The sequence below is a fragment of the Quercus lobata genome, chromosome 2 (genome assembly GCF_001633185.2).
Source record: "Quercus lobata isolate SW786 chromosome 2, ValleyOak3.0 Primary Assembly, whole genome shotgun sequence".
In the NCBI taxonomy this organism is placed as follows: Eukaryota; Viridiplantae; Streptophyta; class Magnoliopsida; order Fagales; family Fagaceae; genus Quercus; species Quercus lobata.
In genome coordinates, this window is record NC_044905.1 from 96,815,064 (window position 1) to 96,887,152 (window position 72,089).

Here is a 72,089-nt window from a genome sequence, read left to right on the forward strand (position 1 = left end):
AAAATCTATTTTCCGTCGCTGCCAAACGCGTGAGTTTTACGGAAAATCATTTCCGGAAATGATTTTCAGTCGATTCAAACACAGCCTTAAGCACCCGGCTGTAGGACATATTGATGTGGCAATTGGCAAAGCTAGCTAAGTTACTCATGTTTTCATGTGTGTGAAAAAAAATCATTTTCAATTCTATAATTCTAGAATTTGCATCACATTGCTTAGTTCATGCGTGCCAAAAAAAACCAATTTTGAAAATCAACAATTCACCTATGTCATGTACCACTTTTTTTTTTTTTTTTTTTTATTAAATGGATGTCCCACTATACAGTGGGACATCAATTTATGAAGGAGAAACTGTAACCTTTAAAAAAAAATTGGGAAAGAGAAATAGAAATGCAAAATGGATTTTTTATTAGGGGTAGGAGTCTAGTACATGTCTAATATTCTTAGATCTTGATACAAAGGGCCACTTGGCTGGCTTTAACAATTAAGACTAGTGCTTGGCTTTCCCTCCCAGAATGTGTCATACACTTGGATCACTATTGCTCCACTAATACCAAGAAAGCCCTGGCAAGAAAAGAAGTCAGAATGGCAGTGCAAAATACCTCATGCAAGAGCAGGGCAGAGCTAGAATTTTAAGATTGAGGGGCCAAATTATAATAACAAGAAAAAATGTTAACAAATTTAAGGTCATATAGGAAATATAAAAAGTTTGGAGCCATATGCATATATTTGTTGCAAGATTAAGCTAAAATATAATGTTAAAAATTCAATTCTTCGAAAGTTTAAGCGTCTATATATGTAGCTCCCTTCAAAAAATAAGATATCATTGTATCAAAAGAGCTTAGGTTGCTTAAAACTTTTTAACAATATTTCACCCATTGGGTAATTCCATATTCAAGTAAAAACTGGAATTCCGAGTTTTAGCCTCAAAGGCATATTAGTGCACTGTTTTAATTTTTAACATAGATAAATAGTAAATTCAAATTAAAGTCCATTCTAATTTTTCAAAATGATACCCAATGAGCACTCATTTTGAGAGAGAGAAAAAAAAATAATAATGATGATGAACATTTGACACTAATCGAAATATAACTAGTTTATGAATATACAAATCACTTTTGTTATGCCCTCTTTATTATTTCTCATATCTAATAGGTCTTTATCAATTAGGCTACCAAACATGTGTATCAACTTCAAAAACATTTTATTATTGTAATTTTGCAAACAGTTCCAAACGTTAAAAATCTTTTTAATCAAACCCCATTACAGCTAAAGTTTTGCTTCTACTACAATGCAAAGGAACCCTATAACTGGCACAGGAACTCGTGAGAAACACACCTTTCACATATCTGGCTAACTGTTGTATTATATGTACAGATATATATTAAACTATCATTTGGAGTCTTGGAGAGGACCATAAGTTTCGTGAAAAAATAAAATATGTTTGGTGGACCGTGGACTGGACACGGGCCACTTCTGGTTTTTTCAAGCTTCACCACCTGTGCATGCCTGTACACCAGCCACCCCATACACATCCATATTTCACCTCTACCACTTGCTGCCAAAGAGCATCCTCTACTACTAGTCTTAATTGTTAAAGCAACAAAACTAAAAGCCTAAGCTAATATGTAGAGAGGCCTAACAAGAACATATACCCATAGTCAAGCACTTACACAAGCAATGTGAGATTTATTTGACACCCTCTCTCATATCTAGGGTCAATATATTTCAGAATCAAGACAAACAGGCCTGATGAACCAATAGACACTAAAAAAAAGGCACGCAAGCATGGCATGTGGAGTCCAAGGAAAAAAAAAATTGGGCTCTAAAACTTAAGCTAGTAAGTACATATACCAACAATCAAGCACAAATTGAATCGCTGTGAGACTTTCTCAACATTAACATCAAAGGCTTCTCTAACAAAAATTGGATTTAGGGGACCATTTGAATAGGTAGAAATTATTCCTAAACAAATAAGTGGACTTCTTAATTTATAACTCAAGTAGAAATTAGAAAGTGTTAGAAAGACATTTGTTAGCACACCCATGAGTTTATGTTCTCTACTAGTCCTTACTCATTTACCAGAAGGAACATTTATTAATGGTCAAAGTTAACTTAACCCACACCACATAGCTAGCACATCCAACATTATTTACCTTCTGTGTCAGCTGGTGTGAAAGTGTGAAAGCCAAAAACCATGAAGGATTCCCCTTCCCTTTCAAACAGCCACACCAAAAAAATAATTAAGTGGTACATGACATAGTGCTTCTAATCTCACCAAACCGCCACACAAACAGCAGTAAAACAGCCACATAAACAGCTAGCAAACTTAACTATCATAAACAGCCAAAGAAACACCCTTAAAACAGATACCAGCAGGCAAATAACTATCAAAAAAAAATTAAATAGAAGTATAAAACTGAAAACAAACTTAAAGTTGGAACAACCAATTGGTAGAAGATATGATATCAAACATAGAAAATACATAAGTTTTTCATATAAACAAAAATGATGTAATTACATAAGTGGCACAATCTACTGCCAATTGATTAAGTTGGAACAATACATCACCTACATGTTCCAAACCTACGCTTAAAATAAGCCACTACCAAAATAAGGTTACTTACAAAATGACATCTACATATGCCAAACCCAACCCTAAAATAATTTACTACCAAAATAAGGTTACAACAAGACATCTACATGTTCCTTGGGTCAACTCCAACTTGTCTTGCAAGGATTTGATCTTTGAGATTTTCAAAATAAAGTCTTTCTTTGTCATTCATGCCACTTGTATCCATGGTTATTATTCTTCCCTCCTCCCTAATAGTTTTAAGACGAAGCTTTTCCGCTTTGATGCGAAGAGCCTCTTGGTTTTGTTCATGTGATGCCTGAATATATTGCAATTTTTTCAATCATCGAAACCCTTATCACCATCTGTCCTCTTTCGCTTAGCCTTTTCGGCTTTTCTACTAATTGGTCTCTCTAGTACCACTGTGTCATCATCATTACTATCAACTTGATAGATTGAACTTGGAGTTTGAGGGAGCCTTTTTTATCTTTCCTTAGGCATACTCCACTTTGGTTGGTTCTTCAACACAACCCAACAATGTTCATAAGCAAAAGCTAGGTATTTGCCGGATGTTGGATTTGGTGTAGCTTTATATAGTTCCTTTGCCTCTTTCAACTAAAGTTTTTTTTAAAAAATAAAATAATTAGAGTCTTGAAACTATAAAGGAAATTAATATTGTGACACCATTGCAATATAATTTATACCTTGTCCTCGTCAGTTGTACCGCTTTTATTTCGAGCTTCAACTTTAGCCATGAACCCAGAAAACCTACTTGTCTCCCTATTAATATTTCCCCTATCGACTTGATAGGGAGGTACTAGAACGTGTGGTTCCGTAAGTATTGTTCGAGCAAAAAAATTCCCAAATTTTCGTCCAAAATTTGTCACCCTTTTGTTCAATACTATGCACAGCATCCATGCCAATGTTAAGCCATGCAGCAATGAGGAGGAGGTCCTCATCTACACTAAAGTTGCCACCATGTTTAGAGGTGACAATTTCAACTTCCGGTAAAGACTGGATGGGCATTGAAGGATTTTGAGACCCACTTAAAAATGGTTCCACAAAATCAGAATCAGCTTGTAGGAAATTACCATATTGGTCATAGTCTTCTTGCCTAACCATCCTTTTTAAATAGGGAACTTAAAACAGTTAGTGTATGAAGTCAATTCTTATTTGTATCTTTACAATCAGTATAAGCTAATCATAATATTTTGGTGACAACTTCTCACATATAGCAACATCCTACAATATATGTTGACAACTCCTAATCAAAACAATATATGTTGACAACTCCTAATCAAAACAATATATATTGACAGCTCCTAATCAACATATTTCAACTATACTACAGTAATTTTTTGTTACAGAAATACTAGCCCTGTACACAGCCAAATATTAATAGAATACAAGAACACCGATTATCTAATAAAATTGGGATTTTGATAGAAAGGAGGAGTTGTTGAATGATTTGTGAGGGAAAAAAAAAAAAGCTTATCAAAGAACGGTTTTACAGAGGGGTACAAAAACAAAGAGAAAAGAGAGAAGGGAGAGAAATAGATAGAGAGAGATACTTACTACTAATTGAAGATGAACCTGAGCAAACTTTCTGAAGATGAACTCGAGCTTACGGTCTCGAAGATGCTAAATCAACAACAAAAACTCTACAAACATCAACAACAATTCTTTTATCAAAACCTAAACACAAACACAAGCTGAATCCCTCTTTTTCTTGCAGAGAGAGAAAAGAAACACAAACACAAAAACTCTAATACATTGATCAAAACCCACCTTACAGTCAACACCAACACTAACGGAGCTGAATCCCCCAACACCGACGGAGCTTTGTTTTTGCAAAATCTGAACCCAAACCCAAAAACCCTTGAGAATGGGTGAGGATGAATCGGTTAAGATGGGTGAGGGTGAGGGTGAATGGGTGAGGTGAGGGTGAATCGGTGAATGGGTGAGGTGAGGGTGAATCAGTGAATGGGTGAGGGTGAAGTTTCAGCGATGGAGATGGGTGAAGGTGAATCGGGTGAGAAACTTCGGAGATGGAGATGGGTCAGAAATTTCGGAAATGGTCACATAGAAATTTCGGAGATGAAGCTTCAGAGATGAGGCTTCAGAGATGAGGAGAGAGCAGATGAGAAACAGAGAAGGAATAGAGAGAGAAGAGCCCGCGCAGAATGTATTGATGAGAGAGAAGTTTGAGGGGGAAAACAACATAAAATATATTATTTTTGATACAATACTTGCTACAGTGCAATTCTATGTTTAGAATTGCACTGTAGCACTATTGTAAAAAAATTTATAATAGTGTTGTTTACCATTCTCTAATGCAAATGATTTTAGAGTTAAAAATGCTAAATTTCCTTTAGATTTAGCATTAGCATTCTCCTATATAATGCTTTTACGATCTCATTCTCAAATTTTTTTAAGTTTCCTTTATTTGCTGTAGAACCCATTTTGGTTACCAAAAAGAGGACAAGACAAAGGGGTCAGGGGACAACGTGTCTCGAAATCAAGCATGTGATACACATGGTTCATGTCAGTCTCCCAAGCCCAATAAAACCTTCTTTTACAAGAGGCCCCATCTGATTTGTACCAATTTGAATGCCACGTGGAAGATACTGTGAACCCCGAGCCCACGATTTTCAAGATTCGTACTCCTTTCTAGCGTGCAACACATTTTTTTCTCCAAGTGCTTTTAATCTAGAAAAAATCTATTCTAATCAATATTTTACAACTTTCTTATCACAATTACGATGCAATAAGATATGACCGATAAATAAATAAATAAAAAAGGTCACTTTTTTTTTTATCAGATAATTAGGAATCTAATGTGTGACTCTAAAAAAAGAGGCTATCAAATATATTAAAAAAATTATCCTTAACTAGTGTAGTAAGATTTCATCAAAAAAAAAAAAACTAATGTAGTAAGATATTCATTAATTAGACCATTAATTTATTTAGTAGTGCAATAAAACTTTCATTATGTAAATTATGTGAGTTCTAATTAGTTTAACTGGTAAAATATCTGATATTTGAATAAGAGATTTGGGGTTCAATCTCTACCTACACCAAAAATTGATTGATATTTTGGAAAAACACCAAGTGTGCGTTTGGATATAACGTTTTGCGTTTGGCATTTGAACAATGGGGCCTATGGCGCTGTGCATGTTTCAACCATTCACGCAGTTTGTCCATCCTAGCTGGGACCCACATGTACTTTTTGTGATATTAATACCACGTTTCAATCACTGTACACTGTGCACGTCTCAACATTTATTTGCGTAACAGTTTGTCCATCCTTGCTGAAACCCATGTTTGCACTATTTAATCTAGTTTTAAAATTATTTGTTACAGTATTTTCAATTTTCAATTTTCAGTAAAATAAGCGATATCCAAACAGACCCTAAATGCCCCTTTTATGGTTGTCTTATGGTGGATCTAAATTATAACAATAAATTTAGGGACACTTTTATAACATGTTAAAATTATTGGCCGTGAGGCGTGAGTAGTCAGCACTTTTCAATTTTTAGTCAAACTTTAACGTGGACTTTTTTTTCCCCCTCTATAACTTACAATCGGCCAATTTTATGATGTGAAATTGATGTAAAATTAGACATCAATTAGACATTCTTAATATCAATATAGAACAAACTTGATGCTGATGTTCTTGTACATTTACTTACTAACCCATCCTCTCTCAATCTCATGTTAGAATCTCTTTTGAATGATTGCAGAACTTGATCAAAGCCTTCCCTAATTGCACAATGACCCACAAATTTAGGGAAGTAGATATACCGATAAGCTAGCTAACATGGAAGCACTCCAAACTTTTGATTTCCCTTTGTTGTATGAACCACCGCCTGTGGTGGATAATTTGTTAGCTTTGATAAAACTGAACTTTTTTGTAATAGACTAATTGTTGCTTAGTTTATACTGTTTGCTTGGTTAACCAAAAAAAAAAGAAAAAAAGAAATTGATGTAAAATTCAGTTTGTCAGTAATATAGTTGGAATTATAAAGGAAATTGAACTTTCGGTGGCTTTTTTTTGTCTGTCTTTCAAAGTTCTTTTGATACGTATTATCACAACAGGTCGTATAATAATTAATTAAGAGAAATGTAGTGTTAAATCACAATAATCATATCATCAATTGAGAAATATTATTGTGAAATATGTTATTATAGCAGCCGAGTAGAGATTGGCAAACCTTGACTTTGAAGAACCCTGACTGGCCTTTGAATTCTTTTTTCTTTTCTTTTTTCGTAAATAAAATAACCTTTAATCCAACGAAACCAAATGTCTCTGGGAAGCGAAATAACATCAGGCCAAATATTATCAACCAATATCTAAAATAAAAATAAATATATAAAATTGATTGCGTTAAAGAAGCATTTAATGCCATTTAGGAATTTTAGTTAAGTAATCATACGGCTGAATTTTAAAAGAGGAATATAAGTAATAGCATTTAAAGGCCTATGCTTAAGTTTTGCCCAAATAAGAAAATTAAATAACACTAATATTATTACTATTTCTTTTCTCTCTTTTTTTCCAAATTTTTAACATATAGGAAAGAATAATTCGTTCACCTACAAGTATTCTCACCTTTTCTTTTCTTTTCTTTTTTTGAAAATTCTTTAGTCACAATGGGGGTTGAGGGATTTGAACTCTAGATGTCTCATTTGCAACCAATTGAGCTACAAAGCACACATTTAAAAGAAGGAAAAGAAGAGTTGGACGCTTTCACCCACTTTGTAATAGAATTTTTTTTTTTTTTTAACCTAATGGAAGGTAGAGTAGAGAGAAGATTGTAATTCAATACCCACCTACTCCAATTTCATGATAAATTATCTCTTATTTTAAAATTGTTAAACTAATGAAAAATATTGAATTTAATCATTTGATAATTATTCTAACAACTCAGTATTTCCACCAAATCATAGCTTCCTACCAACATTTGATTTTCGTTACACTACTTTATAAGTTACAATCTTAGTTTTAAAAACCGAACTGGCCTGGCCGATTCAACCAAGAACTTGTACCAATCTAGTCTGGTAAAATCGCCCAAAACAGGTTAAAAACCGAATGTAAAAATGGTTCATTAACCGGTTCAATTTTTAAAACTGCGTTTACAATGCTTTGATGGAGTGTTACGATATTATTTACAGAATATATATAAATATATATATATATATATTTATTTATTTATTTAAAGGTCTGGTACAAATATTTAAAACTATTCCTCCAATTTAAAATTAGTACAAATGTTTAAGGTCTACTGCGAATGCTCAACTTTCATTTTTCTTTCCTCTAAAATTTCTGTAACAGATTTCTCCACCAGCTAGTGCCTATTGTTAGCCCCCTGAGCTCCAAATAAAGTATAAAATTAAAGACCGTAGCATCAGCAGATTCAAGAATACAGTATGTATGTATCATGAGAGGAGGCCAGAATAATCTCAATGGAAGGGGAGTAAGAACAATAGACAGATACGACGCCTGAAGTTTAACCGTGCCAGCTTCAAGTAGATGCAAATGCATGTGGTAATTTGCTAATTGAGGTGTAAATTTTCTCCTGCCAACAAAATGGCATTTGATTGAACTACTAAATTAACAAGTCTTAAAATCACGACAGAATGAACCAGTTAGCATCAATTGGTTAAATGGCAGAAATCACTGATGTCCATAGGTATGCAAAACAACAAACCACCAATCCAGAGAAGGTTAATTACATAAACCAAAGAATTACAATAAGTAATTTAGGGGACCTTAAAAGAAGTGTGATAAAGGAAGTAGTATACGGAAATGAGTCAAATAAAGTCACTGTGCATCCCAGCCAACATAGAAATTACCACATCACAATTAGAAAGAAAATTTTGAAAATTGCCCCAGAAGCAGAAAGCAATCAGAGAAAAAATGTATGCGATTAACATAGAAAATACGGAGAAGTGACGCAACAAATAATAAGAGCCAAGTTGTCATATATCTATGATGATAAATTTTACATGTATACTAGTCGTTTACTCCCAAATTAATCAGAAAAGTTCAAGTGACATAACTGCACCCATAAAATCTCTACCACGAAGTCGTTACGAATTGAATGCTGTCACCCCCTCTTAGTTCTGTTCTGGTCATGCAGCAGCAAGCTTCTAATTCTTTTCTGGAACTGAGAGAGTTAGCCACCTCCAGACTTGAGTGTGTTACTCAACCTACATCAAGAAGTTATTTATTTTCACTAGGCTTTCACAGAAATTTAAAATTTTTAATCATATATTTCACAAGTGTTGCAGCTTGTGCTACTCTGGATTTAATTAGAGACTGCCACAGAGTAGAGATGAAACAAAAAACAAACTTCATTGAAAGATTTTCGGGGGAAATAAACACTATAAAAACAAACAAAAAAGAAACATTGGAAAAGAAAGAAAGAATTGCAGGACCAAGTACAATGAGTATCAAGTTGACTTCAACCTTAAAGCTTACAATAAGTGGGAGATGGGGGGCTTTGAACCTAGGCTCTCCTCATTGGGAGAATCAGGAAATGTCATTGAGCTAAAACACTCTTGGCAAATTGACTTTAACCTTAAAGGTTCGAGTCAAAAATATTATAAAGTGGAAAAGATCAAGAGTTTTTGGCAATGAAATTTGCTCTTAAAAAACTAATTGTATAACGGGACATTCAATAATCATAGTGACTCTATCTTTCATTAAGTAACGAGATTTCTCTCAATCCGAACCACCATCAGACATAATAGTGCACTTTTCCAAGCCAGAAGTCTCACCAAAGCTCCCAAATCCATCTTTTATTGGATGCAGGACTAAATTCTTCTATCCTGAACAGAAGATTGGGATGGCACAAAAGCTATCTAGACATTGAAGAACAAAGGGACAAGTGATCCACATTATAAATAGTTTTGTTTGCAATTTTTAATTCAGTCCCATCATTTGTTATAAGGAAAATTTTGGAGGAGTGCCATACCTTGCATAATAAGGATGACAATGTATACATTTTTGTTAGAACGAAACTCTTTTGGGCCTTCAAATATTAACAGCCAGAAAAAGGAAACAGTATCATACACATAAATGAATGTGTTCCCCCCCCACCCTCAGAAGAATGATGGCATTGTCCCCAATCTTACAAAAGTCAAAATGCCTCCCATACTCTTTCCACATAATATGAAATGGGTGCCACTGACAATTAGATCTCCTTATCCCAGCCCTTGTACCAGATTAATGTGAGAATTTCCCTTGCTCTCGATGACTGCCTTCATAATCTACCCAAGCCAACACTTTTCACCAATAATCTCCATCACCATCACAGCAAACCACAATTTAACATCATCTTTGCTTCCACTTACCTCTAGCCACCTACCACTGTCACTGCCAACCTTGTCCTAACTTCAGTCATCACCATTGATGACTCAATAAGCCAATAGAAATTGTAAACACATCACCAACAAGCTCACCAAACCATGCACAAAATCAACACTGAAACAAAGAAAAAGCCAATGATCGGAACCTACCCCCACCTTTTGAACTTGATTACTCATCAATATACAGCTCCATATCTTAAATAAGCAAATCAAGAAAGCAAAGAAAGCCCGAACAGGTTCTGTCTCATAATTTCTGACAGTATTTTGTTGTCACTTTTCCATCTGATTGAATGAGCTTATTTTCATGGGTTTATTTGTTTAAAAAATAAGTTGCATAAAAGCACAGCTATATCTTAAAAAATGAGGCTTTAAAAAGTTGTACCTAGCCAAATAAACAAAATAAGCAAAAACAAAAGAAACCCTTGAATTGCAGAACAACCCTGAAATGGTGCTTTTTACATAATTGCCAAATTGGTGCCTATGTGCAAAGCACTGTTGTCTAATGAGGCCCAAAAGTGATTTTGGGAAAAGGTTATCAAATGCATGCCTGCACCGGCAGGTCTGTGCACTTAAGTGTGCTTCACACTTCTACCAACACTGGGATGAAGGTGGAAAGAGTAGCAAGCCAAGCGACTATGATAGGGGGATAAGGTGGAAAAAGAAACGAGTCAAGAAAGGTAGTAAGAAATACTATATTTTCCTAAACCAACTTTTTTACTTCCCTTTTTTTTTGGATAGGTAACCTTTTTGCTCCCCTTCTGTCCTTCACCTTAACAAATTTAAAATTAAATCAGAAAAAGCGGGGAGAGATTGTTGGGGGGGGTGGGGAGAGAGGAGAGGACCGCTTCCTTTTCCTTCTCTTCTATCCTTTCCTTTCACCCTCTTTCAGTTTGCACTAACAAAACAGAGTGTAAACATAGCAATTTTAGATCACATCGCAACTTGGGGTACTTCAATTTGCAGGATATACTACAAACTAGAACAAAGACTAGCAAACAGTAGGCAGGTAAAAACAATGAACATAACTACTTTCATTCTTGTTCTTGTCAAAGCAAATTTACTAATTGCACAAAGCTTTCCTATCTAAATTGTTCACCCAACTTTGAATAGCCCACCTAATCTGATTAGTTCTGGCCTTCCAATTATCATAGTTGGAGATGAAATTCAGACTAAGACATCACAATTGAGGTGGACAACCAGCACAGCACTATAAGGGTCACGCATTTTATAACTTTATTATAGCCCAATCACCTCCATTTAAGCATGGATTTAATGAAATATTCCTTTCAACTGTAAATCTTTAAGGACATTTCATCACTAAAAGTACCTATCCTTCAAACCAATAGAAAACTAATAATACTGTCAATATCATATAACCTAGGGTCAGACTCATTGGAGGGATTTTAGGCAACTTATCTGATTCCCACTCATATTAGTCTCTGAAATGCATTCCTACTATATCAAAACAAGTGCACTAAACATGGACTGAAGTAAAAGAAAATGAAGTAATTAATTGGTTCCCAGTAATAAGAGCCACAGAGGACTACTGCAGGCCTAGTATGATGCAAATATGTGAAAATTTGAAGTCTGACGAAGGAAGCAATAATTTGTGGTAACTTCTAGCCCAAAACCGAAATACCACTTGACCATTACTAAACTTACCAGTCCAAGCCCTCAAAGAGACCTTCACCCTTTATAGCAGAAGTTTTAAAAATAGCCCATTGGCGGTTTTTTATCTTGTGCAACTCTAAAGCCTCAGTAACAGCAGCATCATCAAGTGCACCAGGAAGATCCTGTAAAAACCAAGACACATCAAACAAAACAAAAAGGAAAGAGAAAGAACATAGAATTTAATTTATTTTTATTTTTATTTTTTAAAATTTATAATAATAAAAAAATGCATATAGAGACAAAGATGTAATAAAGGGATCTTAATTCCTTGACCAACATATTTTAAAAAAAATCCCCCACCCTTTTTTAAAACAAGCAATAATGGCTTATAAGTTATAGGATAAGTTAAGGTTATAACACCTGTCAGCTTTCATCTTTATTTACAAACTCAATTAAATGTGAAATCTTTTATTGTACAGACATATCTTAAGGAATAAATAATATGGCAGTAGTACTAACCTGCTTGTTTGCAAAAATGAGAACAACAGCACCTCTTAATTCTTCTTCCTGCCAAAAAGGTTAAAAATGGAGATTAGATTATAACATGTCCAATATATGCATGAAAAATGCTTCACTAAGCAAGCCAACCAACAAAGAAAAGGAAGGGGAGATATATATTCATTACAAAACCATTTGAATTCCCCCAAAAAAAAAATCTCTTAGAAAACACAATCAAGGGGAGGGGGGGAATTCTTCAGGTACAGTATCACTACCTTCTAATGTCAAATTTCAATGTTAAAAGACTTAGAAAATCTCACAGTACATAACATGTGACAAGCTTATGATGAAACTATAGAACTGCCAAAAAAAATCCTTTTTTTTTTAATTTTTCAATGTCACTGAGATTACTTGTGTTAGGAATCCATTAGTGTGCTGACTTGTAACAGTTTGTTTGAGGATATTAAGGTTGCATGCATGTGTGCATAGAGATTAGACATGCTTGTAACAGATTAGATATCAGCCATGTGTATGCCCCCACCTGGGTGCCTCAGCAGTAAGGGAGAGTGTTTGGACTAACTGTAAACTCAGAAATCTTTGGTTCAACTCCTAGCCGAGGCATTTCGAGATTTACCCGATGCCTGCTCAATGAGGGTCTGTAGGCATCCGGGGTTTGCCCCTCAGGGTGGTCCCACTGGTCCATACCTTGAGGGGGATCCTCGTCACAAAAAAAATAATAACAATAATAATTAAAATAAAAAAAAAAAAGAAAGATATCAGTCACGTGTAATTGATAAGGCATGTGACTAATTAGTAGAAGGCTGTTGGGCTGTTAGAGTTGTTAAGTGCCATATGGCAAGTTTAGTTAGAGTTAAGCCAATCTTAGCCTTTGTACTTGAGCAGCCTTATACCTTAGTAATAGGCTGCCACTCATTGTATACAATTCATTCAGAAACCTAATGCTAATACAGTCTCTTTAAGTCTTAAACCTCTCAATTATCACTAATTTCTCCCTCTCTTTCTGATGGAGGCCTAGCTTCCTCGAATTAGCCATTTCAAGAACCAACCTATGCAAAAAAGAACCTTGACAACTTGACTAACAGTTGTTCAACATGAGATATATATATATATATATGTGTGTGTGTATGTATATAATATAAATAAGCAAAGCATGAACTATATAAATAGTAGGGTGGTCATAGAGCACTAAAAAGTTTCCCCCATTAACTTTTTCAGTCCAATAGTCTAGTCTGTAAAGTGTACCTCCAAAATTGCATGAAACTCATCTTTGGCTATGACCAGCCTATCAGTGTCACTTGAATCAACAACATAAATTATGGCTTGAGTATTTGGAAAATAGCATCTCCAATATGGCCTGAGGCATAAAAACATGTAAACAGTTGGTGAGCATGTAACATTAATGTCACTTGAATCAAAGACATAAATTATGGCTTAAGTATTTGGAACATAGCATCTCCAATATGGAGGCATTAAAACATATAAACAATTGCTGACCATGTAGCCAAGAGCCATGTACCTCAACTGGTTGGCACCTCTTGGTGTTTCTAACAAAGACATCTAGGGTTCAAATCCCCTCACCCCCAGATATTGATGTATAAAAAAAAAAAACTAAATAAATAAACAATTACTGAGCATGTAACATTAATGAGAAATTAATGATTTGACAATCAATCAGAGGAATATTATACATGTCACAAGTACCAAATGGCAGAAAGTGAAACTTAAAGTCTAGAGGAAAAGAGAAATCCCTGCATTTTTTTTCCCAAACTGCAAACAGATGAACAAGCATTAAGTTAAGGACAATGTATGGCACAGATATATTACATATTCCAGCCAATCCCCTGAAATTTGGGCAGGAGATGCATTCAAAAGTTTGAGTCCCATTGAAACAAGCATCAATTCAATTATATTTTTCAATCAACCATACAAGTCATCAATCTTTCAAACAAGGTATAAAAGTGACTGTCATTTTATTTATCATGCATCAATTGAACATACTGTCCATGTAAATGCATCACAAATATTTGAACACCACTTTATCTTAACATCAACAAAAATATTTCATCTACTTTCCTTCACCATTCGGATTTCCATTTTTTTTCCTATAGGGTAATGCATTACATTACACCCAGTTTCTTATACTTGCAAAACTTCCAAATTTATGACAAAATGATTTTACTTCCCTTGAGAACAGGAAAATATACTAATTTCAAGTTCATTGTTGTATTCCTATTCTTATTGTAATTTTTTACTATTTTTTTAATGGGGTCATAACTGAACCTCTGACCTATATCCCAAAATTAATTGAAAACAATTATCAACACTATTCTCAATTTGCTAGAAATTAAGATATTTAACTGCAATACTACTCCAAGTTTAATTAACCATAACCTTTCAATTTTGATACATTAATCTCATGTCAGTCGTGAAAATTGAAGATCAGTCAAGTTACGAGAAAATACATATTGGCCTATGAGGGCGGAAAATTTTGTTGACAGAGTGAAGGTTTGGTGGGCATCTTATTTGTTCCAAGGAACACCTAGTTTTATACTATGATGCACGGACGCGGAAAAATGGGCGCCGCACCCACATCCGACGCGGCAACGCGCGAGCGATGCCACTGCCCGTGTGTCGGTACTGCGTCTGATTTTTTTTTTGTTTTTTTTTTTTTTTTTTTTTACGGATTCGCACCGACTCGGCTTCGATTCGTGCTAACTCAGCTTCAATTTTTTTTTTTTTTTTTGATAAGTAATAAGAATTCATTGATAATAAAAAAGATACACCCAAGCACACAGGGAGTATACATGGGGGAGCAAGTCAAGAACGAAAATTACAAAAGTCAAGTAAATCCAAAATAGAAAAAGGATGGTTTCTCCACACAGAGAACCATTCAAGTAAGGTTCAGATGAAAAGAAGCTTGAGGTCAGGCATAGCACGCTCAGAGTCTTCAAAGCATCTACTATTCCTCTCCTTCCAAATACACCACATCAAACAAAGAGGAACGACCTTCCAAATAACTCCATTGCGGAGGCGACCAAAGTGACCTTGCCAGCAAGCAAAGAGACCAACAACAGACGAGGGCATGATCCAACACACTCCAAATAAACCAAAAACCATATCCCATAACTCCGAAGCAACCGGGCAATGAAGGAAAAGATGGTCAACACTTTCACTACTACGCTTGCACATATAACACCAATCCAAAATGCAAACCTTTCTTTTCCTTAGATTGTCAATAGTCAAACATTTCCCCAAGGCTGCGGTCCAGACAAAAAAAGCCACTCTAGAGGGGATCTTCTGCTTCCAAATACTTTTCCAAGGGAAAATATGCTCACTATGGCCAACAAGAAGATGGTAGTAAGTACTAACCGTGAACCCCTTACTCTTACAAGGCAGCCAAAATCTCTTATCCTCCTCGATTCCCCTTACAGGAGTGCTATAAATGGAGTTGATAAAGCTCCTGAAAGCTTCCAATTCACGATTATGCACCTCCCTACAAAACTGAATCTCCCAATGGAGGACTCCATTGGAGAATCTCATAAGATCCGCCACACTTGCCTCTTTGCTACAGCTAATCCTATATAAATCGGGATAGCGGACAGCGAGAGAGGAAGTCCCACACCAACGATCTAGCCAAAACTGCACTTTTGAACCATCTCCAATATCATACATAATAAACCGAGATAAAGAGTGCCACCCCCTGCTAATATTTTTCCACAAACTGACACCATAAGGACTAGAGGAAGAGCTAGAACAGCAACCACCCCAATCACAACCATACTTTACCTCTATCACTTGACGCCAGAGAGCATCCCTTTCTTGCCCGAATCTCCAAAGCTATTTCCCTAAAAGAGCTATGTTGAAAGTTCTCAGGTTCCTAATCCCTAAACCACCTGAAGAAAGCGGGGTACACACCGTAGACCAATCAACCAAATGAAATTTGGGCACATCTCCTAGGCCACCCCACAGAAAGTCCCGCTGAAGTCTAGCAATACAGTTGGCCACAGAGGCAGGAATAGGGAATAAAGAGAGAAAATAAGTAGGAAGGTTAGAGAACGTGCTTTTAATTAAAGTGACTCTACCTCCCTTAGATAAATATAATTTTTTCCAGCCTACTAATTTTCTTTCCATCTTCTCAAGAATTGGATTCCAAATAGACTTGTCTTTGAATTTTGCCCCCAAAGGAAGACCCAAATATTTCATTGGGAGAGACCCTTGTTTGCAGCCTAAGATAGCCACCAAAAGATCCATGTTATGAACAGCCCCCACTGCCACCAGCTCAGACTTACCCAAATTGACCTTCAGACCAGACACAGCCTCAAACCAAATGAGCACCATACGGAGAATCAGCAGTTGATCAATATTAGCATCACAGAAAATTAGAGTATCATCAGCGAAAAGGAGATTAGTTGGAGGCAAAAGTCCAAAATGTTATTTTTAAAGGAGGGCGACTCTAATACGAAATTTTTTCATAGAATGGCTAATTCTAAAAGAAGAAATAATTGTATTGAAACCCTTATGATTGATGGGGCTGTGACTACCAACCAGGATAGGATTGTTGACCATGTTGAACAATTCTTTATAAACCTATACTCTGAGCAGCAAGTGCAGCACCCTTTTCCGGATGTATTGGATTTCCCATGTATTTCTGGGGACAATGCGGATTGGTTAGAAAAACCTTTCGAGGAATCTGAGGTTTTAGAAGTCATCAAGGAGTTCAATGCGGATAAATCTCCTAGGCCTGACGGTTTTTCGATGGCTTTCTTTCAAGCTTGCTGGGGGATTCTCAAAACAGACATCACGGCGGTGTTCCATCACTTCCATGTCACTGGCCAGTTTAAAAAAAGCTTGAATGCAACCTTCATTGCTCTCATTCCTAAAAAAGCCGCAGCTGTGGAAATAAAAGACTTTCGGCCTATTAGCCTTGTTGGGGGAGTTTATAAAATTCTTGCTAAAGTTTTGGCTTCTCGTCTTCGCTTGGTTTTAGGCGAGATCATATCTGCTCCTCAGAATGCCTTTATTCTTAATAGGCAAATTCTCGACTCCGTTCTTATTGCTAATGAGTGTCTTGATAGTAGACTGAAGTCTGGTCAAACAGGGTTGTTATGTAAACTGGACATTGAGAAAGCCTTCGATCATGTGAACTGGAGTTTTCTTACTCTCTTGCTTGAGCGTTGTGGTTTTCCTGATAAGTGGAGGCGATGGATCTCTTTTTGTTTATCTACTGTTCGTTTTTCTATCCTTATTAATGGTACTCCCCATGGGTTCTTTGGAAGTTCTAGGGGGTTATGGCAAGGTGATCCTTTGTCCCCCTTATTATTTGTTCTGGTTATGGAGGCTGTCAGTAGAATGTTGGATAAGGCGGTCCATGAAGGTCGCTTGTCAGGTTTTAATGCAGGTGCTTCTACTGGTAGATCCTTGATGGTTTCTCATCTCCTTTTCGCTAACTCGGCTTCAATTCACACCGATTCAGGCCGATTCCCGCCAATTCGGCCAAAATCAGGTCGTATCAGCTGAATTGGATCGTATCGGCCAACGGCCGAAACTAACCAAAACAGGCCGAAATCGGCCTTGAATCATGCCAGAACAGCCAAAATCGGCTTTGAATGAGGCCCAAACATCCTACATTTGTCCTTCCTTAATTTTATTTTGAATATTTGTTACTTCTTTTGTATTTTCTTTTTTGTTTTGTGTTTTATTTTGTGTTTCTTGCCTTCTTCTTTCTTTGTTTTGTGAACCAAGGACATATAATGTGTTTTTTAAGAATATTTTAATAGTAAAAATATATAGAAAATATAAATAAAAATATTTTTAATAATTTTTTAATCACCGCACCCACACCCTACTTTTTCAAAAATTGCCGAGTCCTACACCTGCACTCGAATTCAGAAACGCACCCATGCATCATATATTGGCTAAGAAGTTGGCAGCTTTGAAGTTGGATCTTAAAAAGTGGAATGAAACAGAGTTTGGCAATGTTACTCTTAAGAAACAACAGCTTTGTAGTAGTTTGAATGCTTTGGATGCTAGAGAGGAGACTCATCCTTTAACAGCTGAGGAGAAATTAGAACAAGTTAAACTCCGTACAGAGATTGAGAAGTTGGCTTTATTAGAAGAGATTAATTGGAGACAAAAGTCTAGGGTGTTGCACTTGAGGGAGGGGGATTCTAATACTAGACTTTTTCACAGGATGGCTAATTCTAACAGAAGAAAAAAGGGTATTGAGAGCCTTATGGTTAATGGTAGTTTGTCTTCTAATGAGGGTATGATTGCATATTGTATTACTCAATTTTTCATGAATTTATACTCTGAGCAGCAAGTAGATCGACCATTTCCAGATGTTTTGGATTTTCCAATGATATCCAGCAATAATGCGGATTGGTTAGAGAGACCCTTTGAGGAGGCAGAGATATACGACGTCCTTTAGACTTTTAATGGTGATAAATCTCCTGGACCAGATGGTTTTCCAATGGCATTTTTCCAAGCTTGCTAGGGGATTCTCAAACTTGATCTTATGGTTGTGTTTCATCATTTTTTTGCTAAAGGTTAGTTTGAGAAAAGTTTGAATGCAACCTTCATTACTCTCATACCCAAAAAAAAAAAATGCAGCAAATGAAGTCAAGGATTTTCACCCCATCAGTCTTGTTGGGGGGTTTATAAAATTATTGCTAAAGTCTTGGCCACTCAACTACGCACGGTCATGGAATAATTTCAACTTCACAGAATGCTTTTGTGAGGAACAGGTAGATCCTCGACCCTATTCTGATTGCCAATGAATGCCTTGACAGTAGGTTGAAGACTGGTTTGCCAGGGTTACTTTGCAAACTAGATGTTGAGAAGGCTTTTGATCATGTAAATTGGGGTTTTCTTATGCAATTGCTAGAACGGAGTGGGTTCTCTGCTAAAAGGAGGTGGTGGCCAGTGGATTTTCTTTTGTCTATCTACAGTTTGGTTTTTTGAAAGTTCTAGAGGGTTGAGACAAGGTGATCCTCTATCTCCTTTGTTGTTTGTCTTGGTCATGGAAGGATGTTAGATAAAGCTGTCCATGAAGGTCGCATGTCAGGCTTTCATATGGCAAATTTAGAGGGAAGATCCTTCGTGGTGTCTCATCTCCTCTTTGCGGATGACAACTTGATTTTTTGTGATGCAGATCTGGATCAGATTCTGATTCTCCGTATGGTGCTTATTTGGTTTGAGGCGGTTTCTGGTCTAAAAATAAATTTGGGCAAGTCAAAATTGGTTCCTGCTAGGGGGGTGCAGAATATTGAGTTATTGCTGAATGTCCTTGGCTCTAAGCAAGGTACTTTTCCAATGAAATATTTGGGTCTTCCTTTGGGTACTAAATTCAAGGGTAAGACAATATGGAACCCAATTTTGGAGAAGATGGAGAGGAGATTAGCAGGATGGAGACATTTGTACTTATCCAAGGGAGGTAGAGTCACTTTAATCAAAAGCACTCTTTCTAATTTACCAACTTATTTTCTATCCTTATTTCCTATACCTGCTGCTGTGGTTAATCGTATTGAGAAACTTCAATGGAATTTCCTATGGGGTGGGCTAGGTGATGAGCCCAAATTTCACCTGGTTAGATGGGCTACTATTTGTACTCCTTCGTTGGGTGGCTTGGGGATAAGGAAGGTAAGACTTTTTAATGATGCTTTGCTTGAGAAGTGGCTATGGAGATTTGGGATTGAGAGGGATGCCCTTTGGAGGCAAGTGTTAGAGGTGAAATATGGATGTGAATGGGGTGGCTAGTGTACCAAATCTGTTTATGGTCCATATGGTGTTGGTTTGTAGAAAAATATTAGTAGGGGATGGCCTCTTTTTCACGTTATATTTTGTATGATATTGGCAATGGGTCAAGGGTGAAGTTTGGCAAGACCGTTGGTGTGGGGAGACATCTCTTGCAGTCACCTACCCTGAATTGTTTAAATTTCACCGAAATAAGGAAGCAAGTGTGGCGGAGCTTATGAAGTCCACTAATGGAGTCCTTTTCTAAGATGTAAGTTTCTTTAGGGGTGTTCATGTTCGGGAATTAGAGGCTGTATCAAGCTTCATGGATACCATATATGGTGCTCTACAGTAAAGGAGTTTGGTGAGGATAAGATATGTTGGAAACCAAATAGAAATAAGGGGTTCATGGTTAATAATTATTAGTCTTCTAGTGGGCTCTAATGATTGTTGTTTTTCATGGGAAAGTATTTGGAAGCAGAAGATTCCTCATCGAGTGGTGTTCTTTGTTTGGACTGTTGCTTTTGGGAAATGCTTAACGATTGACAATTTACGTAAAAGGAAGGTTTGGATACTGAATTGGTGTTATATGTGTAAGTGTAACGGTGAATCAGTTGACCATCTATTTCTTCACTGTCCGGTTGCTATGGATTTGTGGTCAATGGTTTTGGGTTTATTTGGAGTAAGCTCGGTTATGCCGCAATCTGTTGTGGGGCTTTTAGCTTGCTGGCAAGGCAAATTTGGTCATCATAGAAATGGTCATATATGGTTAATTGTTCCCCGTTGCTTGATGTGGTGTCTTTGGAGGAAAAGGAATAGAAGGTGCTTTGAAGATAATGAGAGATCCATACCAGACCTCAAGCTTTTTTTCTTTAGGACTTTATTAGATTGGTTGGCTACTTTGTGAAACCAATCATTCTCTTCCTTTCTTGATTTTCTTGATTCTTGTAATTTTTGTTGACCCCTTGTACACTCCCTGTGTACTAGGGTGTCCCCTTTTTTATATCAATAAAATTTATTACTTATCAAAAAAGAATTTACCGTGCAAATAGCCAAATAATCAATAAAGACTGTGAAACGATAGCAAGAATGAGATGCAGAAGGATTACGCGGAAGAAAATGAATAAACTCCAATAAGAAGGGTAGCTATTCCTTTAAGCTTACATAAACCCAAGTACCATAGAGGAGAAGCAGCCCAAACAAGACAAACCAACCCGAGAGCACCTCAAAGTTGAAAAAGGTGATACACAACACCCCAAATAAAGAATATAACAAAAACCAAAGTTCCCAGGCCTCTAGGACGATGCAATAAGAATATAACAAAAACCAAAGTTCCCAGGCCTCTAGGACAATGCAATAAGTAGTGATTCAAGCCACCAGGACAATGCAATAGTAGGGTGATTCAAAGACTTTTCTCATTGTTTGCAAAATCAACACCAGTTGAAAGAATGTGCTTGTGTGACCCCAGGGGGGTTGGGGGGGAGGGGGCAAAAAAAATAAGGTTGTATAGGAGGGAAGACCAAGAGCATCAAATTACTTTCCAAAGAGAAAACCCAACTAAATCTGATTAGGAAAAACAGGTAAATATAATCAAACTTCAAATTTTCAACAATCAATTTACAAGAATAACCTCAAAGAAAATCTAAAGATTTAACAGTAAATCTATAGTATTTGAATAATTCTAACAAAGCAATCCTCCACAAGTCTTGGTGCATATTACATTGTCTATTGAGCTATAGATATTATTTTTGTATAATTGGCTCAGGGCAAGGCTTAAGTGAGGTTAAACTCTTACAATGTTGAATTACCTGCTAATAAAGTTTAAGGCCCAATAAATTTGGAGAGAGTTGGGGGGAGAGAAACAATAGATAGGTCAAGCTGTGAGTGTCACGTTTATGAGGTATCATAAATGTTCTCTTCATGGACCTGATGTTGAAAGAATGTTTGAGAAAATTGGAGAAAGCTTATACGTGCTTGAATCAGAGAAACAAAAAAAAAAAAATAGCCTATCAAATTACAATAATAGTAACTCTTTTTAGAAAATGTATATACTTTACAACATCATGTAGTCAATATTTTGACACACTTGACTTGAATTGAGTTCAGAAATTACATTGTGAGCTAGAATTCTCTTAATTCCCACAACCAGCCATGTTTTGGATTTATTGTATCATTTATCAAGTACAATTGCAATATACAGCAGAAATGTGAGCATGTTATTGTTAAAATTGTTTTTCACAAGAGTCACAGAACCTCTCCAAAGCCCCAACTACTCTATAAGCTAAATTTAATAATTTACCAGAGCCTAATCATTTTCTTGCAAATCATATTTCATATTAATAATTAAGAATAAACAATAAAAGCAACTGTACCTGATACTTGTCTGTCCACCTGTATAAACAAAGAGCAGAAATGGCATCAGAACAAGCAATTCAAATGACCTATAATTCGTAAAAAATTCAATAATAAAATCCTACTTTTTGGTGCTAACTACTAAACCATAAAACTTAACGCAATGCATATACACATAATACTTCAAACACAAAGTTTTTAAATTAGGCATCCAAATGATAAGGCTCCAGAAAGCTCAAATCAGCTGCTCCTTTACATATAATGCCATGAACACAACAATTTCACAACCTTTTTCACAACTACTGAAATGACATATTGTGAATGTAACTTCACTTTCACCTGGATCCACACCTAACACAAATTTTATTATGCATGAATCACAACAAGCCATATTAACTGTTGTGAAAAATGTTGTGTCCCTAGACTTAATATCAACAATTCAATTCATGATCCCATCACCTCATCCACCAAAAACTTAAAACCTATCGTTTAAAAGAGAGAGAGAGAGAGAGAGATCAATATGGCTAGAAGTCAAGTCTCAATCAATGTTGGTCAAAGAAAGAGCTGTTGCTTCAAACTCATACTGTTTTTTTTTTTTTAATGGGTAAACTCATACTGTTTTTTATAATGTTAAGCAATCAAAATTTAGTAAACCTCACTTGTCAGTCCTAGTATAGACAAATGTGATATGATGACTATAAAATTGAAGATGCAGATCAAAGAGAATAGATTGGCATACCCAGATCCCATACTTGGAATTTGATGTTATTATACTGGACCGTCTCCACATTAAATCCAATTGCTGCACCCAAAAAACAACAACAAGATTTAAGTTTGGAAACACTCTAGCATACTTAAAAACAGTATCAATAATGAGTAAACTCAAAATTTAAGAAACGGGAAAGAACACCAACTTGGAATAGTGGACACAACCTCTCCCATCTGAAGCCGATCTGCACAAAACACAAATGCAAAAACCATCGAATTATCGAAATTGGACAAAGACCCATTACTCAAAATTGAAAAACAAGAAATGGGTAAGCGTGGAATGAGAGAAACTCACAGAGGATGGTTGTCTTTCCGGCATTGTCGAGGCCGAGAACGAGGATCCGAGCTTCTCTGTTTCCGAAGAGAGTAGAGAACATTTTCGTAAACACGATACCCATCTTGAGAGATTGACTCTCAGTGCATGAAAATTCAGAACAGATCAGAAAGGTTTTTGATTTGATTTTGGTTTGGTTCTTCTTTGAGATTTAAGATCTCAAAGCAGAACCCTGTTCCTAATGGAAAAGGGTCTGTGCTTGGGAATAGTTTAGAGAATTTGGGCACTGTGAATGAGAAGCACAGTTGTTCTCTCTCTTTTTCTTTCTTTCTTTCTTTCTTTTGAGTTTCTCTCAGAAACGGAATCGCAATGGAAGATGCAGAGCATGGATGAGGGAACCTGACGTGACCACTCTCTCCGGTGCTATAGATACATCAGCCGCTTCTTTTTCTTTTTCTTTTTCTTTTTTGTTTGATGCCTGTAGGCCCTACCTGTTTGCTAATTAGTCCGATTCAATTTATGGATTTCGATTTTACCTAATAGCTTTGAAAAAATGCTAGGAATACAATTTTGCTACGACTTATTCCATGGCAAGTTGTAAATAATGAAATATAAGTGATAAGTACATAACTCCATCACTCACTACTTGGATATTGTGCAAAATAACACCATTTTAGGAACAATTTTGTTAGTTAGCAAGTTTTCAAAACATATTAACAAACTAACATCTTGAGTCTCTTAGAATCGATTTTATTGTAGTAACTCAAGTTCGAAAGACTCGGGTTCTATGACTTAACTCGAGGTTAACATACTCAATTTCATTTTGTTGTTCACAACCCCAAGAACAAACCCACAAAGTCCCACGACAAAAAAAACACCCTAAGAACAAGCCCATAAAGACCCACAGCAAAAGAAGAAGAAGAAGACCCACCTTAGGAACAAACCCACAAATCACAAAAATGGTTTTGGTTCAGATTCAAAGAGAAGAGCTTGAGAACGGACCATTGCCGATGGTCGCAATGATGGTTGGAGGAAGAGCCAAGGAGGATCAGCTATGGATGTTTAAAGAACAGAGGCAATGATGCTTCATTGCTTCGTTGTTGCGATGATAGTCGAAGAGATGAGCTTCAAATCGAACCACCGCCGATAGTGGCGATGATGGTTGGAGGAAGAGGAGATGATGCTTCGTTGTTGCTTCGTTGGGTTTGTTGGTTCGTTAATTCGTTAGCTGCTTCGTTGCTTTTTTATTTTTGCTAATTTTTAGACCAAAATCAAGTGTCTTGGACTCGATTTCTTAGACCAAAATCGAGTGTCTTAAACTTGAGATGTTAGTTTCCTAAATAATTTGGAAACGTTGCTAACTAACGAAATTGTTTGCAGCATGGTGTTATTTTCCAAAAAAATCCCTCACTACTTGCCATGAGTAGTGAAGTAAAAGTTGTGGATTCACAACTCCACCACTTACGACTTGCCAAGTGAGCAAGTTGTGGTAAAGTTGTGGTCCTAGTATTACTTATTAACTTTGAGTTATTTTGATGCTTTATTTGCTTTAAAGTAAAATATTTTAAAACTATGTAAAATATTTTTAGTATAATATTTTTAGGTATTTGGTAAGACATGTAAAAACTTTTCAAGCAAAACACAAAGACTGATCGCTCAATACCAAAGCCGCTGGTGCTAGAGGTCCGGTGATCAAACTGTTGGAACCGGCAGTTAAAATGGTGGCTCCTATGACTAGACTACCAATGATCATAGTCAAAAACGGTATCTTTGATGACCGGACCGCCAACACCAATTGATAAAACGACATTTTGGTTACTAGACCTCTAGTACTGATTGTGGTGTAGCATCTTTGGCCACCAATTGTCGATGTGGTGTCTCCGACCATCTAGTTGACAGCACCTATCGCCAATGTGGCGTATCCTGCCATCGAACCACCTACACTAATCGTAGAGCAAAGTCACCAGTCACTGATCGCGAAGTGAAGTCACCGGCCACCGAACCAATGACACCGGTTGACGAAGTAAAATCTCAGGCTACTAGACCGCCGTCACCAGTTGTTGGCCACAAGATTGGTGACCAAATGACTAGATGGGGGATGGGAACCCACGGTGTTTTTTTGGAAAATGTTTTACCAAATTTTTAAAGGAAAAACATTTCACAACTTTTTATAAAGGATTTTATGGTCAACGGAAAATATTTTACAAGTTTAACACTATATTCTTTACAAATAAACACTTAAAAATGGAAAAACATTTTTCGAAAAATATTTTATATGGAAACAAACGGAGCGAAAGACCACAACATTTTTTGTGTCAAATGGTTGAATGTGTTGGATTTCCATAAGGGTATTCAAAAGATGTAGAACAAAAGCACTTTAAGTCAGGCCGGTCCTAGGCCTAGGCCATTTAGGCCATGGCCTAAGACCCCTTGACATAAAAAGGCCCCAAATATTGGGCGGTAAGTTTTTTTTTTTAGTTAAAGAAAAAGTGTGAGTTAGGGATATATTTTATCCCAATCTTAAGAAGGCCTTAAATATTAGAGTTATGCTAGTATATTACAAGTTTTATTACATAGGTCCTACAAATTGATATGTCACCAATGAAGTAATTCAATACTCATTTATTATTTTGTTGAAGTGCCACCTCATTGTCACATTAGTTTGTAAACTTTTTGTAGTAAAATTTGTAATAAGTTTAGCATTTTCTCCACACAAAAAAACTGTGTATGAAAAATGCTAAAGCCAATACAAATTTTAGGAAAAAAAATTTATAAACTGATATGACAGGATCATGATCGGTGTTACTTAAATAATATAATAAAATGAATGTTTGAATAACTTTTCTTTTATTGGTGATATGCCAATTTGTAAAACCTATATAGTAATTATCATTAGCTCACTTTGGGTGAATTAGTCATATTAATAAGTAAGAATTAATAATGGATTTGAAATTAAATAAAAATAAATAAATATTATTCAAGTGATATTTAGATGTAAAAAGGCTCCTATAAAATTATCGCCTTAGGTCTCAAATAATTTTGGGCCGGCCCTACTTTGAGTCTTCGAGTTTTTAAAAGACATTGGCAAAGGAAAGGACCATGGGAACCATAAGACATTGCTAGAGGACACATCATGATGAGATGCATGAGTGAGTTAACGGTCTTTGGAGAACCATACAAGGCCTTGAGTCTAATATCATGTTGTAATTATTATTGATGTTAGGGGAGAGATAAAGTGGAAGTAAAACTAATGTGGTTTCGCATGATGATCTACATTCACAATGAATACTAAATAGCATTTAATAGCTACATCTAGGGCTAGTCAAGGCCACTTTAGCCATTGCCTAGGGCACTCTATTAGGAAGAAGGCCCTAAAATTTAGATTAACATTTAGTTTGACTGCAATAAAAAGAAATGGGTTGCATGCTCTCTTCCCCACACTAATAAGGTCTCAAAATTGTAAGCCAATAGAAATCTAATCTAATTGAAATATAAGTGTAACAAATCATCGTTTATAATCAATTTTTCATAAAAACTTGAGACATCAATTTTTGTAAGTAAATTACATGCATGGTAGATTGTCAATTTTAGTAGTCTCCCATATGGTCATGCGCCAAATACTCTCTCTCTCTCAACACAAAAATCAAAATTGGAAGTCAATTCATTAGAAGAAAGGAATAATTTTGCATCTCAAAAAGCAACAAAAATGAATGGATTTTAAATATTTCAAAAAAAAAAGTCCCACTTAAGGTTGGTGCCTTAATATCGAACTGAACTTGGTTACATCTAATGTATATTATAATGAACCAAATTTGAGGTATATATAGGAAGATAGTAGACCTATATAATCCTAAACCATGGTAACTCGTTATATTGCAAATCCATGATTTACTTATTTATGGCATAGCTTATTACATATTCTAACATTGAGCCTTGAAGATAGAAGTCGATCGAGTAAATTACCATTGCCTCTCTGCACTAATTTCTTTCTTTCATCTAACTTTGACAGAAGAAGAAGAGACTCTGCAGTAACTTCTTGCTTTCTTTAATTTATCCAACTTTGACAACAGAAGAAGAAGACTTCCAATTCTAATGATCCTAACCAGGGGCGGAGCTAGAAATTTTGGTTTGGTGGGCCAAGTTGTGATGTTAATATATTAGTTAAGACAAACCTCTACACACACACATGTAAAAATTAATTTACTAAGAGAATTTATCATCTTCTAAATTTTAATCAGCATACAAAAGTCATGTATTTCTTCTATTAACATATACAAAAATTTATCATTTTTTACATAGTTTAATTTGTTAAACCTCTTAAATTATAATCCCTTCGTCCCACTTTATTTGTCCTCTATTCCATTTTGGGATGTCTCAAAATATTGTTCTATTTCTAAAAATAAAAATCATTAATTTACTAACGTTCCTATTATATCCTTATTAATTTACTAATTCAATTCTTTTGATAAATTTATTTAAAAGTAGTTTTAGAAACTTATACATTTTTAAAATGTAAACAAGACAATAAATGATATTCCTTTAAAAAGTTTGATTTTTCAAACAGGACAAACAAAGTGGGACGGATGGAGTATAATTTTAATGTAATTTCTCTTTCTTTTAAGAGCACCATTGAAATGACTCAAATTTTGGGAGGGTCAACTTCAATTTTTACATGTTACATTTTTTTTAAATGTAAATAATATAAATACTATAAAATAATTTTTTAAAACCAAGGCCCCCACCCTTGTGTGTGGCTCCGCCACTGATCCTAACGTATAATCATCATGTAAAGTTCCGATGAAACTCTCGACCGGTTAGAATGCTCGACTTTCTTTGCTGTAATACAGAATTATAGATATCTATCAGTCTCTTCTGCATCATGTTACTTCTTTACAAAAGGTACTTCGAAGCATTAAAGCTAATACAGAGTAAAGGCAAATACAAATGCCTTTCTTTCATATCTAGATTCTGCTGATTTCTACAATTTCTCACTTTCCTGACTGAAACAATAAGCAGGTGCTTGTGACAATGAGTCTTGCAGTACTGCGCCAACCTCAAATGTAATAACGTGTGTAGATATTCCTACAGAATGGTCACAATAAAAATTAGTGTCAAATAGTTTGAAGAAGCATGCAAGTTTTTTTAGGGCAGCTATATATATTATTCATTCACCAGCACAAAAAATCTTCCTCTCCTATAGTTTGGGAAACTGTGGCTTTCCAATAGATCTCTCTTTTATGAATTTGAAGAGCCCCATAAAAAAATAAAATTTGAGTTCGAACAAGAGAGAGAGAGAAGAATTTGTTTCACAATCACCTTCTGGGCCTTTTGTCCTTTTATTGCTTAATCTTGCAGGACTTTAGTCACTACATACAACGAAGTGATCATAATCATATTAACAGTTCTATATATGGTTTTGCGGGGTCATACTTATTTAGTATAATTTTCTCTTTAATTTTTGTAGGATTATATTATCAAGTCTAGCCATTTCTTATATTATCAGTTTATTTTTGTACTCTAGGCTGATTTAGCCAGCTTATCTATGTAAAAACTTCGAAGTCTTTCTTCTCAAAAAAAAAAAAAAAAAAATCTCATCTTCAAAATTAATAAATATTTATTGGTTCCTAATTATATTTGTAAAAAACTCGTGAGCTGATCCCAGAATACTTGAAGATAATCATATTCAATTCAATAACAATCCTAATAGATGAATTTCAAAAATAAATAGGTTTTCTTAATGTGGGTTAGGGATCTTTATCATTTTTATAACAACAACATGACCCAAGAAAACATGAGAAAAATGTAATCAGTAGTCATTCATAAGTTACTAAATGTAGTAATACTTTAATTACCAAGAAAAACAACATAAACAATATATAATTAGCCCAACATTCACATTTCATTATCAAAGTAGAAAAGTTTGAAACAAAATTTAACCACATACCATCATAGAAATCCCACCGAACTGGCCTCCTAGTTTGGACATCTTCATAGTACCAAATGAAATCTACCTTTTCCCACACGTTGCAATAAAACCCATCCGTGACCGTAGTTCCAAGGTAATTGGCATCATCAAGAAAATCAGGCCTAGGAATACCCACCTCAAACTCTGTAACCCTACATGTCCCTTGTGCCCCAAGTGTATAATAAAACGAAGTGCCATTGTTCCACTCAATATCATATAAAAGCTCACCTAGTTGCTTCTGAAATATGTTCACGTTTCTGCCTCTTGGCCAGTCATACCATAGGTCACTCATTTGGAGACGGGATGAGCTCAAATTCATGTAAAGAAGTGCATGGAATTGCTCTGGCCATGGCAATGGAGTTGGGGTTGAAGTTGAACCAACCCATTCAATTGAAGGACTCACAAGAAGTAGGATTAGAGAGGCTAAGGAGAGTGGATTGAGTTTCATATTTGTGTCCTTGTTTTTTGAGATTTTTGTTTTTTCTTTATAGAAGGGGATAATGTGCATATATGCCTCATTTGAGTGGCTAAAAACAAATGGAGTTAATGAGACTTTTATCTTGATGAAGTACTTGTTTTTTTCTTTTTTGTTTTTCTTTTTGGCTTAAAGACTAAAGAACTTTCATGTACATACGTCCAGGTCTGAAGTACACCGGCCAGCAATGAATGTAGTTTATCATGTTGTTAATAAATCACACCATTTTATATTTGAAAAGAAGAAAAGATCAGCAAGGCAAGGCAGTGAGGACTGGGGAGTACTTTTTCTATTAATCTCTTTTGGATTTTCATTTTCTATAGAAGAAACTATGTTTCAATTTAGATTATGTTTGGTGGGGTAGACAAGTGAGATGCATGATAGGCCAGAATAAAATGAAAGGTCTTCAATATAGGATTGAGTTCAAGTTATACCTGATTTAACTCTAAGCAATGTTGCACTACCCAATAACTTATTATAAAATTTATATTTTAAAAATCTTACCATTGAATTACATGTTCTATAACAACTATAGTAAATAAATTCAAAATTAGTTTCATAGCTATCAGTAGAAATTGAACTAAAAAAGAAAATAATAAAATAAATAGAAATTATACTTAAATAGCACAAAAGAAGATAAAGAAGAAAAATAATTTTGTAACATAGAGTGCACGGTGGAAGAGAAGGAATGGTATGAGAATTGAGAATGGGAAAGGAAAAAGAATTTTTTTTTAAAAAGGACTTTTATTGGTTTGCATTGTACTTGTAATGTAAACTTACATTGTAAACATATAAAATGTAGTACATATATGTAAAAAGTGTACAATATATAGTAGAACTATAAAGTGTCAAGTGAGAAGGAAGACTTTAGAAAAAAAGAACTTTCTTAAGAGTTGTCTATCTTATAAATGCCATCGCACATTTTTTTATTTACAAGAATACCTCTTTTATTTTTAGGTGAAAAGTTGGGATTTTTGAGGGCAAATTTGGCTAAATTGTTACCTATTATTATAAGATTTTTTAAAAATTTTGGGGGGAGAAGAGGGTCATGGCTCCCCTAAGTATAACGTAGCTCCACCTCTGGATATGATATAATTCCACCTCTGGATATGATATAATTTGAACTTACGGTGAGAAAAGGGATTAACTAGAGTTTAACTTATCAACAACATTTACAACAAAGAACTTTTTTCCTGATAGTTAACTTTATTTGTTCATAATCATGTTGTATAATTGGGAAGAGAAAAGATGAGCATTCTTCAAACAAACAATGTCTCATCTTTCCCTAATGTAGTACTAACAAGCGGTAAGTAGCTCTAATACATCGCAAAGACACACCAACAAAAAAAAATGAATGAAATCTTTCACAAATTAGAATAATATCTTGAAGTATCCTCACGACCAAGCAAACTTCAAATGGTTACATTTTTACTCTTGAGTTTTATTTATTACAATTTACCCATTTTGAAAGAATATTGTATAATAAACTAACCTATGCTAACCCATATCTTTAACATGTTCTATTAGCAAAATAAACTTTCTTTATTATACTACTCATGCAATCACTCGATACAACATATAACGACAGTAGAAAAAATTTTAACCCAAACTTGAGCCAGTCTCAATATAGTGCTCTACCATTCAAGTTTAAACAGCAAAATCACTCAACTTAGTGTTCTTAAGGAGACTACTCACATAAAGATCAAGCATGTATGGGAAGTAATAGATGCGCTGGTGATACCTAGACAACTTTGGAGAGAGCACTAAGTGAGAATTTTATTTGCTTTCATCTTCTTTCTATACCATTAAGAGTGCTATTGCTTTTTATAATTCAGTACACATCAGTCTTCAACTTATACCTTTTGTTTTTTAGTTTATCTACTACCCTTCTACCTAATTTCACCCCAATTTTTACTACTTGCTGAAGTATTCAACTGAGTTTTGGAAAAAAAAGTGGTGAGTTCATGAAGAAGTGTCAACTACTTCAGCATGTTGTAAAATTAGTTGACCGCGTCCCCATATTTATTCTTAAATTTTAGGCTTATTTAGAGCAATACCCACAGATCGCATCTAACTCAAGCTTAGGTAGGTAGTTCCGCAGGCTGATGCATTGGCTACCCGGGATGAAAATGGCAACAATCCACTAAGGCATTCAATGAATGAAAACTATACCCTACGCAGATAATTTTGGGATTGTATCGTGCTGTTGTTAACCAGTGCAGTTAATTGATTATGACCATATGTAGTGGCTGCTGTTCATACTATATTTCCTGTTTGAATGATTCTAATCACCCATTATTATGTCTTTCGTGAGCTTATGGTACAAACTAGCTCTCCCATTATACAAAATAGTGGATCCCCATTTAACATACTACTTTTTCCAATATATTCCCCAGCGATATAAATACGAGGCTAGCAATGAACCAGGGACTTAAAAAGTCCAAAGTGTGCCTAAAGAATACAACATATTCGGACATGCCCTTAACATGACTGACAGGAAATCTTAGTTTGGAGATTTTAAAATGCTTTAAGACCATGAGCTTAGATCATTAAAATGTTCATGTCAATTTATGCTTCATCTCATGAGTTAGATTGTACTCAATTATGGTTGTCAAGGTCTTTCACAGATCACAGCAATTACCTAAAAGATATAATGTATCCCAAAGCTCCATACATACAAAGCTGCTTTCTGGAAATGGCCTAGTGCAGGAAAGCATAATATCCGATCCTAATTTTAGGCAAACAAACCCCACCAAAAATTATGAGTGCAGGACAAAGATCAACTCTTCCCATGTGTACTTTCCAGAATGAGATGAGAAGACGGCCTACATGATTAATTTTGGTGATAATGTGTGCCTTATTGGTAAACCTCTATTTTGTATTATTCCCCAAAAAAAGAAAACCAAAATCTAGTAGCCCAGTGGCACCTGCTGTTTTTTTACAGTGCAGATTGGAAAATCATCTCCGCAAGTTCCTGTGACATTGCACAAAATCCCTCTATTAGATTTATTATCAAGGCCTAATGAGATAGTAAATTGGTAACAATGTAATAATAAATAATTGGCATAATCCAAGCTTAATTACCTGCTTGGCAGAAGCAACTTTGGGTTCTCCCAATTCAAAGGCTTTCTTCTCAAGCATATCAAAATCTGCCTTTCCAGCCTGGTGGAGAATGCAACCATGAATAAGCCAGAGATGACATTTGAAAGCCGGGAAAAAGAAAGGGGGGGGGGGGGGGGGGGGTTGCGGCGGCAGCAGTGTATATAGAATACTTTACCTCAATTTGAGCCCCAAGTTCTGAGTCAAAACTCTGATATCGCTTGCGGACAAGCTCAGCTAAAGAACCATCCTTTGTTTTATGATAAGAAAAGTCATTTGGTGTCATTAGTAGGAGAAAGAATAGAAAAATTAAAATAACCTTAATACATGCAGCAGGTCCATAACGAAATAGAAGAAGCATAAATTTTTCACCTCAATCAGCTTGGCAACATTACAAAGCCCACGGGCCAAGGTATCCATTCCAGAAATATGAGCAATGAACAAATCTTCAACATCTGTACTCTCTCTTCGTCTAAATATTCAACAAGTGAAGAAATGGATCAAAACAATGTATAATGAAATTCACATATTCATCATGAAAACATATAAGATGCATGTAACCATAAGCACGCTTAAGAAAATCAAAAGAAAATTAGGGACTGACAGTTTTGCATCAAAGTTGAATCCTCCTGGTGCTAGTCCACCCTGTGATCGGAACAAATAACAGTTCAATAAATTCCTTTTTTTATCACAACATTTGAATCTTGCAATGAAAAATTGAAGAGATACAATTATCACATACATTTCTGACCACACTGAGCATAACCAGAGTTGCCTCTCCAATATCTGTGAGAAACTGATCTGTATCCCAACCTGTAGCAAACGAAAACAGCTCCAAAATAAACTTCCAGTGTTGGAACATTTTTTATGTCAAGTAAATAAATTACCCAAAAAAGTAAAGAAATGAGGAAAATATTTTATGTTTATAAGTATTGCATACCAATCTGAGGATCGCCAGTGTTTGCATCAATATTTCCCAGCATACTGTTGAGTCTTGCAGTTTCAAGCTCATGGTGACAGCTGCAACGTACAGAGGTATTACAAGGTTGCAGGAGTTACACTTAAGTTCGTGCTTGTTTAATTCAATGGAAAAGTTAAAATTCAGAACTTAGCACTTGCTCAACAAAAAAAAAAATATCATACCTGTGACCAGATAGGGTGGCATGATTGCACTCAATGTTCAGTTTAAATTCTCCTACAAAAGAGAACAGGACACAATAAGGTCTTGAATTTGTTACAGTTAATCAATCAATGTTCTATGCAAAACAATTTGGACATCCATCTCAAGATTCTAATGTTAGTCAAGGACTGCAAATCATGCAAGTTAACCACATTTAAAATCATGAATTATGGAAACACTTATACAGCAAGGTGAGAGATCAAAATGAGAAGAATATGAATGTAGTAAACTTCTGCTTACCTTCAAGGCCATATTTTCGCAGGAAATTGGCTGCTGTTGCAGCATCCCAGTCATACCTGGCAAGAGATTTACCATATGTAAGCATGAAGGAGAGTGCAATCCAGATTATTAATTAAACAGAAAAGTTAAGAAGCATACTGGTGTTTGGTAGGTTCTTGAGGCTTGGGTTCAATCAGCAGTGTCCCTGAAAAGAGCAACAAGAAGAAGAAAAACAAGTTCATTATCGCATAATGGCAGAGTGACATATACTATCTGCTCTACAGATGATAAAATTCTATTAAATTCTTTACTGGTTTATTCTTTGTACATCATACTATCACACAAGTGCTCTAGTATGAGGCATTGGTAATAAATTAAACAATATGTTACCATTGAATCCAATCTTCTTCTTGTAAGCAGCAGCGGACTCAAAGAACCTGGCCTGTATGAAGATTAATAATAACTTAGTAAAAGAAGAATCATCACAATGAAAATTATGTTAAAATAGTAAAGACTAAAGACCCTAGGTGGCTTGGACCGGGAAAGAATTAGCCGAAAAGAATGTAAAATCAAGACAAAGGTTAAGTCAATGTATCATTGAACACAATTGTAAAGTTGATGTGCACTAAACACACCATATGATCAAGCTCTCGTCCCATATCCGTGTTCAAGAGAGTCTGGTAACCCTCACGGCCACCCCAAAACACATAATTCTCTCCGCCTAAATAATGTGTGACCTGTAAAATGTGTCAACAAGCAGACTTAAAATGTGGTGGAAAAACATTGCAAGCATAGGTTACGCACACAAAAATAACATTTCACGCACACACATATACCCACCTCCATGGCTTTCTTGACTTGAGCTGCAGAATATACATATACACCTAATTCAGAGCTGTAAACCAAGTGCATCTGAAGCATAAGTCCATGAATGACAGAGCGCAAACACACAAACAGTCATTTCAGGAAAAATTACCTAGTTGCACCACCATGCATATAGCGAGGATGCATAAACAGCTGAGCTGTACCCCACAAAGGGCGGATTTTAGTTCCCTGAACAGTCACGTTAAAGAGGCATTTAAACAAGGCAGGCTTATCATGTGCAATAGATCAATCAAAAAGAAATTTTTTGTTATATAACATGGATAGAAGCCTATGCACCATTAAGTTAATTGCTCTGCCCAAAGAGGTCCAGGAAATTAAAGGGTTGACAATAACAAAAATGTTTACATGAATGTATGCATCATAAAATTTAATTTTCCACCTTAACATGCTTCTACTTTGCAGAAAAACACAGGATTAAGCTTCACAGGTCATTGAAGATTGGGTGTGCTTGGTTTCTTTTCCAGGATATGACCAAAATAGCACTTGGTTTAATGCCACAATTCATATGCTTAAATTATTAAGGTTTTTAGTTGGTCAATGAGTACATGTTCTCAAATTGATAAAATCAAGAAAAAGGAAATATGTGTGGATATTTGAGCCTCAAGAGGGTCAGGGCGTTCTTGATCCTCATGGAGTGATGGAGACACTGATAACTATGTGGATCTGAAAGGGTATATATATGTTTTGCTTATATATGGTGTGATTTACATTACAGCTATTGACATGACCATTTACCAATTCATTCATATAAAATTACCTGAAGCTCCTTGGCAAGGGCCACTACTTCATCCAAGTTTGCGTTACTTTCCTGTTACAAAGATAACAATGCCAAATGACTGGTTTTGTGGGAGATTCTTAAATTCTATAGAATAAACAGTTGACTATTATTAAAAAAAATTAGAAACAACAAAAACTCAAAATTTTCACATCTGCTTCTGATTCCATAGATTAAATTGAGTAAGCAACAGGAATTTCACCTCCTATTAGCACAATGACCTAAAAGATGACTCACCTCCAGGGTTTTGCCATCAGGAGCTATATCCCTGTCATGGAAGCACCACCAATCAACTCCAAGCTTGTTTATGAATTCAAAGTTGGCTTTCACTGTTATATGCATTAAGAATTTTGTGGGGAAAAAAAGTTCATATCATTTCCACTGGTAAATTATCAGTACCAAGTATACAAAATTAGACAAATAAAGATCAATCTTACTTCTTCTCTTGGCCATAGCCACTGAATTTGTACCATCTTCCCATGGCCAAGACTTTGTAGGTGCACCAAATGGGTCGGAACCACTCCCACGAAATGTATGCCAAAATGCAACACTAAATCTCATCCAATCCTGTTTCCATAAAAACCTTTTGTTAGAAACCATTAACTTCTTGAAAGCCTAAATCATATTACAAATTCAAACTAACCTTCATTTTCTTCCCGAGAATCTCCTCCTCTTTATTGTACCATTTATATGCAAGTGGATTCTTGCTAGAAGGACCCTGCATAGACAAAAGTTAAATTCACATATTTGTGCTATCACAGTCATGAAGACCCCCATTATTATTATTTTTTTTTTAAGAAATAGAGTTGTATACAAAATACAAAATACAAAGTTCCATGATTTAAAAATCTAAATAGATTTTAGGAAAACTAAGTCTTTAACTTTATAATTCACAGAGATTTAAAACTGATAACTTGACAGACATTGAGAAAATAAAATTTTCCTAAACCCATATTTTAATAGAAACACAAGAAAAAACATGGTAAAAAGAAAAATGAATAATCTTTACACACCACAAATGGACCATAAGGTCCATAACTCTCCCTACCTCATACTTAATTTTGGGAATCCCAGGAAAGAATTCCCCTTGCCATTCACTCGAATCACTGCAAGCCTCACCAAGATTAGCATCGCATGTTGGTGGATTAGCAATCTGCAAGCAAGATGAACCAACCCCAAAATAAGATGATAAATTTCGTAAAATACAAGTACAAAGCTGTAATATTTATCCAAAAAATAAATAAATACAAAGATGTAAGGAACAAAACACAAAAGGTAGCTTCTTTACCACTCCAATGGTAATCACATTCAAACAAAGAAGAAGCAAGAAAATCTTCCCAGCCTTCATCTTCATACTCTCATGCAAACTGCTCTGCAATATATAGTAACAAAGGAATTTTAGAATAACCAATCATCGGTCAATAAACAAAGAGACACACCCATGCAAATTCAGGAAATACCCAGATCAAATTTAACGCATAAAAACTCACATAATTATTAGAAATAGACCAATTTGGGGAATACCCATTTACCAAATCAGCACATAAAAACATGGGTTGTTGTCACAATGTTAGAATACTTCAGTTGTACAAGAAATTTCACAAAAGAATCATTCTAACCAAACAAAAAGGCCAACAAAAGACAAACAAAACTATAGAGAGAGAGACTCACAGATTGAAACTGGCTTTTGGGTTCAGCTTCGATTGGAATAGGAACACGTAAGTCTATCTTAGTAATGTCAGTTAAATAGATATACTGTAAGGACTGAGAAGTAGTAGTAGATAATATCAAGATTATTCAGCTTAAAAAAAAATTGTAAAAAATTAATAATAATATCTGAGATTAATTTTTTTTTTTTTTTTTTTTTGATGTGCAGATTAGTTTGCACTGCACACGACTCGGACTGAGTCCTTTAATTTTGCTATGTATAGATATGACCCTTTTCACCTTCACATGTTTGCCACACAGTGGCTTTCCTTATTCCCCAGTTTTAGATAATTTATTTACTAAATATGAAATAAAAAGATAAAACTAGATTTTTATTGGGGGAAAGGATAAAAATTAGTTTATTTACTAAAAAAGTTCATCAATAACTCAATAATCAGATTTGGATTCCCTTTAATATCAATATTTAAAAAGTACTATATTTTCAATAAAAAAAAGTGAAAAGTTCTAATCGGTTTTAATTTAAATTTACAATTTAAATTATTTTTTTACTTACTCGTAACAGTCAATAACAGTTTATTATTTAAAATTTTTTTTTGTGAAAATACTATGAACATAGCATTTTTTTTTTAATGTTATTATGCATGGATTTTACCTATTTGACTATTTCACCTTAGCTGTTTTCAATGATACATTTTCATTATCCCTATATTTTCAAATAACTTATTTGTTATATAAAAACTAGTTTATATTTGCTAAAAAGTTTGTTTTGTTTTTGCCGAACAACAACTATAGGTATTTTTTTAGTCTTTAACCTCCTCGAAGAATCAGGAAAATAAAATCTATCAGATTGATGATACGTAGTGCCCGTTTGGGTAGAGCTGAAATTTTATATTATTTCTTGGTCAACTATAAGGATTTTTTGGTCATTTTATTGACCTTTAACCTCCTCGAAGAATCAGGAAAATAAAATCTATCAGATTGATGATACGTAATAGGATAATTAATTAATAATTAGGCTATCTTTGATGACGTGGTTTATTAATTTTTCTGATTGGGAATTGAGTCAGCTATGACAATGAATTAATGACAATGAGATAATCTATTATCTACCTTCCCAAAAGTCCAAAAATGCAATCAACACAATCAATGCTTCTCTTGTAAACCATGCCAATTATCTAAGTAAGTCATTCCATTTTGTATCCTAATCCTGTTCTTCATTTGTGGGCAGTTGTTTCTTCTTGATGCTTAGGGGACTCATGCACATACCATACCAGCAGTTACCATGTTGCTTTTCCTGATGCTCACTTGAATTGGATGTGTTGGAAAATATGGCTAAATAAACAAGTTTTGATTCAACAATACAAATTCTAAAAAATTAGCAATAACAAAAATAAATAAATAGAGTTAGAAAGGTCTCACAAACTATAAAATCATGCAAAATGCGTTGTCTTTAAAAGTTTTTTTGTGCCACCTGAAGTAGAACTCGGTGTAAATGGCTCTCTTGGCCGAACAACTCCCCAATATTAGACTATAGTAATTTCTTCAAGTTGATCACACACTCAAGCAAGAAGAACTAGAAACAACCTTACTTGCCTTTCCTTTCTTTAAAAAAAAATTGAAGCTGAAATTTCTGTGCAGCAAAACAGAGGGGAGATACGGCTATAGAAGAGAAAGAAATATGATGAATGAATAGTGTGTTGTAGGGTTTTATAAGCTAACTAAGTAAAGGACATAGGCTGCTCCCAACGGTTACTGTGCAAGCCAACGGGCAGCACAATAAATGCCCCAACAGGCTGCTGTTTAATGCCCAACGGGCATAACCAAAATGGGCTAAAAACAAAAGAAAGGGAAAATGAATGAGGCCTAAGAGAGATAGAGACTAGCTTAAGTCCAACCCAAGCCCAACTCCAACCCTTAGCCCATTATCTTTCAAGCTATCAAAGCTATCACTTAAGAGGTGCAATGGTTTATAAACCTACATGAGAACTCATCTCTAACCAATGTGGGACACAAGCATCGTTTAAGAGTTTGAAACACATATACTCCAACAGGATGCATTATCTTGTGCATAATGGAGCAATGCACATTGGCGAGGCATGTCATCTAAGACTGTTTTTAATCCATTCTGGCATTGTACTTGACTCACATATTTGATTTTTTGTGCGCTAGCAATTGCTTGTTGCTCTTCCTGATACTCACTTGATTGAAATACCCACTCTTCAAGTTCAACCCCAATCTATTCCACGAGAATATGTTCAACACCTATTCCAAATTCATATCCATTTGTTGCAAAATACTCTTCCTTTTCTCCTCAAATTTATGTGCCATTTGTTTCAGAAAATTCCTTTTGAATCTCCTCATGAGATAAACCGAATGTTTCAATCGTGTCCAATCATTATCGATGGGCATCCATTCTCTCCCTCTTTAAACTGCTTAGAAATATGTTTAAAAAAATTTATCTTCCTTATTGTCTCAATATCTTCTCCTAGTACTTGTGCTTCGAATGCAATTAGGAAATCCTTTAACATATAGTCACAGAAAACTAGGACAGTGGCATCAACCCTCAAAAACAAAAGTTGTGTTGATTATGTTTTATGTTTTTATTGTAATAATCTATGTCGAATTTGGCATGTCTTATACTCGAGAAAGTATATAGTGTGTCTGAAACTCCAACTTAGCACACATGGAGTTTCTAAGACCAATGAAAAATTGACAAATGGATTAAAAATTACAACTCACCAACTCAAGTTACATATAACAAAAAGACACAAATACCCTCTAATTTTCCCCCACCCCACCACTCTGCCTTTTCCCCTTCTCCAAAATAAAAAATTTCATCTTTCTCTCTCACTCTCTCTCTATGTTTCTCTCACAGCACTGTACCACATCAATTACCACTCACTAGCACCTCCATCTTCCCTCTCTAAATTCCAAACCTTGATAACCGCTGTCTAGTATCGCCAATCATCATCAGTTCCGACGAGACCAACCTTTGTCTCGTCGGAAAACGCCCTCTCTCTCTGTTTCTCTTGCACCACCGTAGCACACCAGTCACCTCCATCTTCCCTCTATCAACTCCAAACCTTGACAGCCGTTACCTAGCATTGTCAATCATCATCGGTCTCGTCAGAAAACGCTCGAAATTGTCTCTCCGTTGTTTCCAACCATGACGCCGAAAGTTTTCTCACTGCTTTCAACTCTGACTTTGCAAGAAGGTTTCTCCTCACTCTTTTTCATTTTATTTTCTGAATTTTCTGTTTACACTTGTCTTTTTTTTCTTTTTCTTTTTTCCAAAAAAATTGACATATACATTCTTATGTAAAAAGGGAACTTGTACTGCCTACTAAAATGCTTTAGTAAGGCCATGCACTAATAATACAGTAAAAGGTTTTTTTTTTTTTTTTTTTTCAAAAAATTGTTCTTTTGGATTAGATTAAAAGTGGTTAGTATGATGTAGTTTTATAAGTAGAGAAATAAAGCTTCTTTCTTTGTTTATTAGTTAATTTAATGTATTTGATGGTTGTGCTTGATTTTCAGGTATTATTTATCTGTTAGATTTTTTCTTTCTTTTTCAGCTATTCATGTTAAAGATGATTTCTTTTAGATGCATTTAAGTTTGCAATATGTGTTGGCTTACTTGGAATTTTCACAATTTTTTTTTCATTCCTTGTAATAGTTTTTTTTTTTTCATGGTGCAGGGATGAATGCAATGCTTTTGTTCTGTTGTTTTTGCTGAAAGAATTGATTTTAATAAATAGTTTCGTCCTAAGAGTCTCCTCTGAGGTATTCAATCTATCTTTTTGTCATTTTCTTAGTTTAAGTCTTTGGTTGATTTATTATGGAAAATTATGATATTTTGATAATTGGTACAAAGCCCACTTGAGTTTCAATGTGTTTATGGCTGAGGATTAGCAGGTGGCTAGCAGCAATTCTTTTTTATGAATTTATGACAATTTATGTATATTTATAGTCATCTTTTCATGATGTTCTTTCAATATATCTTTTTTTCCATGATTAGGTTCGACTAGTCATGGATTTTTCAAAAAATACTTTTGTTGCTGTTGGGGACAATGATAAAAGGGGAAAGTTTGAAAATGTAACTTTGGGTGAATGTGATGAAATTAAAATTGGAATGCAAGTGAGGTCTGAAAAAGAAGCATATAACCTCTATAATGAATATGCTTTAAAAAGGGGATTTAGCATTCGAAAAGCGGTTAAACGAGAGTATAATGGTGTTATTAGGCAACAAGAATTTGTGTGTTCAAAACAAGGTTTTAAAGAGTTTGAAGACCCTTCTAATGTTAAAAAGTATCATAATTTAAATGTAATAACGGATTGTCGTGTTAGAATCCAGTTTGATGTAAAAAATGATATTTGGAGTGTTTCACACTTTAATGACACACACAATCATGAATTTGCAACTCTAGAAGAAAGATGTAACTTGAGATTAGGAAGGAAGGTGCTACCTACTCATGGGAATATAATTAGCAAAATGGTTAGTTCGAGTATAGATAGGAAGGGCTGTTGCACAAAATGTACTTCTAAGTAATTGCTCAATAGATCCTATATCTATCTATATGAAGAAGAAATCATGTAACGAAGGGGATTCTTATTTGTACAACAAAGTCTTACTCATTTTTGTCAAAAGAACTTGATGGTGCAAATAATGTTGGGTTCTCTAGGCGAGATTGTCATAATTTTGTGCAAACAAAAAGAAAAGAAATTATGGAAGCTGGTGATGGGCAAAGTGAAGATTCAATGTTTTTTTATTTGGTGCAAGTAGACCAAGATAATAGAATTGCAAATTTCCTTTGGAGAGATGGTAGATCAAAATTAGATTATGACTCTTTTGAAGATGTTGTTATATTTGACACCACTTATCGAAACAATAAGTACAACTTAATCTGTGCACCATTTGTGGAAATCAATTATCATTGAAACAATGTTTTGTTTGGTTGTGCTTTTTATTAGATGAGACAACTCAGTCATTTATTTGGTTGTTTGAGACTTTTTTTACTGTAATGGGAGGTCGACAACCAAAATCTAATTTTACAGATCAAGACCAAGCGATGGCAAATGCTATTAATATGGTTTTCAGTGAGTCTAGTCATTGATTTTGTTTATGGCATATCAGTAAAAATGCTCAAAAAAATCTTGTTGGAATCTATGGTATTCCAAATTTCAATCAAATATTTAATCATTGCTTATATGGTGGGTGTTCAAATGAAATAGAGTTTGACTCAACTTTGAACAAAATGATTGAGATGCATAATTTAAAGGACAATATATGGCTGGGCAGGTTATACCAAATTCGAGAAAAGTGGTGCCTAACTTTCAATCTCGATTTCTTTTTTGCAAAGATGAAGTCTACTCAAAGAAGTGAGAGTATAAATAGTGTTTTTCATCAAATTCTGAAAACATTTATGCCTCTTATTGAAGTTATTAAATTTTATGAGGAAAAGGTAGCACAAATGTGACAAGATGAAATAAATGAAGATATTCGTTGTAAGAATGGTGCACCTGGGAATGTTCATAAGCATGGGGGTATTTTAAGTTATGCTACTAAAGTTTATACTCTTGCTTTGTTTGAAATGTTTGAAAAAGAATGTAATTCGGGTATGAGATTGAATTGTGTTGAAACTAATCATTGTGAGGATAACTTTACATATTCACTAAGTAGTGGGGAGAGTAGAATGATTCATATTGTGCATTTTAATCGGGCTGAATTAAGTATTTGTTATGATTGCAAATTATTTGAGACTTTGGGGTTGTTATGCTGCCATGCTTTAAGGGTTTTTCTTGTGAATAATGTGAATAATATACCCAACAAATATATATCAAGTAGATGAACAAAAGATGCCAAGAAAAGGTCGTGTTGCTCTGTTGATTCATTTAAATCAAATGAGAAATTGACTCATGTATTGCGTATGAGCAATTTAAGTCTTTTGTGGTATAAAGGTTGTGATAAGGTTGCATTGACTGATCATGGGACCAAAATAGCAATGGATAGTCTAAGTGAGCTATTATGCAAGCTTGAAAAGAGTTCAGCAAATACAAATAAGGTGGAAGATGTTGGTAACAAATGTCCCCAAGATCTCATACATGATGATGATGTGCAACCTTACTTAGATGGTAAGAGACCAATCCTTGATCCGCTATATGTGAGAAAGAAAGGGATAACCAACTTTAGAATAAAAAGTTAATTGGAAAAGAAGTAAAGAAAAAAGAAAATGAAAGATGCAACCACTTCAAAAGCTCCAAAAACTATTTCTATGGTACATGGTAAGTACAAAACTAGTACTCAAGCTTTCTTTTTCTTATTTTTTGCTTGTTGAGTTTAACTGAATGTTCTTACTTCGTCTTTTTTTTTTTTCCTTTTTTTTTTTAAGAAAATGTTCGATCATCATTTCTTCCCTCGAAGATTTCTATTGCTAATCCTGTGGTTAGCTCTACAACAATGCTTTAAGAAAATCATTTGAAAAAAAAGAACATAAAAAAAGTGAAAGATACAACCACTTCACAAGCTTCAGAAGCCATTTCTATGGTACATGGTAAGTACAAAACTAGTATTTCAATTTTTATTTTTCTTATTTTTGCTTGTTAAGCTTAATCATTTGTTACTTTTTTTTTTCTTTCTTTCTTTTTTTATTTTATTTTATTTTTTTTAATATAGAAGATGTTCAAACATCATTCTTTCCCCCAGAAATGTTTGTTGCTTATCCCATGATTAACTCTACAAGAATGTTTCAAGAAAGTACCTCAATGTCACACTTGAATCAAGTACATTCTATAACCTTAAACTTTTTATGTTAGAGGGGGAGAAGCTTTAATATGTGCTTTTGTTTTGTTTTTTTTTACCCTAATATTGTTCTCTTTTTTTTAGGCCCTACTAAAAATTTATGAAGTACGAAGAAAAACTCTTTTGGATAGTATTTTGAACAATATACTGCATAGCTCATGGACAGAATCTTTGGACAGTTTTTTGGATAGCATTTTGGTCATTATTGCATAGTGGAGGAACCTCTTAGATAGTATATTTGACTTGAAAATTTTATAGATAACATAGTTGAAAATTTGGACAAGTGATTGCATAGCCAAACACTAATTACAGCTGTAATTTTGTAAAGCTTTTGTAACGAATGAAATTACTCAAACATGATAGATTTTGTATATGTTTGAGTAACTTCTAGTTAAAGACTAATTATATGCAAATGATAAAAGTTTTTAATGCAAGAGTACTTTTTATTCTTATATTTTAGTTTCTATATGTGCATGGTGGTGGAATTGCAATGCTAGATTGTTGCAAGTGTTATATTGTTCCAGTTAAGGGAATGATATAGTGAATGACAATATTTTGGTGCTAGACTTTTTTTGTTGTTGTTATTTTGATAATATAGTGAATGGCAGGCACTGGACTTTTTTTTGTTTTTTGTTTTCTTACAGGTGGGGGGGAAGGGGATTTGTTTTTCATTATTTCAGGGGAGAATTGTACAAGTGTGTTTACAAGAAATATATTGATGGTGAAAAATGAGGATAATTTAGATGGTGGAGAGATATGAGCATGTTGAACATTTTTGTGGTGAAAACTTAAATGTTCATTATTTATTTGAGATTGTTTTGTATATAAAAATGAGAGTTTGGCATTATGTAATGTTCAAAAACAGGAAAATAGTTTTGATTTGGATAAGGCATGGACAATTTTTTTATTTATTTTGTTTTAAGAATTGCAGTTTTCAATAGATATATTGTTAATATAATTTTGTACTCTATAAACAAATAGAACTTTGTTAAAATAAAACCATATGCGTAATATCTGTTTTCATAAAAGCAATGACCAACATTTATTGTTATCCCCTCAAAGTATGAAATGACCAATACATTTTGACTTATTCTTTTTTCGCAAAGGTGTAGCCATTTTTGTAAAGTTGCTGAACAAATAATTTATTGATAAATTTCATCCAATATATACTTTACAAGGAAATTTGGAAGGTCCTCCATCTATATTTTTAAACTATCTGAACTTTATATCTTTTGTAAAACATAAGTTGTAGGTACTTAAGATTCTTGGTTTTGGCTTTGGTTTTGGCTTTTTGGCTTGATTGCCTTGCCTTAAATTCTTTTTGTCCCACATTGGAAAGATGACTTCCCTCCTTTTACCTTATAAGGCATGAACCAATGAGAAAGAATACCACTAGTTTGGTTGAGCAACATTTCATCAAAAGGAATTCTTCTCGTGCTACCTCCGTGTAATGAGTTTATAAGGTAGAAGGAGGGAAGTCATCTTTCCAATGTGGGACAAAAAGAATTCAAGGCAAGGCAAGACAATCAAGCCAAAAAGCCAAAGCCGAAGCCAAGAATTCTTAAGTACCTACATAAGTATTTGTATTATACATCAAACTTATCTTACATTTCTTTGGTACAAGTTTTAAACTCAATACAACAAAAAGATTGCCTCTTCTTTAGATAAACAAAGTTGGAACTACTAAAGTTGGTTGAGATTCAAATCTCATAGACCAAGTTTTTTCAAAAAGTCCAAAGTCTGTTCACTGCAATGGCCTCATGTCATGGAGAATAAAGCCAAAGTTTGATGAGCATCCCAAACAATGCTGCTATGCATTACCCTTGAAACTTCCCAAACTAAAGATTGATGAGCTTATCAAACTAATGAAATTCCAGTATTGCTCACAAGCAACTAGACCACTACCTAAAAAAGTTTTGAAAAAAAAAAAATCTCATTCAATTGCATACAAAGAAACAATGATTCTGTCAAAATGCATAATTGAGCACATTTAATATGATTAATTCTGTCAAAATGCAAATCTAACAAAATCTCCAAGTTGCATAGTTAGCAAGAATATATCTCAATGGAAATATTCCAAAGTGAGCATAGTATAATTAAAGTAGGAATCCATCCTTCAAATTCACTCAATATAATCTACCATTACCTATTACCATCAAAACCAAGTACAATGCACATCTTAGCAATTCCACAAGCTAGAATAATCCTCCACAGAGCTTTGTTTGGAAACTCAAGCAAAGAATTTAAAACACAGTCCCCTTATTTTCTCAAACTTTCTTAGCGATCAATTCCAAACTCATAACACAATTTGATTTAGTAACAGAAATAAGCAACATACCAAAAACAATTAGCAAGGTTCCATAACAACAATTGGCGCCACATGGTGCCATGATGCAAAACAAAAAAAGCAGGGTATATAAAGCCAATAATAAACATGATTGATGTTGATATAATCCAAAGGTATCTAACAAAATGTACCAAATCCCTCTTTATTTAAATCTAAGGCAATATAGACTTAGACTATATGGAAGTAACAAAGTACACTGCAAGCAATATATGAACTGACTTCATCTTAGTGACCAACATGAAGTTTGACTACAGTAGCATCATAAATTACCTGGAAGGAACTATCAATGTTAATCTAGGCACCCCAATCTTACTTTGTCCCTTTCTTTATTACTACAATATAAATATAAATATAAAGATGAGAAATATGTACAACCCCAAAACAAGATTGTACGTACAGCTCCAATATTGGAAGAAGAAATAATAACAATTTTAATCTAACCTGAAAGAACAATTTTTTGAAAAAAAAAAAAAAAAAAACCCTTTTATTGTATATTAGTGCATCTATACTCATTGAAACATTTTATCAAATAGTACAAGTTTCCTTTCTACATAACAGGTTCTGGTTTCTTGGGATTTCTGCATAAAAGTCACAACATAAAAATGACTAAAAGAGGAAGAAATACCATCTTACCATGTATTCAAAAATGAAGAACAGTTCATTATTTTCCCTGACAACCTTATTCAGTTTTATGATATTGGGATGATTCAATTTACGAAGAGCCTGCCAAAGGCAAGGTTATTAGTAAATTTCTTTGGAAAAAAAAATCAAGACACATAGGTAAACAGAAAATTAATAAATTAAAATGAAAAAAAGTGAGGAGAAAACCTTCTTGCAAAATCAGAAGTTGAAAGCAATGAAGAAAACTTTGTGGTTGGAGACAACAGAGAGACAATTTTAGGAGTTTTTTGATGAGACAAAGGTCAGTCTCGTCGGAATTGGTGATGATAGGCGATGCTAACCAGCGGCTGTCAAGGTTTGGACTTGAGAGAGGGAAGATGGAGGTGCCGGTGTGGTATGGTGGTGCGAGAGAAACAAAGAGAGATGAGATTTGCTATTTTGGAGAATGGGAAATGAAAGAGTGGCGGGATAGTGAAATTTGGTATTTTTGAAATTGTTTATGTCCGGCAGCGTAGCTCCAGCGACGATGCTAGGCAGTGGGTAGTGGCTATGGAGGTTTGGAAGAGAGAGCGGTGAGAGAACAGAGATAGAGAGAAAATTTTGATTTTCAAAAAAAGGGGAAGTGTTGTTTTGATGGCAGGCTTTGAAAATTTAGAGAGTATTTGTGTTTTTTTTTTTTTTTTTAAATAACCTTTGGTGAGTTGTAATTTTTAATCAATTTGTTAATTTTTCATTGGTCTTAGAAACTCCATATGTGTGCTGAGTTGAAGTTTCAGAGACACTATATACTTTCTCCTTATACTCATGTCCTTTTGGGTATAGTGTATACCCAAAATCATGAGTACCATTATGACTACAATTCAAATAATAATCCGGAATCTCTCTAACTTGAAGAGGTCTCCTGTATATTGCTTTCAAAAATCTTGCGGCTTTCCTCATCAACTTTGTGAGTCAACAAGCAATTCATCTTTCCTTTGATGAAAGACATGTTTGTAAAAAGCTCAAATACTAATTGTGAAAATATTTTGAGACCTAGGAAGATCTCCAAAACAAATAATATGAACGAAGAAAACTAACTCAAAAGAAAAATAAACACAAACACACTAAGAATTATGTGGTTCAACAATAGCCTACCTCCACAAATGACAAAGAAAGAAATTTTGTTAACAAATTTGGAAGAATATAGATATGGTGTAGAGGCACTCTCACACAATCCAAATCTTAAATATACCCAAATAGCTCTCTCTCACAAATACAAAGGCTAGGGGTTGCACCTTGCCCAACACTCCCAATTAAACTTTATTATCAAAATATTACGTGACTTATTATTAATTATTATGATAATTTACTCTAGGTAAAACTCCATTACTTAAATTTCAAGAAATTTAAATATCTTCTTTAGTAAAATTCTATTAACAAAATGTTCAAGTAATTTAAAATAAAATTCATATTTATTTGGTATTTTGATTATATATCACAAATTTGTATTTTAATATAGGTATGTCTTATACATCATAAAATTAATGAATTTTGTTGTGGCTCATTAATTATTAAGATAGTCCATTCATTATCGGTAAATAATATTTTGATATCATATAAACTTATTTACAAACTTATACAATCCAATTTCAAGTCTATATAATAATATTTTTAGACAAGCATACATTAAAATATAATATTATATATAATTAAATCAAGCCTCATATTCAAAAGTTTGTTTATGAATATATTATTATGCTTAGCTTGACTCGTTTAATAATCGAGCCTAAACTTGGACTTTATTTTGGCTTATTTGCCAAACAAAAGTAAAGAAAAAAAAAAAAAAAAGCTTTTTCATGATCCGTTTGAACTTTTTATAAGCAACTTCTCTTTTATCACCTTAATTATTTTAAGGCAGTGGGCCTTTATTAAACCTTAGTCCAACCTCAGTTTTCAAAATAAAACCACTTCGTTTGTCTAGTTCTATTTGATTATGGCCCAAATGAAGGCCTTTTTGTTGTTGAACCCTACCCAAAGCTTAAAGCATTAAATAAGTATTTAACCCCGATTGAACATCAGTAATCATTGCAACACAGATTCCTTAAAAATAATTGGTGATGAAGAAGCAAATCAAAGCACTACGCGTTGTACTAGCGTTTGCTATGAGCTCACATGGTCTCTGTGAATGTGCCAACCTCACATGGTGGCACCCCGTGAACTCATTGATGGGTTGCTGAATCACAATCACGCGTTTCAAACCACAAATCCCATATTATTCCAAATTTCCAATGAACAAAATATATGAGCTTGGGTCCCTGCTTTTATGTCGAAGACTTATAAATTGCTTGGTTTTTTGTGACTGCTGAATTTCCTTATGAAATTAGCTTGCTTTGTGTTCCGCTGCATGTACTTCTAAGCTCGGGCGAGACTTTATGCACTTCACCAATCAATAAATACTTAATTTTTGTATTATTATTAGTTATGTAGACCAGGCCCATATGTGAAAGGAAGAACCGACAAAAGGGATAATTAAAATGAATGTGGATTGGATGGCAAGACAGTCATTCGGCTTCATTTTGGGCCCAAAAAATGTATTTCTACTAAATTTAGAACATTTGAGAAATTATAGACTCTTAAGGTATCTAACTATTCCCTCGAGTACATTCAGTCCCTGTCTCACACACACAAAATTATTACTGGGAGGAATCCAATAGGAGGTGGCCCCAAGATGGTGGGAAGAAGTTTCGATCCTAGGATCTTATGGATATCATAAGTCCTTAGAAACCACTACATTAACCCCTTGGAGTTCTAGATACTTATAAAATAATCAAATACTTGTTGAATTGAAACATATCAGTGATATCATCCAAACACACAATTTCGGGAGTTTAGCTAGCTGACTACCTAGAATTTGAGAAAAACCAGCAGTTTGCTAAGGAATTTCGTGACTTTTAACCAGCTGATTACCTAGAATTTGAGAAAAACCAGTAGCAATATGCTACTTTTGAGGGTTCACTGCTTAAAGCAAACAGATGCTAATATCCGACAAATACAACAGCTTTTCCTCTCATCAAATTACATTTTATTGACAGCAACAAATCTATAAAAGATAGGAGGACTTGAAAGTGATAAACATCAGACTTGAGGAGATTTGGAGTAACACGGAAAATTAAATTTTCTTTTAGGTGCTTTCTTACACTCCTATAAACCTTCAAACCTTCGAACACATTCAGCAGATTGTTCAAAACTCTTCCATGAGTTCCTGAGTGCCCTAAGCATAAGTGACACTTAAGATCCATTCATAGTTGTTGGCGCTGCCATCTCATATTTGCTAGTGTGAATCCTTGAGACTTGACTTATCATACGTATCTCATGACTTGTTTCGACCAAGAGAGGAATATCAATTGCTTATAAGTTTATAACTAAGATAAGTTTCTATATATCTTATTCTCCTTGCATATTTATACATATCTTCATATGGTGTTGCTTGATACATTTATTGGCATGAGTTTAATGCTACATATATTAACTTGGGCATAGACAGATATATTCATTTAATATTGGCAAATATACTTGCTTAGCTTTGTTTACGTACGATAGCCTAATATATATATTTCTTCATATTTATTTGTACGTGCTTCATATTAAAATTACTTACACATCAAAAACTATTTATCTCATTAATTTGTTATTCTCATAATTTATTATATTATCTTCTTGTTTAGGAGAAATGCGAAGGTACGTAGTGGCCAACTAGCAATCCATTGACATGAGTATCAAACTCAAATACCTCAAAGAACCCGAGTTTAGTAGCTAACTTATCAAAACATGACCAGGTGGCGTTATGTTCAAGCCAGGGGGTTCAAATGAACCCCCTGACCAGTCCAAATTTTTATATATATAAATTAGGGGTGGCAATTTTTATCTATATCCATGAACCCATCCATTACCCACCTTATTTGGATAAGTCTTAACCCAACCCATTTGAATATTTGGGTTAAATGGGTAAAGACCCATTTGGTTATTTAATTAGATGGGTCTAAATGGATAATCCCCCTAATACCCACTAAACCCGTCTAAAATTTAAATAAACAACATAAAATCTAAATTTCTAGAAAATGACTAAAATACCCCTGAAACTTAAAAAATGACCAAAATACTACCAAAACCCAAAAAATGACCAAAATACCCCCCGAAACCTAAAAAATGACCAAAATACCCCCCAAAACCTAAAAATTACCAAAATACCCCCAAAACCAAGAAAATGACCAAAATATCCTTGAAACTCAAAAAATTACCAAAATACCCCCAAAACCCAGCAAAGGACCAAAATACCCCCCGAAACCTAAAAATTACCAAAATACCCCTAAAATCCAAAAAATGACCAAAATACCTCTAAAACCCAAAAAATGACCAAAATACCCCTAAAACCTAAAAATTACGAAAATACCACCAAAACCCAAAAAATGACCAAAATACCCCCGAAACCTAAAAATGACCAAAATACCTCCAAAACCCAAAAAATAACCAAAATACCCTTGAAACCCAAAAAAATGATCAAAATACTCCCAAAACCCAAAAAATGACCAAAATACCCATAAAACCTAAAAATGACCAAAATACCTCCAAAACCCAAAAAATGACAAAAATACCCTCGAAACCCAAAAAATGACCAAAATTCTCCCAAAACCCCAAAAATGACCAAAATACCCCCAAAACCCACAAAATGACCAAAATACTTCTAAAAATCCAAAAAATGACCAAAATACCCCCGAAACCTAAAAATGACCAAAATACCTCCAAAATCCAAAAAATGACCAAAATACCCCCTAAAACCTAAAAATTACTAAAATACCACCAAATCCCAAAAACTGACCAAAATATCCCCGAAACTTAAAAATGACCAAAATACCTCCAAAACCCAAAAAATGACAAAAATACCCTCGAAACCCAAAAAATGACCAAAATTCCCCCAAAACCCAAAAAAATGACCAAAATACCCCCAAAACCCACAAAATGAGAAAATACCTCCAAAACCTCTAAAATGAGCAAAATACCCCCCCCCCTAAACCTCTAAAATGTCCAAAATATCCCCAAAACCCAAAAATTACCAAAATACCCTAAAAACCCAAAAAATGACCAAAATGCTTCATAAACCTAAAAAATGACCAAAATACCCCCTAAACCTTAAAAATGACCGAAATACCTTTGAAACCTTAAAATTACCAAAAATACCCTCGAAACTTAAAAAATGACCAAAATACCTCTGAAACCTGTAAAATGATTAAAATACCCCAAGACCTAAAAAATGACTAAAATAACCCCAAAACCTATTACAATGACCAAAATACCCCAAAAACCTAAAAAAATGACCAAAATACCCCCAAAACCTAACAATTACCAAAATACGCCCTAAACCTAAAAAATTACCAAAATACTCCATAAACCTAAAAAATGACCGAAATACCTCTAAAACCTAAAAAATAACTGAAATACCCCAGAAACCCAAAAAAGTTACCAAAATACCCTGAAACCTAAAAAATAATCGAAATACCCCCAAAAACCTAAAAAAATGACCAAAATAACCCCAAAACCTAAAAAAATGATCAATAAAAACCCCCTGAAACCCAAATTATGACCAAAATTCCCCTAAACATGTAAGATGACCAAAATACACCTGAAACATCTAAAATTACCGAAATAGAGGTTTCAGGGTATTTTGGATGTTTCAAGGATATTTTTGACAAATTAAAGGTTCTAAGAGTCTTTCATTCATTTTATAGGTTTTGAGGGAATTTCGGTAATTTTTTAGGTTTCGGGGTTATTTTGATCATCTTTTAGATTCTAAGGGTATTTTAGCCATTTTTTAGGTTACGAGGGCATTTCTGTCATCTTTTAGTTTTAGGGTTATTTCGGTAAATTTCTAGGGTTCAGAAGAATTTTGGTAATTTTTAGGTTTTGGGGTATTTCGGTAATTTTTTAGGTTTCGGTGGTATTTTGGTCATTTTTAGGTTTCAAGGGTATTTCGGTCATTTTTCGGGTTTCAAGGGTATTTGGTATTTTTTGAGTTTCGGGGGTATTTTGGTATTTTTTGAGGTTTTGGGGGTATTTTGGTCATTTTTAGGTTTCGAGGACATTTTGGTAATTTTTAGGTTTTGGGGGTATTTTGGTCCGTTTTTGGGTTTCGAGGGTATTTTGGTAATTTTTTAGGTTTCAGGGTATTTTGGTCATTTTTTGGGTTTCGGGGGTATTTTGGCCATTTTTGGGTTTCGGGGGTATTTTGGCCATTTTTTGGGTTTTGGAAGTATTTTGGTCATTTTTAGGCTTCGGGGGTATTTTGGTAATTTTTTGGGTTTTAGGGGTATTTTGGTAATTTTTAGGTTTTGGGGGTATTTTGGTCATTTTTTGGTTTTTGAGGGTACTTTGGTCATTTTTTGGGTTTTGGAGGTATTTTGGTCATTTTTGGGTTTTAGGGGATATTTTGGTCATTTTTTTTTGTTTTTAAGCATATTTGGTGATTTTAGAGATATCAGGGGTATTTTGGTCATTTTAGAGGTTTCATGGGTATTTTGGGATAATTTTGGATGTCCAAGGGTATATTGGTAATTTTGGAAGATTAGGGGTATTTGCATCATTTTAGGTATTTATGGGTATTTTGGAGGTCAAGAGGGTATTCAAGTAGTTTTAGAGGTATTTGGGTCATATTGGGTCAAATTGGTGGGTTACTAATTAAATGGGTTAGGTTGGTAATGGATAATTAATTTATATACAAACGGGTCATAAATGGATAAATGGGTAATTATACACCCAACCCATCTATGACCCAACCCATTTATGACCCAACCCGCCCATTTGCCACCCCTAATATAAATATATATATATATATAATTTTTTTTTTTAACTTTGTTTTTATCCCCTAAAATAAAATTTTGAACAACCTGACTCTAAATTTTATTTAAACCCAACTAAAATAAATTTAAATATTATTATTTTAATGCTACTTTCACAATAAATGTTATGTGGCAAGTTGTAACTAGTTTTTATTTAGATCACAATTGACATAACTTTTTACCTACCTTTAACAACTTGCCATTTAGATTTTGTCATAAATTTTTTGTAAAAGTATTGTGTATTGAATTTTATAAAAAAAAAAGTTTCAAATTTTTGCTCATTTGTTATATTTATATATATCTTCTCTCCGAAACTCTGACTTACTTTACTGTTGATAGCAAAATAAAACTATTTTTTCTTGCACTTTTCTTCTTCATAAGCAAAATTTTTTACTACTATTACAATCAATAGATCTCTAACTACATATGTGATTCTTTCCCCATTCTCCTTATCTCTTTTTCTCTCTTCTATATTTTCTTAATTTTTCTCTTTGTTTGATCAAATAGTTTGATAAGTGCTCTATAAATTTTCAAACTCAAGAAGTCTTTTAGTGCTTGCTCAAATTCCAAGAGAGTAATCACATGTATGATTAAAAAGCCATACACTTTAAAAGCAAAAACTTATATTAGTTACTATTTTTTTTCTTCTTATTTTCACATTTACTCCTAATCCTACTCCTACTCCTAGGTGTGTTACTATTCTTCTTTATCATATATTTTTATTTAATTGATATTACATATAAATATAATAAGTTATTATTAATTTGACAAAAATGTATGATTAATTATTTAATTATATTTGTTTATATATTTAATGATTGTTGTCTTACTAATCTTTAAACTATTAATAATTTTTTTAGACTATTATACAATATAGTTGTATTGTATACTAAATTGTATTTAGAATACTATTTTAGATTATTATACATGATATGGAAGTTGTATGTACAGAAAAAAAAATATATATATATATATATATATCATTTTATTTTTTATTTGCCCTCCATGACAAATTTCTAACTCTGTCACCCTTCTTAAAAGAATCTTGAAGCTGCCACTGAACATGACACATGTTACGGTCATTTATTCGTGGGCTGAGTGAAAGGTAATTGGCTGCATATCAATTTATTTTGTTTGCAAAATGTCATGGGCTTGGGTGTTCTTTCACCAAACAACCCAGTTTAGTATAGATAAGTGGCCATGTGTCATAAAGCCTGAAATGATTGAAAAGTCAGAAGCCTGAAACGTTCTGAGAGATTGTATGGGTCTAAAGTCCATTTCGTGTAGAAAAATATTATGGATCTTAAAGTACAAATCATTTAGAGTAGTTATCATGGATCATAAAGGCAATTTTACGTAGATAATATTGGGCCCTAGACTTGTTTTGCAGAATTAAAATGTGATCACAATTACAAAATGTACTGTGTGGATACGTAATCGGACTTTGCTCAAGTCTAGTACTCATTTAGGAGAAAGGCCAACTCTTATACGATGCTGATGTGACCTGCAAGTGCCCCACCAATTAAAGGCCACATGTTTCCATGTCATAAATTTTTCTTACTGATATCATGTTATAATAATTATAAGAGAATCGAAAAAAATTATAAAAACAGTAAATTACTTTTTCATAATTAAAAAAAAAAAAATTATGAATGTATATTCTAAGAGCACATATTAGTAAAACTTAAAAAAAATTCCATAATTCTTTTCACAACTCGCTACGTGATAATCTAAGAATGGTTAAGGTCAAATGGTAGATCCACACCTTCACTATTCACGACTTATTATGTGGTGAATTGTAACAAAAATTGTGAGATTCTAAGAGGGTGTTTGGTCATTGATTTCAAAACATATTGTTTAGTGTTTAAACACTGAACAATATTGTTCAAAAACAAAAAAAATATGTTTGGTAAACCATTTTGGAACAGGGCTGTTTGAAAAATATTGCTCAAAACATATGTTTAAAACAATAGTTTTTGAAATCACCTTCAGGTTGATTTTGAACAACAAAAACTATTGCTGAGTGGCAGTTTTGTAATTAAGTTGAACAATATTAAGGCCCACCAGTCAGCTTTTTGAAATAATGCTCTCACGCCCACAGACACAACAGGCAGCAATAGTAAATAATATTTTATATTTATTTTGTACTTTACTGATTTAAAAAATATTTATTTTGTACTTTGTTCAACTTTTTTTTATCATCTAACACACACATACCAAACACATATTTTATGTTTTTGAACACTAAAACATGTTATTTAAACCATGATACCAAACACATTTTTTTGTTTTATAAATACTAAAAACATGTATTTCAATAACACTTTTTAAACTACAATTTTCACATCTTTTTAAACAATAATTTTTGAACTCTATAACCAAACGGGCCCTAAGTGTCCCTATTATTGATTTTAAAAAAGAGGCTCAACCAAACATATTCGAGAAAATCTAGAGGCATAAAAAGTTTGATACTTGCTAATGTGACAAATTGTTAGCAATAGACAAAAATGTGATTTTATTGTTAAGTATAGATGAGAATCAGTGAAAGTTATTGCATGTTTTAAAAATTTGTCAATTTTTTTTTTTAATTTTTAATAAATATAGCATTTCTCAACATATTAATAGGACTTTAATTACCAAAATGCCAACATCAATATCACCAACTGACCAGAAATGAGATCATTAATACCTCCTTGAACAGATTTAGGTGCGCTGCATGCACTCTTGCCAAAGTGGCAAAGCTTTCATGTGACCAAATAAAAAATAATAATAATAATAATCTATAAACACAATTTTTGTATTACAATTTTTGCCATGTGCAACAATAGAACAAGCATTTGTGTATTTTGTTGCCATGTGGGTGAGTTGTAGCAAAATTTGTGTATATTTCGTCGTGGTAGTATTTTTTGCGGCAATAAATGGTAGAGAAAAAGTGATAAGTTTGTGTAAAAGTGATAGTTCACCGATCACAGTTGTACACATCATCATACTGTGATGAATTCGGTAATCCTAGAAGCACTGGACCAAACAATTAATGGGTGCTTTTGTCTACTGTTGGAGATGTTGGTGAGGTTCCCTCCCAGATTTTGTTTCTCCTCTTTGAAGTATTAGTCCACGAAGAAAAACAAACAATGCAACGAGGGATCGATCTTTAATTTCTTCACCAAGAATTCTCTTTTGTCATCATCAGTTTGGTCAGCCCAATTTTGATTGATCTCTGAATGAACCAACTTTATTAGACAGATTAACTACCACCTCCTACTGTTTCTTTTTCAATGAGAATCTCGTCCTATCTCTCTCTCATTCCCAGGTTAACAAGCTGAATATGATATTGGGGGCCTACAGATATTTCTTGCATTATATGTTTCAGATTTATGTCTAATAAAGATGCCCCACACTTGATAAATTGCAGAATTTGTAACTGCAGTTGTGCTAGGGGCATTGAAAATTTTATAGAAGTTTTTACATCCTCTCTCACAATCTCACATAGAATTACAACTCACTTCAGCCCACCATGCCACAAAGGAAGGAGGGAGGGTGAAAATTTATGCCTATAGACTTATTATCATGACTAAAGAATAATAATAGCTTTTAAATATTTGTTGGATTGTAAGCTACGTCATTTCATCTTAAAATCAATTGCCAACGAGGAAGACACGTTCAAATCTTTTATGACATTCGAAATTATAGAAGTTTTTACATCCTCCCTCACAATCTCACGTAGAATTACAACTCACTTCAGCCCACCATGCCACAAAGAAAGGGAGGGTGAAAATTTATGCCTATAGACTTCTTATCATGACTAAAGAATAAGGATAGCTTTTAAATATTTGTTGGACGTAATCATTCTACCTTAGAACCAATTATTGATAAGAAAGACACATTCAAATTTTTTATGACATTCGAAATTACACCCTAAATACCTATTTTTGGAGTGGCTATAGGAAGCTGAATTGTGGTCCCCAAACAATTCCCCCCTCACAATGGTGCTCTTGTGACTCAAACCTATAACCTTGGCTCTAATACCACATGTTAGACCGTAAATTTATGCCATTTCACCTTAAAACAAATTGATAATGAAAAAAACACACTCAAATCTTTTATGATTTTTAACATTATGTTCTGCGTGCTTGTTTTAGGAAGTTAAATCATGTTTGCAACAATTTTGTCTAAGGACATAGGCATATGTCTTCAATTTTTACGCACAAAACAGATACATTAATTATTGCACAAATTATTATAACTGTATAAGTTAATACTCTTCGTAAATGCTGCTGGCAATGTTGATCACCAACCATCCACGATCGAAAGTGTATGTTCAGCTTTTGTAGGTTTGACAGGTTCAGTTATGGGACTCTCATAATTCATATGCCAAAAAAAAAGGCACACCAACTCTTACCATTATTATTTTTTCCACCCATCCTTCAATCTTATTGTTATGATTATCTCCCCTATTTAGAGGCTCCTTTATCACATACTTTTACAATCTTAATTTTATTATTTCTTAAATTTTCACCACAAATCCTTCATATCTTTTTTATTTTCTTCTTATGACGGTTTTGATGTTTTTTTTTTTTTTTACATACTCTTGCTCAGTAACAATTGGAATCATGAGAAATGGACATGGTAACATATTTTGTCATTTTATAATAATAATTGAAAAGGAAATAAAATTGCTATAGCCAAATATTTCAATGTCTAATGCATTCCAAAAGAAACAATTCTTCGGTGATAAAAGTCGAACGTGATTGAAACTTTTTGGTGCGACAACGCCGACAAGTAATAATAAGGCAGAACTCTCAATCATGCCTTTAAAGTATAGGTGACATGTTATTTTCGTTGCTAATTAAAGTTTTTTGTGTGTGTGGTTATTTTGCTACTTAAACTTTAACATTTTATCAAGTTGTTTGTTCAATCCTTTGTTGTCCATAAATCAGTTGCTAAGTATTGTCAAATGATGTTGAATAACATATTGGCTAATATTGCATTTAATAGCAATTTTAGATATTAAAATTGACCAAGTGGGACACTAAAGTGGTTAGATTTATATGTGAATTGTCAAGGTAGAATCTTTGGTCCATGAGTTTAATGGGCCAACCCCACCTTACATGGGTGGGTAGCAAACATAAATAATTTTTTTTTTTAAATCAGTAATACTTATTAAAATACACAAAAATAGTAATAATAGTGTTTTAAATCTGGTTTATAATACATTACATAACTAGAGTACAACTACAAAATGACTCAATCTTTGTAGTTGTGGACTGAAGTTATAAACAGCGGATACTAGACACACACAATCAGTATGAAAGAAATATCCCTATTGAATATATCACAATAGACCAATGTGGCAAAGATGTTACAATTTAAGAAGTAAAATCATTAAAAATAAATTATTAGAATAAAAATGACAATTCACCCAAACATTAAAAGGTGTAAAGTCTCAACTAGTAAAGTCTTTTTTGTGGTCAAACAAAAGATATGAGATTCAAACCTTGCCAACACAAAATACTGGTTAATGTCTTAATAGACTTGGCCTAATGTTGAATAGCATTCATCATGAAATAGGTGTCATAGGTTGAAATCTTATCATATATATAAAAGAAAATGTGTAATTTGCATTTTAGCCTAATCATATCATATATTAAAGTAGAACTTAATTAAAATTCTAATTTTTTTTTTTTGAAATAGTTAGAAATACATACATGATAAATATATATGCTTCAACCCTAGCAACTCAAATCCAATCCCCCATGTACTTATTGCTTGGGGAAGTACCAACTTGCCCAACTAGATGCTAGTCTAAATTAAATTCTAATTGCACTCTAATTGTGTGTTAAATTTCCTTACAATTGAATTGTAATTTAATGCAAAGTTCCTTTATATTTTTAATGTACTCTCTAATTTCATACCAAGTATCATTCCAATTAAATAATTGTACTTCCTCAAAAAAAAAAAATTTAAATAATTGTAGTTATTTTTAATTGCACCTTATGTATACAAGGGTTATTAGCTAGTAAATAATAATAAAAACATTTAAAAAAAATCATAATAACAACATAATAAGCCACAATAATATTATATAATTAAATATTAAGAATTAATATAAAGTTCACTTTCATTGTCCATGCCTTCTTTAAGGAGCCTTAAAATGGCCCATGAGATACATTATCTTCCCCAGGAAGATTAAATTTGGCTAAATTATAATTTTAGACTCTAAATTTTGGGGAAAGTTTGATTTTAGTCCTTCAAATTAAAAAATTTTGGATTTAATCATTGAAATTTTAAAAACAAAACAATTTCCTTCCTCCCATCTATAGGGTTGGTTCGATTTTGATCATTTAATATTTGTGCTACTCCATGCTTGTAAAACAATTTCCGACTCTTTCCACACTATCTACCTATCCCTAAAATAAGTAATTGGTTCAATTTTGCTCCCTTAAAAATGGGATGTCATTAATAAGTAAATGAAAAAAAAAAAAAAAGATTTAAGGACCAAATTATTTGTTGTTGATATTTTAGGAACTAAATAACCTATAAAAAAAAAATTAGTCTAGTATTATTTATCCTATAAATCTATTCAAATGATATGATTTGACAACCATAAAGTGCAGGACAAGGTTGTGAACATTGGATTAAGCTGGCCGGATACGATTGAATGTTGAATTGGATAAGGCTGTATATATAGTAAAGAATGGGAAGGATTCAAAATTAAGACGCAATTCCTAATTGAGGATGATAAAAAAGAATCTGTCAATAGAAAGAGAGACAATGATTAACTCATTTTTTTTCATTGGGATTTTACCTTCAGACTTACATAAACATAGCAATATTGACTTCTTCTACGATTTTAGATTACATAAAGACTAAAGAGTGTAATACTTACAAAATGATCACCAACTTGAAATGCATCTATATATGTATCGACTAGTCTTGTTAGGTGTGTTTGAGTTGGATTATGATGATGATTTTTTTGCTGAATGGATTATGATGATGATGATGATGATGATGACGATAACCTCCTTGTGTATGTTACGGATTTGCTTAATCTTCAACAACTAATGTGAACTTAACATTCACTCACACCCAATTCCATTTAAAGTGCAAACACATACACGCCATGCATGACGTATGAATTACTAGAAGAAAAAAAGAAAGAAAAAGACAACAATCCCACCCATTCAGTGAACAAATGCTATTTTAATTTCTTGTCAATTCCACATTTAATATTTAGATAATCTAGCACCACTTTTTTTTTTTTTTTTGCTAGGTAATTGTTTATGCGGGTGCGGAGGCTCGAACCCCCGAGCTAACAGTTTCATGGTAAACCAGGTACCACTTAGACTACAAGACCCAATGGTGATAATCTAACACCACTTACTACGAAACTTTGAATTGAAGTACATATATAATTTTCCATTAAGATGTTCTTAAGTTATTGATGTTAATTAAATAATTGATTTTTTTATTAAAAAACTCAAGAAATTAAGTATGAATGTCTTAAATCAGCAAATAATTGCTATTAAAAATAATTGTGTTGCATTCTATTGTCCTTTTCAGCTTTTCCCCCTCTTTTTTTTTTTAATATAGAAAAAACAGTTTCATACTCGTTGATTTAGCAGGAAAATTCATTTTACCGGGTCAAATTAGCTTTTTCAAAAGTATTTTTGATTTTTCAATTACCTATCAAATCCTAAATCATTGGAAGACAAACAATTTTGCCGGTACCCCCACGAGGCCACGATTAAACTGATATTATCATTACAAAAAGAGTGTGGTCCATATTACAAGTCCAATTGGCAATTTGGCATAGCTAGCTAGTGGAACAGCGCCGAAACTTAATTATATCACATGGCAATAATTAATCTTGGTCTAGCTAAAATATCCACTCAATCTCAAATATTATAAAAATGTCTTTTTTGTTGTGCTGGTGGATAAGATTGAAGAGCCCATTTCAGGCCAATCTTCTATGTTAATAAGGTACATCTGGGCAGTAGTGAACTGGGACTTATTTAAAGGCAGCCACAAAATTGGATACGATCCTCTGAAATAATTATACGAATATTCAACAAATTTTTTTTTGTATTTAGTCCAATTTTGGGCATGCGTTTAATTGACATGACACTATCAGAATCATCACTGGGTAGGTCATACTTGGCTGGTCTTTATCATAACATAACACGTGTATGTAACTATCCGAGTTTGCTTGTCTAGGCACAGCCAATAATTGTAATAATTGTGTTCTACAAATATTTTGTTATAACCCATTTCATTTTATTGTCAAAAAAAAATCATTACATGGCTAAATTAATTAAAGAAACACAATTGGCTCATGTTGTCTCTGGATATAAAATCTTCTATCAATCATTGAGAATGAAAAAAATTATAGGCTAAAATGCAAAATTCATACTCTAAATTTCTTGAGAAATCATTTCAGTCTTCTAATTTTACATTTATTCATTTCAGTCCTCTAAATTTTATATTTATTCAATTAAGGTTTTTTCCGTTAATTTTTATTAAATTTTTTTTAAAAAAATAGAAAATACTTTTCAATCATTAATTGAATATTTTCAATTTAAAAATTTTGAAGAAATTGAAAAATTAACCACAACATATAACAAAAGTTGATGGAGAAACTTTAATTAAATAAACTTGAAAGTTAGAAAACTAAAATAAATTTTGATAAAACGTAGACAATGAGTTTTGCATTTCACCCAAAATTATTAAAATGATAAACAGAAAGCAACAAAGAAAGCAATAAAAGCTCCTCTATTTTTTTCTCCAGAAAAAAAAAAGCTCTTCTATTTTTTTTTTGGATTAATAAAGATAGCTATATATTCTAATTACATTTACATAAACGGGAAAAGACTACTTATGCCAAAAACCTTACCTAAACGTATACTTATCCGATTATCCAAAAGTGTTTTCGAGGACACCTAAAATTAAAGTTTTGATTACTTTGCAAATGATTTCTAAAAGAAAGTTGCATTTGTTTTTAGCAAAGAACTGAAGAAGTTCTCAATTAAATAGTCGCACACGTTCCGTGCAAGAAATAGAAGGGCTGTCCACGTGTCCCCATAATAAAATAAGCCTAAGCTAATCTTCAAAAATCAAGGCTATTTTTGAGGATATGATACTGTTTCCTTTCAAAGAACTTAAAGTTCACAACAATATATTTGGGGTTTGACTTACAGTTAATATATATGCATATGTACCATATATGAGTAACAAAATCATCACATTTGTTAATAAAAATTAATAAAGGTTAAGTTTAGAAATTGTAGTTGTGCCAAATGGCTACATCAAATTGCAATTTTTTAGATAAGGATAAACCATTTATTTTGCTATGATAAACTACCATTAAGGTCTGTTTGGATATTACTTATTACTGAAAACTGAAAACACTATAGCAAAATAATTTTTAAATGTGTAAATAGTGTCATGTAATCCAGTTTTAAAGAAAAATATGCTAAAATTCGTACGTGTAGGTCCCGTAAATGGTGCATGGGACCCACACAAAAAAAACGCAAACACACATGTCTCTTGTTTTCAGTGCAATCCAAACATACACTTAGTGTTTTAACAAAACATGTATCGTTTTGTTCATATCAACTTCTTCATGTAGTCTACTTATTTTATTTCTTTAGATAAACACCAAAACTTTTTTTTTTAATAGAAAATATTGTGGTTTTAAAAACCGATACGGTGAAAGAACTCAAAAATGAGCTAAATACCGGTTTTATGGTTAGACTGGTGATGTCATAAATAATTTAATTATTATTTATTTAAATTATATAAATAATTAATAAATTTTTAATATAATAAAACTAACAAAACAATAGTAATAAATATATTTCCTTTTAAAAAAAATACAAGTATATAAGTATATAACATCTTTTTAAAGAATTTAATATAATAACATTACAAAACAATCATCCTTAACATAATAAACTTTCATAAACTTTCAACAAAATCAAATAAATAAGTTCATTAGTTATTACATTTACATCCAAATGGCAAATAACAAATAAGTTCATTACATCCAAATAGCAAAAAAGTTTTAAAGTTTCAAACAAACAACTACTACGTTTTAAGACCCAAGCCTCATTTGTTATGAAGACAATTGAAATCAATATCATTATGTGAACCAAATGCTCTACCACTAGCATCATTATCATTATCCTCATCCTCATCTTCTTCATCTTCAACATGAATAGGATGATTTTTATCTCTAAATCCGAGAGGAGCATCATCTTCATCACCAAATGATTCCAAATTGATGTCATCATCATCCTCAATCACTTCATTGTCCATATCTATACAAATTCCAAAACCAAAGAACAATAAATGAAATAACAATTCTAATAATCATTTCTCATAAATCATAAATAGTCTAATTAAAATATGCAACTAGGCAAAGAATTGTTATAAGCTAACCTCTTTGTACATGGCTAGAAGACCCTTCTTCCATTGGATAAGCACCCTCTTCATATAATGCATTCTCTATATCCTCATGATCCAAAAATAGAGGTTCCTCATCTTCCACTACCCAAAATTCAGTTTTATCGATACTTGCATAATCAATAGGATCAAAATTGAACTTCTTCCTTTTGACTCTATATCATAAGATGAACATAATGAATAATTTAATTAGTAACCAAATCACTTTTATTTCACAATCACAAAGAACTCACTTGACCAAATCAGTGAATCACTCATATTTCCCCACAAAAACATTGAAACAAAGAGATTATATAATTTATACCTTTCTTTCAGTCGGTAGTTATAATGAACAAACACAAGATCATTAAGTCGTTGATGCTCCAATCTATTTTTTCTTTTGGTATGTATTTGTTCAAAAACACTCCAATTCCACTCACATCCCGAAGAGGCAGCTGTTTGGCTAAGGATCCAAATTGCAAACTTTTGTAAGGTTGGAGCACAAGATCCAAAAAACTTCCACCACTCATCTAAGTTTCATACACAACATAAAACAAAGATACAATGAATCAATAAACACAGCTATACTTATCCCAAAAAAAAAAAAAAAAAAAGAGTTATGATCTTTAAAACATATTTTCATTTTATTATTAGCTAAAGTAAACAATATCTTCCCCGGCTGAGATGTCTTGGCTGATTCTTGAGCAAGTTGAAAGTTTGTTCACGCTCTCGAAATAGCCTTAATTCATCCACCAACTTCAATCAACCAACTAAAACTTTTGATTCAATAACATCTGTCACAGCAGATTGTGTCTCTAGCCTCTTATTAAGAGTGGATGAGTCATATTGGAATGCAGGATTCAACCAGTAAGCAGCAGCATAAATATCTCTATAGAATTAATTATCCCAACGATCCTTGATAATATTAACATAAGGCTCCCATATTCTCTTCTTGTCTATAAAAATTTTTTTGATTCCATAATTACTCTAGACATGCCATCATATACATAACCCATAGTTGGTTTTTCATCAGAATCAACAATGCATAATAAATGAATCAATGGTGACATAATATGCACAATTACATGACAATCATTCCAAAATTGATTGTCAAGAATGATTTTCACCACTGCCTTTGCTTTCTTATTTTTTGCATATCTTGATTCAACATAAAATTTGTTAGTCACCAATGCTTGTAAGTCATGCTTATGTTCCTTAAGACTCCCTAAGGCAATGAAAGTAGTAGCAAACCTAGTTGGCCCTGGACGCACAATTCCTGTCCAATTTTTTCTAGTTCTCAACCAAGCTTGCAAAGTCACATGGTTATAGATGAATACTGTGATCTTGGATGCACGCTTTGCAAGTTTAGCTACACAATCCATCTTCCCAATCTCCTTAAAAATTAGGTTTAGACAATGTGCTGCACAAGGTGACCAACTAATGTTCCTATATTTTCCACACAAAATTCTTCCAGCAGCTACATAATTTGCAGCATTGTTAGTGACCTAATGTACTATATTTGCAGGACCAATCCAACTAAAAATTTCATCAAACAAGTTACTCAAATTAATAGCATCCTTAACCAAGTTAGAAGCATCAACAGAACGTATAAAAATAATTCCCTTAGGACAATAGATAAGAAAATTAATCAATGTTCTATGCCTAGTATCAGTCCACCCATTAGCCATTATTGTACAACTAGTGTCAGCCTAATATGAATGATGAGAATCAACAATCAATTGGACTTCTCTTTTTGTGTCTCTCAACAAAGGCACTCGAAGGGCATGATAATTTGGGCCTCTATATCTAGGACCATAAGAAGCTACAACATTGAATATAGGTTGATAAAAACTAGAATTCACAGCATTAATTGGAATGCAAGCATCATACATCTATCTTGCTACAGCTATATCAACCCTCCACTTTTTTTCTTTGCTAGCAAGCACACTTTTAATAGAAGGTTGAGTTCCCGGTGTTGTTCTAGGAGCAAAGTAATTACCAATGTCACCAACCTTTTTCTTGCCAAGATTGGATCTTGGTGGAAAACTACTAAGACCACTTCTATTTCCCCTACCTAACCCCCTACCTCTAGGAGTAATTTCTTGGACATCTTCAAATTCTAGTGAGTCCTCTAATGGTGAATAATTAGATGCTTCTTGATCCCTTTTTGTTTGCTTTTTAGATTTTGAAATTTCCTTCAAATTCTCAACCATTTGAAACCTAACATCATAAGGTACACCCATACATGCAGCCACATCACCTTTAATTCCAGCTAGATGTATTTTCATCCTATTGATGCCCCCTCCTTTATAAGTTTTCCCACAATGTATACATCTATAACTATTTTTTCCGTCTTTCAACTCTTCAGTTACATGATCCCATGCAGGATCATATTTCACTCTCACAAATGAAGAATTAGCATTAGACCCGGTTGTAGAAGCATGTTCATTAGATGGTACAGAGGCAGACTCCATTTCACTCAACAATTTCAGACTGGCAGCAACCATTTTATCAACAAATAAATTCATCAACACAACATACACAATCAATAGTATAATACTCTGTAAACTATATTTCACAAACAATAACGCTCTGTAAATCAAACCCACAACATACACAAAATCACAAATAAACAAAAATGCAATTGTAAACTAATAATTGAAGTTACCACTTACCAGTGAAGTCACGGAAAGAGAACCTGAGATGAAGCCGAGAACATGAATTGAGAATTTGAGCTAAAGTCGAAAAAAAAAAAAAAAAAAAAAAAAAAAAAAAAAAAAAAAAAAAGAAAAAAGGAGAGAAAATGATCAAAATCAAAATCAAGTGATCAAAAAAAGATATATTAATTATTATTTTATTACCTGATGAAGCTGAGAGAAATGAAAAAAAAAAAGAAAAAGAACCGTGAAAATGAAAAAGAAAATCAAAATAAAAAGAAAAGAACATTACCTGAGCTTAGCTTGATTGATCTAAGGGAGAGTGTGCTAGTGCCAGTGCCACTGTGCATGACGCAAAGAGTGAGGGCGAGGGCGGGGTTGGAAAAAAGAAAAAAGAAAACCCTCAGCTTGACCGATCTGAGGGAGAGTGTGCTGGTGCTGGTGTCGCTGTGCGTGACACAGAGAGTGCAGAGAGCGAGGGTGGGCGGGCTTGGAAAAAGGAAAAAAAAAGAAGAAAACCTTAGCTTGACCGATATGAGGGAGAGTGTGCCGGTGTCGGTGCCGCTATGCGTGACACAGAGAGTGCAGAGAGAGCTTGACTGCTTGAGCTTGACCAATTGTGAGATGAGAGAGTTGAGATTTGAGAGCTTGGATCGTGAGGTTGAGGCAGAGTGAGGCTTAGGCAGTGAGGCTGAGGCAGAGTGATCGTGAGTGAGATGAGAGAGTCTGAGGGTGAGGACTTTAGGCTTAGGGTTAGTTTTTAGGACTTTAGTGGAAATTCCAAGGACCAAAACAACATAGCTTTCTCATAAAAGTAAAAAAAATCCCAACCGGTCATTAACCGGTTCAACCTTTTTCCAGTTCTCAAGTTAAACCGGATGGTTTTTACTGTTTGCTGGTTTTTAAGTCATTTTCAGTTTTGTATCATAACCAAACCAGATTAGAAGTCGGTTCTCAGTTGAACCGGCCGGTCCAGTCCGGTTTTTAAAACTATGGAAAAGATAAACACCAAAACTTAATAAGTTAATAGTAAATAAAAAAAAAAAAAATTGCCTTGTATATATACAGATTTAACGGTGTAATTAGACATTTGTTAATAGACTATTTTTAAAAAGGTTTTTATACCAATTTCATAAGAAATACAATAAATCATAAAAAAACATCGGTTATTTTTTCTTTAATTATAAAAAATTATAAAAATATTTCATATACATGTTATTTCATAACATAACACATATACCTAACTATCCGAGTTTGCTTGTCTAGGCATAGAAAATAACCGTGTTCTACAAATATTTTTATAACCCATTAATTTTCTTGTGAAAAAAAATCATTACATGGCTAAATTAATTAGAGAAACACAATTGGCTCACGTTGTCTCTGGATATGAAATCTTCTACCAACCATTGAGAATGAAAAAAATTATAGGCTAAATTGCAAAATTCATACTCTAAATTTCTTCATAATTCATTTCAGTTCTTTAACTTTTCTTTTATTCATTTCAGTTGTAAGGACATAGAAATCAAACAGCCTAAGCCCACTTAGAATAGTGAGGTATGCACAGTTTAACCAGGCCCAAATCAATGTATTTATAAGAGAATGGATCAAACAAAAATGGAGGGCTCAGTTCGAGGACAAAAACAGGGAAGAAAAACAAAAGGCCATGAATTAATATATGAAATAGGTTTATTACAAGCTTGCCTAAGGAGGCAAATCTTACCCAGAAGAAAATATTGTTCACTCTCTTCTCTCTCTGTTCTAGTTCTAGATTCTATTCTTTTTTTTTTTCTTTTTTTCTTTTTTTGGATCCCCTTTTTTGGAAATTTCCTCTTTCTTATATACTCACTCCCTCTTTACATCTTGACCTCCCATCTTTACCTAACCAAATTCTCATCATGACACCTGTCCCCTTAAACATCTGCTAAAGGTGGTAGAATGAGCTGTTTCGCTGTGAATTACATTGTTCAGGTTACTTCCCCATCAATGCAACTAATAAAGTTGTTGCCCACCATTTACTGCAGAGGTAACAGGCTACTTCTCACAGAAAACTTTCCATGAATCTCTCTCCTTCACCTATCCTTCTCACCTAGAGCTTCCAACAGACTTTTGTCTCTTCTCCTCTTCTCCTTGGGCATGTGATGTCTCAATAACAAGACTAACAGCTCAGCAATCCCTTCCTTAGTCCTCGGGCACCCACATCAGTCATCTAAGTTTTATATTTATTCAAATAAAGCTTTTCCATCAACTTTTATTAAAATTTTTGAAAAAAAAAAAAAATCTAGAAAATACTGTTCAATCATTAATTGAATTTTTTCAATTTAAAAAATTTGAACAAAAATTTATAAAATTGAAATATGAACCAAAACATATAACAAAAGTTGATGGAAAAGCCCTAATTGAATAACCTTGAAAGTTAGAGGACTGAAATAAACAAAAGTAAAGTTAGAAGGCTGCAATGAATTTTGATGAAATGTAGATAAGTTTTGCATTTCACCCAAAATTATTAAAATGATAAACAGAAAGCAACAAAGTAAACAATAAAAGCTCTTCTATTTTTGTTTTTGTTTTTGTTTTTTTTGGATTAATAAAGATAGCTATATATTCTAATTTCATTTAAATAAACGGGAAATGATTATTTATGCCAAAAACCTTACCTAAACGTATACTTATCCGATTATCCAAATGATTTCTAAAAGAATGTTGCATTTGTTTTTAGCAAAGAACTGAAGAAGTTCTCAATTAAATAGTGGCGAAAATGCTATTTTCATCCTTATATTTTCACTTAATTTCCACTTTGGTTCATATTTTTTATTTTTATCATTTTTAGTCTTTATTTTGAGAAAACACGTTTTGTTTTGGTCCCTACTGTTATTTTAGTAACGGAAATATCTTGCGTGGCAAATAAATTCCTGTGTTGGCATACTAAATGGTGACATGATCAATAAAATAATAATAAAATTTTTAATTGAGTTTCAAATAAATCCATGTCAGCATTTAAAAATCATATGTACACACTTTTTTGTTTCTTTGAATACTTTGTTATGGTTTTTTTCACTTTCATCACTCTCTGTCCCTTTCTTAATGACCATGTCTAGAGCCACTTGCTGCGATCTCAACCTCTCTTCCTTTTCTTCTTCTTCTTCTTCTGAGAGTCCATGTTGCTCTTGCATGCACTCTACCTCACCTGAACCCCACTTCTGAAACTGCCCGCAAAACATAACACTGGACTCAGTACTCTCACTCCCTATCACACAGCTCACAATGGCTAACAAACAAGCTACTCTCTCGGACCCTCTAACTCGTTCTCAACTCACTGAGTCACTGTTCATTTCCTTGATCTTTGCTTCTCTTCCTTTTGTTCTAGCCACCACTGACCATTCTGACGGTACATTTCGTTTTTCTTTTCTTTTTGTACTTTTTGGTTCATTGTGATCAGTTTGCTTTTAGTTTGGTATTTATTTATTGTGTTTGATCGGCTTGGTTGTTTTAGTTTTTGAAAATATTAAATTTGGATTTAGATGTTGGGAAATGCGCATTGACTATCTGGGCTTTGGGTCTTTTTTATGATTTTATTTTTGCGAAGTTCAATCCTTTGAACCCCGTTTGGTTGCCCAGAAAATGTAGAAAAACTAAACATGTTGGAAGATGTGAACTTTTTAGCTTTTTGCTTTTTTTTTTTTTTTTTTTAGCTCAACTTTTTCATTAACAAAATGGGTAATTTATGTTATGTATATTTTAATTTATTATTTTATTTGGTTTTGGATTTTGATTTTGATTTGTTGTTTATTTTGATTTTATTTTAAAAATCATATGTAGCTTTTTTAATATTTTAAATGCTAACATGGATTTATTTAAATCTTAATTAAATTTTTTTATTGGCCATGTCATCATTTAGTGTACCAACACAGCAATTTGTTTGCCACACAGAATATTTCCATCATTAAAATGATGGTAGGAATTAAAACAAAATATATTTTTCAAAATAAGAACTAAAAACAATAAAATTAAAAAATAAAGATCAAAATAAAAATATAATAATAAAAAAAAGGGACAAAAATAATATTTTCATCTTAAATAGCTGTATACGTTCCGTACAAGAAATAGAAGGGCTGTCCACGTGTCCCCATAATAAAATAAGCCTGATCTAATCTTCAAAAATCGAGGCTATGTTTGAGGATATGATACTGTTTCCTTTCAACGAACCTAAAGTTCACAACAATATATTTGAGGATAATAGGATATGATACTGTTTCCTTTCGACGAACTTAAAGTTCACAACAATATATTTGGGGTTTGACTTACAGTTAACATATATGCATATGTACCATATATGAGTAACAAAATCATCACATTTGTTAATAAAAGTTAAGTTTAGAAACCTAATTTCGCAAAATGGTTACATTAAATTGCAATTTTTTGGATAAAGACAAACCGTTTATTTGTTCTAATAAACTATTATTAGTGTTTTAACTTTTAACAAATCATGCAACATTTTGTTCATATCAATTTTTTCATGTAGTCTACTTATTTTATTTTTTTAGATAATCACCAAAACATTTTTTTTTAAGAAGAGATAAACACCAAAACTTAATAAGTTAACAGTATCAATTTTTTTTCTTCCTTGTATATATATAAAGTTAACTGTATAATTAGACATTTGTTAATAAACTATTTAAAAAAAATTTATATTAATTTCATAAGAAATATAAAAAGTTGTAAAAAAATAGTTTTTTTATTATAAAAAAAATTTTAAAAATATTTCATAAACTTATACAGGCAACTATTATTATTATTATTATTATTATTATTATTATTATTATTTTAATATAAAAGCGTACAATTCACTCATTTAGGTTTAAGTGATACATTGTTTTTACCAATGGTTTAGGAACCCA

At 33.5% G+C, this 72,089-nt stretch overlaps 3 protein-coding genes across 4 annotated transcripts; all 3 read right to left on the bottom strand.

The window, feature by feature from the left end:
* Positions 1-8,345: 8,345 nt before the first annotated feature.
* Positions 8,346-23,638, bottom strand: LOC115977380 (ADP-ribosylation factor 1). Its single transcript, XM_031099204.1, has 8 exons — positions 23,217-23,638; positions 23,068-23,106; positions 22,893-22,955; positions 22,174-22,192; positions 13,313-13,424; positions 12,071-12,118; positions 11,603-11,733; positions 8,346-8,779 (listed from the first exon to the last, which is right to left on the bottom strand). Exons 1-8 carry the CDS (start codon positions 23,317-23,319, stop codon positions 8,746-8,748), a joined length of 549 nt encoding a protein of 182 aa, XP_030955064.1. The 5' UTR covers positions 23,320-23,638; the 3' UTR covers positions 8,346-8,745.
* Positions 23,639-28,007: 4,369 nt separating this feature from the next.
* On the bottom strand, positions 28,008-29,682 carry LOC115977381 (uncharacterized protein At4g14100-like). The gene is made up of 2 exons (XM_031099205.1): positions 29,140-29,682; positions 28,008-28,277 (listed from the first exon to the last, which is right to left on the bottom strand). Exons 1-2 carry the CDS (start codon positions 29,666-29,668, stop codon positions 28,174-28,176), a joined length of 633 nt encoding a protein of 210 aa, XP_030955065.1. The 5' UTR covers positions 29,669-29,682; the 3' UTR covers positions 28,008-28,173.
* Positions 29,683-32,158: 2,476 nt separating this feature from the next.
* LOC115977382 (xylose isomerase) lies at positions 32,159-37,625 on the bottom strand. Of its 2 annotated transcripts, none has more exons than XM_031099207.1 (21): positions 37,465-37,625; positions 37,082-37,165; positions 36,842-36,946; positions 36,437-36,511; positions 36,231-36,360; positions 36,031-36,122; positions 35,776-35,826; positions 35,110-35,186; positions 34,974-35,028; positions 34,769-34,870; positions 34,524-34,575; positions 34,293-34,338; positions 34,155-34,210; positions 33,878-33,929; positions 33,675-33,754; positions 33,477-33,547; positions 33,339-33,379; positions 33,107-33,206; positions 32,913-32,984; positions 32,720-32,797; positions 32,159-32,609 (listed from the first exon to the last, which is right to left on the bottom strand). In XM_031099207.1, the coding sequence occupies exons 2-21, from the start codon at positions 37,145-37,147 to the stop codon at positions 32,574-32,576; spliced, it is 1,437 nt and encodes a 478-aa protein (XP_030955067.1). In that variant the 5' UTR covers positions 37,148-37,165; positions 37,465-37,625; the 3' UTR covers positions 32,159-32,573. The 2 variants fall into 2 exon arrangements, with proteins under 2 accessions (XP_030955067.1, XP_030955066.1); XM_031099206.1 differs by lacking the exon at positions 37,465-37,625 and adding an exon at positions 37,284-37,417.
* Positions 37,626-72,089: the final 34,464 nt, after the last annotated feature.

Excerpts from the sequence above, each read along its gene's own strand:
- LOC115977380 (XM_031099204.1), bottom strand. The coding sequence starts at position 23,319 with ATGGGTATCGTGTTTACGAAAATGTTCTCTACTCTCTTCGGAAACAGA. Across the intron at positions 23,107-23,216 it reads CGGAAAGACAACCATCCTCT|ATCGGCTTCAGATGGGAGAG; the intron begins GTGAGTTTCTCT and ends TGTTTTGTGCAG. Across the intron at positions 11,734-12,070 it reads TCATTTTTGCAAACAAGCAG|GATCTTCCTGGTGCACTTGA; the intron begins GTTAGTACTACT and ends TGGTTTTTACAG.
- LOC115977381 (XM_031099205.1), bottom strand. The coding sequence starts at position 29,668 with ATGCACATTATCCCCTTCTATAAAGAAAAAACAAAAATCTCAAAAAAC. Across the intron at positions 28,278-29,139 it reads TCGGTGGGATTTCTATGATG|GAATATCTACACACGTTATT; the intron begins GTATGTGGTTAA and ends ACCATTCTGTAG.
- LOC115977382 (XM_031099206.1), bottom strand. The coding sequence starts at position 37,346 with ATGTTTTTATGTGCTGATTTGGTAAATGGGTATTCCCCAAATTGGTCT. Across the intron at positions 36,512-36,841 it reads TTCCCAAAATTAAGTATGAG|GGTCCTTCTAGCAAGAATCC; the intron begins GTAGGGAGAGTT and ends TTGTCTATGCAG. Across the intron at positions 35,827-36,030 it reads CTGATGGCAAAACCCTGGAG|GAAAGTAACGCAAACTTGGA; the intron begins GTGAGTCATCTT and ends TCTTTGTAACAG.